A 72,089-nucleotide genomic window follows, 5' to 3' on the forward strand; every position below is an offset into this window, starting at 1 on the left:
TTTGGCTATTCAGGGTCTTTTGTTTTTTCATACAAATTGTGAAATTTTTTGTTCTAGTTCTGTGAAAATTGCCAGTGGTAGTTTGATAGGGATTGCACTGAATCTGTAGATTGCTTTGGGTAGTAGAGTCATTTGCACAATGTTGATTCTTCCAATCCAAGAACATGGTATACCTCTCCATCTATTTGTATCATCTTTAATTTATTTCAGCAGTGTCTTATAATTTTCTGCATACAGGTGTTTTGTCTCCTTAGGTAGGTTTATTCCTAGATATTTTATTATTTTTGTTGCAATGGTAAATGGGAGTGTTTTCTTGATTTCACTTTCAGATTTTTCATCATTAGTGTATAGGAATGCAAGAGATTTCTGTACATGAATTTTGTATCCTGCTATTTTACCAAATTCATTGATTAGCTCTAGTAGTTTTCTGGTAGCATGTTTAGGTTTCTCTATGTATAGTATCATGTCATCTGCAAACAGTGACAGCTTTACTTCTTCTTTTCTGATTTGGAGTCCTTTTATTTCTTTTTCTTCTCTGATTGCTGTGGCTAAAGCTTCCAAAACTATGTTGAATAAGAGTGGTGAGAGTGGAAAACTTTGTCTTGTTTCTGATTTTAGTGGAAATGGTTTAAGATTTTCACCATTGAAAATGATTTTGGCTGTGGGTTTGTCATATATGGCCTTTATTATGTTGAGGAAATTTCCCTCTATGCCTACTTTCTGCAGGGTTTTTTATCATAAATTGGTATTGAATTTTGTCGAAAGCTTTCTCTGAATCTATAGAGATGATCATGTTTTTTATCTTTCAGTTTGTTAATATGGTGTATCACATTGATTGATTTGCATATATTGAAGAATCCTTGCATTCCTGGGATAAACCCCAGTTGATCATGGTGTATGATCCTTTTAATGTGCTGTTGGATTCTGTGTGCTAGTATTTGGTTGAGGATTTTTGCATCTATGTTCATCAGTGACGTTGGCCTGTAGTTTTCTTTCTTTGTGACAAATTTGTCTGTTTTTCTTGCGGTACGTGGGGCCTCTCACTGCTGTGGCCTCTCCCTTTGTGGAGCACAGGCGCTGGATGCACAGCCTCAGCAGCCATGGCTCATGGGCCCAGCGGCTCCGCGGCATGTGGGATCTTCCCAGACCAGGGCACGAACCTGTGTCCCCTGCATTGGCAGGTGGACTCTCAACCACTGCGCCACCAGGGAAGCCCTTTGTCTGGTTTTGGTATCAGGGTGATCATGGCTTTGTAGAATGAGTTTGGCAGTGTTCCTTCCTCTGCTGTATTTTGGAAGAGTTTAAGGGTGGGTGTTAACTCTTATGTAAATGTTTCATGGAATTCGCCTGTGAAGCCATCTGGTCCTGGGCTTTTGTTTGTTGGAAGATTTTTAATCACAGGTTCAATTTCAGTGCTTGTGATTGTTCTGTTCATATTTTCTATTTCTTCCTGGTTCAGTCTTGGAAGGTTGTGCATTCTAAAGATTTGTCCATTTCTTTCAGGTTGCCCAGTTTATTGGCATATAGTTGCTTGTGGTAATCTCTAATTCTATTGATTCTATTCTAATTCTATTGATTTGAGTCTTCTCCTTTTTTCTCTTGATGAGTCTGGCTAATGGTTTATCAATTTTGTTTATCTTCTCAAAGAACCAGCTTTTAGTTTTATTGATCTTTGCTATTGTTTCCTTCATTTCTTTTTCATTTATTTCTGATCTGATCTTTGTGATTTCTTTCCTTCTGCTAACTTTGGGGTTTTTTTGTTTTTCTTTCTCTGCTTTAGGTGTAAGGTTAGGTTCTTTGTTTGAGATGTTTCTTGTTTCTTAAGGTAGGATTGTACTGCTATAAACTTCCCTCTTAGAACTGCTTTTGCTGCATCCCATAGGTTTTGGGTCATCGTGTTTTTATTATCATCTATTTCTAGATATTTTTTGATTTCCTCTTTGATTTCTTCAGTGATCTCTTGGTTATTAACTACTTTGTTGTTTAGCCTCCATGTGTTTGAATTTTTTACTGATATTTTCCTGGAATTGATATCTAGTCTCATAGTTTGTGTTTGGAAAATATACTTGATATGATTTCAATTTTCTTAAATTTACCAAGGCTTGATTTGTGACCCAAGTTATGATCTATCCTGGAGGATGTTCCATGAGCACTTGAGAAGAATGTGTATTCTGTTGTTTTTGGATGGAATGTCCTATAAATATCAATTAAGTCCATCTTTTTTAATGTATTATTTAACGTCTGTGTTTCCTTATTTATTTTCATTTTGCATGATATGTCCATTGGTGAACTTGGGGTGTTAAAGTCCCCTACTATGATTGTGTTCTTGTTGATTTTTCCTTTTATGGCTGTTAGTATTGACCTTATGTACTGAGGTGCTCCAATGTTGGGTGCATAAATATTTACAATTGTTATATCTTCTTCTTGGATTGATCCCTTCACCATTATGTAGTGTCCTTCTTTGTGTCTTGTAATAGTCTTTGTCTTAAAGCCTATTTTGTGTGATATGAGAATTGCTACTCCAGCTTTGTTTTTATTTCCATTTACATGGAATATCTTTTTCCATCCCCTCACTTTCAGTCTGTATGTGTCCCTAGGTCTAAAGTGGGTCTCTTGTAGACAGCGTATATATGGGTCTTGTTTTTGTAGCCATTAAGCCAATCTATTTCTTTTTTTTTGGAGCATTTAATCCATTTCCATTTAAGGTAATTATCGATATGTATGTTTCTATTAACATTTTCTTAATTGTTTTGTGTTTGTCATTGTAGCTCTTTTCCTTCTCTTGTGTATCCTGCCTAGAGAAGTTCCTTTAGCACTTGTTGTTAAGATGTTTTGGTGATGCTGAATTCTCTTAGCTTTTGCTTGTCTGTAAAAGTTTTAATTTCTCTGTCAAATGTGAATGAGATCCTTGCTGGGTAGAGTAATCTTGGTTGTAGGTTTTTCTCTTTTATCACTTTAAATATGTCCTGCCACTCCCTTCTGGCTTCCAGAGTTTCTTCAGAAAGACCTGCTGTTAATCTTATGGGGATTCCCTTGTGTGTTATTTGTTGTTTTTCCCTTGCTGTTTTTAATATCTTTTTTTGTATTTAATTTTTGATAGTTTGATTAATATGTGTCTTGGCATGTTTCTCCTTGAATTTATCCTATATGGGACTCTCTGTGCTCCCTGGACTTGATTAACTATTTCCTTTCCTATATTAGGGAAGTTTTCAACTATAATCTCTTGAAAGATTTTCTCAGTCCCTTTCTTTTTCTCTTCTTCTTCTGGGACCCCTATAATTCGAATGTTGGTGCATTTAATATTGTTCCAGAGGTCTCTGAGACTGTCCTCAAATCTTTTCATTCATTTTTCTTTATTCTGCTCTACAGTAGTTATTTTCACTGTTTTATCTTCCAGGTCACTTATCCGTTCTTCTGCTTCAATTATTCTGCTATTGGTCCCTTCTAGAGAATTTTTAATTTTATTTATTTTGTTGTTCATCACTGTTTGTTTGTTCTTTCATTCTCTAGGTCCTTGTTAAACGTTTCTTGTATTATCTACATTCTATTTCCAAGATTTTAGTTCATCTTTTCTATCATTATTCTGAATGCTTTTTCAGGTAGGCTGCTTATTTCCTCTTCATTTGTTAGGTCTGGTGTGTTTTTATCTTGCTCCTTCATCTGCTGTGTGTTTCTTTGTCTTCTCATTTTGCTTAACTTACTGTTTGTGGTCTCCTTTTTCACACTTCAGGTTCATAGTTCCCGTTGTTTTTAGTGTCTCTCCCCTGTGGCTAAGTTTGTTTCAGTGGGTTGTGTAGGCTTCCTGGTGGAGGGGACTAGTGCCTGTGTTCTGGTGGATGAGGCTGGATCTTTTCTTTCTGGTGGGCAGGTCCACGTCTGGTGGTTTGTTTTGGGATGTCTTTGGCCTTATTATTATTTTAGGTGGCCTCTCTGCTGATGGATTGGGTTGTGTTCTTGTCTTGCTAGTTGTTTGGCATAGTGTGTTCAGCACTGTAGCTTGCTGGTCTTTGAGTGGAGCTGGGTCTTGGCATTGAGATGGATATCTCTGGGAGATTTTTGCCGTTTTATATTACATGGAGCTGGGAGGTCTCTTGTGGACCAGTTTCCGGAACTTGGCCCTCCCACCTCAGAGGCAGAGCCCTGATGCCTGACTGGAGCACCAAGAGCCTGTACTCCACACGGCTCAGAATAAAAGGGAGAAAAAGAAAGAAAGAAAGAAGAAGGTAAAATAAAATAAAATAATGTAAAATAAAATGAAAACGTTATTATAATAAAAACTAATTATTAAGAAAATTTTTTGAAATGTAAAAAAGGAAAAAAAAATGGACAGACAGAACCCGATGACTAATGCTAAAAGCAAAGCTATACAGACAAAATCACACACTGAAGCATATGCATGCACACTCACAAAGAGAAAAAAAGGGGAAAAATATATATATATATATATATATATATATATATATATATATATATATCTTTGCTCCCAGAGTCCACCTCATCAATTTTGGATGATTCGTTGCCTATTCAGGTATTCCACAGTTGCAGGGTACATCAGGTTGATTGTGGATATTTAATCTGCTGCTCCCGAGGCTGCTGAGAGAAATTTCCCTTTCTCTTCTTTGTTTGCACATCTCCTGGGGTTCAGCTTTGGATTTGGGCCTGCCTCTGTGTGTAGGTTGCATGAGGGCATCTGTTCTTTGCTCAGACAGAATGGGGTTAATGGAGCAGCTGCTTCAGGTGCTGTGACTCACTCAGGCCAGGTGGATGGAGGGGTATGGATGTGGGGCGAGTTTGTGATGGCAGAGGCTGGCCTGACATTGAAACAGCCTGAGGTGCACTGTGTATTCTCCCGGGGAGATTGCCTTGGGTAGATGTTGCAGTATAAGCTGCAATTCTAATATTACTTAAACTTCCACAAAACTGTCTGATTATTTTTACTATCACAATCTTTCAAAAAAATCTTCACCCACTTGAAAAATTTTGATTTGTATTTAAGTAATAGAGCATTTTTAATAACTCAGATAAAAATAAGTGGACATCCCGTATTTTTATCTTTATCATTACAGCTTCCAGTCCCTTCAAAACCTAATTAAAAATGATTACTGGTCTGTTTAGAAGACTGTTAGGTGCAGTCTACCCTTTGTAATTACTGGTATAAATCAAAAATTTCTTATTAAATTACTGATGATATTCTTAATCAAATATTTAATTGGATTCATTTGCCCACAATAAGTTTTTCATTGCTTTATTCAGATGCTATTTTTTCTATGTTTTATATATATATGCATATATATGTGTGTGTACATATATATGTGTGTGTATATATATATATATATATATATACATACATTTTTTTTTGGAGCCAAGGATTAAGATTTAATCATGTAGGAAATATGGATATCTTTGTCCAAATTTCCTCAGATGAAAATTAGTTGTAGAAATATCCATAAAAGAGTTGATGCAAGATTTTTTGCTCTGATATTGTAACAATGCTAACAGTCTTGATTACAAAGTGTTCTATTCAAACATAGGTTGCAGAGACCTTTTTACTGTCTTTGTTTAGGCATTGTGGTTGAGCAAGTAACATGCAGTTGGTAATTTAGACTGGTAAAGGAATGTGAAAATATATCCAGGTTATCTCTTGTTCATAGTAGTAAAAAGTTGAGTTGTCATATGACAACTAAGGGTGTATTACTTACTCCTTGTGATTGAATCTATCTGGGCTCTGACCTTGCTTCTCTTGTCCCTTCACCAGGCCAACAACACATCCTTTTTTTTGCGGTACATGGGCCTCTCACTGTTGTGGCCTCTCTCATTGCGGAGCACAGGCTCTGGACGTGCAGGCTCAGTGGCCATAGCTCATGGGCCCAGCTGCTCCATGGCATGTGGGATCTTCCTGGACTGAGGCACGAACCCATGTCCCCTACATCGGCAGGCAGACTCTCAACCACTGCACCACCAGGGATGCCCCCAACACATCCTTTTAACATACTTACTTGCCAAACTTTTTTAGCAATGTTTTGTAAATGTAAACTTCAATTTCAGTTCATGTGTTTCGACATAATCCTCAAAAAGTATGCCTCTGCATTTACATTCAGTAAACTAGACACTTGATAAGGACATTCCAAGGTCATAATTCCACCTAAAACATATATTTAACAATTTAGAGAGGAGAACAATTGCAGACAATTTACATGTTCAGTGAAACAAGAAGAGCAGTACATTATGAAACAAGAAGAGCAGTAACCTCTTGAACTATTGATTCTGGAACTCAGTTAATGAATTTGCTAGTGAAGTTATTTGTTCTTGATATTAGAGTTCATGTGATTCTCTGGACTTCAAAAATAAAATGTAATTAAAAAATAAAATGATAAAAAATAAGAGTAGGTCTAATACCTTCAGATTTTGTCATAAATAGTTCAAGACAACAATTGAACAAAGGTAAGATAGGGCAATGGAAAAAGTAATTTTGATAGATTAATTTGGAGAATTTGATAATAAATGTTTGTATACTGAAGAGTTTTGTATGATTCTTTTGTCAGAGGATAGGTTAAAAGAGTTATAAATGAGGCTTTTCCTATAGCAGTTGATATTTGTGCACAACTTTGATGTTTATGCATAATCAAGCCAAATTATGTTTTAAAATGGTCATTCTGGGATGTTTATTAATGTGACTACATTAATCTAGCCTGACATGGTCTGGGGTCCTTTGGTCCTAAGTGAAATGAAGGCATTTTCAACTGAAGTCTACTTCTACATAAGTTTTAAATCATTGTTTCAAGAGCAATAAACCAAGACTGATGAGAATGAACACCTACAATAAAAAGACAGTGAGGATTTCCTGGCAGACAATTTCACTGAAGAGTCCAGTGGAGGGATGTTTTCTGATACATTTGCTAGTGAATAACTGATCCAGAAGTAAAACTCAGCTTTCCAAGCTTTGGTTTTTGATAATCTTTGTAGCTCTGAATCTTATTCATTGCCATTTTGACAGTATTGCTACATGATCATTTGCTTGAAAGTTGGTCAAGGAAAAGTTGGTATAAGAGGCAATGAGCTTCTCAGTAAAAGTAGTATTCAAGCAGAGACCTAAATTAGTGTTTTAACTAAAGGTCACGGAGACTTCTAATCTGAGATTCTTTTATATATATAATTTCTGATGAAACAGTAAACCTGGTACTTCCATACATGATATCAACTTTTCCCGTATTGGTAATATTTTTTGAATATTTTTGAAATTCCAACATTATCAGTATTAATATTTCAAAGAATATCAATGGTTCTTAATATCAAATTGAAATAGAAGTTGAAACTTATACTGTGTTAACTTAGTGAAAAAACTACATGATTGTAAAATTACAAGGGGAAAAAAATCAAAAAAATTTTATGGCAGAAACTTAAACTCATTTTTACACCACTTTTTCTTTAAAAACTCACCACTTTAAATGAGACACGCATACCCATTAGAAATGCCAGAAGGTTGATGACAAATTGGGTAAAGTAATAGGCAGCATAAATGATTATAAATCTAGAACGACAGATTAACGAGGAAAGACTAAAATTAAATGCATATATAAAATAGATATGTAAAAAAAAAGGTGGAAATCATAGAAGATTGATTTTTAATAAATAAATATAATTAATTTTGAATAAAAGTAAAATAAAAGTTTTGAGTATTATAAGCTCAGAAAAAGCACCAAGAATTTATAATTGTAAATATTTCATAAAATTGATAAAATGAAGTAAGGAGTATTTATCTTGAATACTGAAACAGGAGGGAAGGAGGCAGGGCACAACCTTTAAAAGAATGACATAGCCCGTGGGGCTTCCCTGGTGGCACAGTGGTTGAGAGTCTGCCTGCCGATGCAGGGGACACGGATTCATGCCCTGGTTCAGGAAGATCCCACATGCCACGGAGCGGCTGGGCCCGTGAACCATGGCTGCTGAGTCTGCGTCCGGAGCCTGTGCTACACAACGTGAGAGGCCACAACAGTGAGAGGCCCGCATACTGCAAAAAAAAAAAAAAAAAAAAAGAATGACATAGCCCGAGGACACAGCATAAAATGATTAGAGCCAAATAGGTCCAAGATGGCGGACAAACCGACTTTTACTAGACCTTGAGCCTCAGTATATCCTCGTCATAATACATCAGTAAGCTAAATGACCCACAGGTGCCATGACAGTTCCAAGGCCAACCATAAATGTCAAAAAGTGGGTGGTGGCCCAATTCCTGGAAATTCCTACCCCATCCCCGAAATAGCTGGAATACACCTCCCATTCATTAGCCTATAAAATTACCTACCCCTATAAAAACCAGCAACCCCATACCCTGGTGCTCCTCTTGCCTTCTGAGATGGCCCACATTCTGCCTGTGGAGTGTGTTTCTCTCTAAATAAATCCATGTCTTACTTGTCACTTTGTCTCTCACTGTATTCTTTCTGTGACAAGACATCAAGAACCTGAGCTTCATTAAGTCTTGAGACCAGATGTGTGATCTCAGTTAAAAGACCATGGGTTCAAGTCTCAATCTGGGTTTTGGCTGGGTTCGAGTCCTGGCCAATGGGTTCAAGTCCCAATCTGAGTTGCACACTCCTTAAACACTCTCCTCAATTTAACTCTGTTTATATAAGAATAAGAATGAATGATTCTTAATCATATAAAAAGAATCCAAATTTATAAACAATATTACATAGAACAGCATGCATTAACTTTCCAAAATATAAATAAGATTTTGAAATATGTCTTTAACTAAGTTGGAATGTACTTCAATACTTGTTTTATTAAATTTTAATTGCCCAGAAATGAGACTTGTGAGATTTAAATTCTTGAAATACTTTACTTCCCTGTTAATAAATAAGATATATGATAGCTGGTAGGGGAAATAAATATTAAAATCCCATTTTAAAAGCCTAACGTTGCCAGAAAACAATGAATATGCAAACAATGTCTAGAGAGAGAAAAGTAAATATGTAAAATAAACATCTAAAGAAAAAGTGATATATATAGAAAATAGACAAAGTGAATAGCAAGTACAAATATTTGTAATCCTCAGAGAAGAAAAAACATAATAGAAGAGAACATATATTTAGAGATATAATTCAATGTATTTTTTTTTTTTAAGAAATCAAAGGAGGTTTGAACTTATCTTTGGAAAGAAACCACAGAACATCTGTGAAACTGTCCTTGAATGGTCAACACACACACATAACTAATCTAGAAAAAAGTTTTGAGAGCATTGCTCATCCAGTTTGTAATTTATCTTCCTCTTCCATATGAGAGCACTGTCAGGGTGTGTCTGTTTACCTAAAGATTGCTTTGAAAGATTGATTGACAGTTTATACCTGTGTTGTGTAGTAGTTGAAGGGATTTATTTTACAACAAGATTGCCTGGATTCAAATGCTAACTCTACCATCTACTACTTGTGTGACCTTGGGCAAGCATATCACCTGTCATGCCTTAGTTTCCTCATATTGAAATTGTGGAAAATAATAAAGTCTAGGTCATCAATTGGCATACCTAGTATGTATTTGTTAAATAAATAAAAAATACATACAAGTAAAGTATGTACTTGTGAATGTCAAAAATGGGATGATATATCTGGTACAGCTTTGAATAGTAGGCTAGGCTAGGCAAAGTTAAACTGGAAATACTACTCCTATTAAGAATAATAAGTGAAATTATTTGCTTAAAAAAAGATTCCATCTTTTTTAACTAAATGCTTTTCTGGAAACAAATGGAAGAGAGAATACTAGTTTTGATTTAGAATGTCAAATTTCTTCACATTGTGAACAAGATCTTAAAAATAGCAGCTTGGACGTTCTGAGTCTGTATTCTTATCTGTAAAATGTCAAAAATAAAACTGAATTACAGCCTTCACTTTAGCATATATTTTAAGAATAGGCAAACACATAATTTTAGCACATTATACAGAATTTAAAATTTTGTATTAATTTTCAATATATGTGCTTCAAGGTATCTTAATCAGAATCATAGCAGTCTTTCAAGGAAGCTAACCATTACTTTAAATGATTCAGAATTATAGGACTTCCAGAAGAAGAAGAGAGAGAGAGAGAAAAGGGCAGAAATCTTTTGTGAAAAAATGACAGAAAAACTTCCTTAACTTGGGAAAGAAAATAAACATCTAGACCAGGGAAACCCAGAGGGGAAAAAAAAAAAAAAGTGAACCCAAAGAGACCCACACCAAGACATATTATCATTAAAATAGCATAAGTTAAAGACAAGCATATAATATTAGAAGCAGCAAGACTGAAACAACTTGTTATATGGAAGAGAACACCTATAAGACTCTCAGCAGATTATTCACACAAGCTTTGTAAGCCATAAGGGAGTTGCATGATATATTCAAAGTGATGAAAGAAATAAACAAAACAAAAAACTTCCAACTAAGAATATTCTACCAACAAAGTTATTTAGAATTGAAAGAAAGATAATTTTCCAGACAAGAAAAACTAAAGGAGTTCATCACCACTAAACTGGACTTACAAGAAATGTTAAAGGCACTTATTTAAGTTGAAAAGAAAGGGTACTATTTTGTAAAATAACACATATGAAAGAATAAATCTCACTGGAAAAGTAAATATATAATAAACTTAGTGGATTAATTACTTATAAATCTAGTATGAAGGTTAAAAGATAAAAGTAGTAAAAATAACTATGCTTACAATAATTATTTAAGGGATACACAGGATAAAAAGATGTAAAGTGTGACATCAAATACATCAAACGTGGGAGGAAATTGAAAATATTGGCTTTAGACTGGAATCAAACTGAAGTTGTTATCAACTTAAAATAGATGGCTATATATATAATATATAAGTATATATATATATGTATATTATATGTATAGCATCAATGTAACCACTAAATAAAAACCTATATTAAGTACATAAAAGATAAAGAGAAAGGAATATAAGCATACCACTAAAGAAAGTCATCAAGCCACAAAGGAAGAGAGCAGGAGAAATAGAAAGGAAAACAGAGAAATTGCAAAAGCAGCTAGAAAACAATGAACAAAATGTCAATAAGCACACACTTGTCAATAATTACTTTAAATGTAAATTCACTAAATTCTCCAAACAAAAAGGTATAGAGTGTATGAATGGATAAAAAACAAGACCCATCTATATGCTACCTGCAAGAGACACACTTTAGGTGTAAGAATACTCAAAGACTGAAAGTTAAGGGATAGAAAAAGTTATTCCATGCAAATGGAAACCAAAAGAACCTGGAGTATATATACTTATATCAGACAAAATAGATTTTAAAATAAAGACTGTAATAAGAGACAAAGAAGGGTGTTAAACAATGATAAGGGGGTCAATCCAATAAGAGAATGTAATATTTGTAACTGTTTATGCACCCAACATAGGAACACCTAAATATGTAAAGCAAATATTAACAGACATACAGGGAGAAATAGCAATGCAATAATAGTAGGGGACTTTAATATCCTAATTACATCAATAGAGAGATTATTCAGACAGAAAATCAATAAGAAGACATTGGCCTTAAATGACATTACACCAGATGGATTTGACATATTTACAGAACATTTTATCCAAAAGCAACAGGATACATAATCTTCTCAAGTTTATAGAGAACATTTTCCAAGTTAGATCAAATGTTAGGCAACAAAACAAGTCAATAAATTTAAGAGGACTGAAATCATATCAAGCATCTATCTGGTCACAATGGTATGAAACTAGAAATTATTTACGTGGAAAAAACTGGAAAATTCACAAATATGTAGAGATTAAACAATATGAACAACCAATAGGTCAGAGAAGAAATAAAAAGAGAAATCAAAAAAAGCCTTGAGACAAACAGAAATGGAAATGCAACCTACCAAAATTTATGGGATGCAGCAAAAGCAGTTCTACAAGGGAAATTCACAGTGATAAATAAGTGATAAATAAGAAAAGTTTCATATAAGTAACCAAAATTTATACCTCAAAGAACAATAAAAAAGAAGCAACAAAGCCTAAAGTTAGTAGAAGAAAAACATAACAATGATTAGAGCAAAATAAATGAAAATAATGAAATTGACACTAAAAAGACAATAGAAAAGATCATTGAAATTATAATTGTTTTTTTGAAAAGATGGAAAGAGTTGACAAACCTTTAGCTAGACTCACCAAGAAGAAAAAGACCTCAAATAAATAAATTCAGAAATGAAAAAGAAATATTAAAACTGATATGATCACAAATACAAAGGATCATAAGAGACAGCTATGAACAATTATATGACAACAAATTGCACAACCTAGAAAAAATGGATACATTTCCAGAAATATACAACCTACCAAGACTGAATTATGATGAAATAGAAAATCTGAACAGACTGATTATTAGCAAGGAGATTGAATCACTAATCAAAAATCTCCCAACATACAGACATCCAGAACCAGATGGCTTTACCAGTGAATTCTATCAAATATTTAAAGATGAATTAATGCCAGTCCTTCTCAAACTCTTCCAAAAAATAGAAGAGGAGGCAACTCTTCCTAACACATTGTACCAGGCTAGTATTACCCTGATATCAAAACTGGACAGCAATGCCACAAAAAAACTACAGGCCAATATCTCTGATGAACATAGAAGTGAAAAACCTGAGCAAAATATTAGCAAACCAAATTCAACAATACACTAAAGAATCATGATCAAGTGGGATTTATTCCATGGATTCAAAGATGGTTCAATATTTGGATCAATGAAATTGAACCACTACCTTACACCATCCACAAAAATTAACTCAAAATAAATTAAAGTCTGAAACCGTGACTCCTAGAATAAAACATAGGCATTAAGCTCTTAACACAGGTCTTGCCACTGAGTTTTTAATTTGATATCAAAAGCAAAAGGAGCAAAAGCAAAAATAGACAAGTGGGACTACATCACACTAACAAAAAGCTCTGCACAGCAAAGAAAACCATCAACAAAATGAAAAGGAAACCTACTGAATGGGAGAAAATAATTGCAAATCATATATCTGATAAGGATCTAATATCCCAAATATATAAAGAAGTCATACTAGCAACAAAAAACCCCAAATAATTCACTTAAAAAATGAGCAGAAGATCTAATTAGACATTTTTCCAAAGACAAGATACAGATGGCCAACAGATTCATGGAAAGATGCTCAATACCATTAATCACCAGAGAAATACAGATCAAAATGACACTGAGATGTCACCTCATTGTTAGAACGACTGCTCTCATAAAGACAACAAATAACAATGTTGCCAAAGAGGTAGAGAAAAGGAAACCCTTTTGTACTGTTGGTGTGATGTAGACTGGTGCAACCACTATGAAAAGCAGTTTAGTCTTCTTCAAAATATTAAAAATAGAATTATCATTTGACCCAGAAATTACACTCTTGGGTATTTATTCAAAGAAAAGAAAAACACTAATTTAAATAGATATGTGCACCCCCATGTTCATTGGAGCATTCTTTACAATAGTAAATATCTGGAAACAACCTAAGTGTCCATGAATGGATGAATGGATAGAGAATTTGTGATATATCCAGTTGAGCTTTGAACAAGATAAGCTTAGGGATGCCAACCCCTTGTGAAGTAGAAAATCTGCTCTGAATTTTACAGTCATCCCTCCTTATCTGAGGTTCTGTATCTGTGGATTCAATCCATTGTGTATCATGTAAAACAGTAGTATGCATTTATTGAAAAAGAAACACATTTAAGTGGACTCTTGCAGTTCTAACCCATGTTGCTCAAGGGTCAACTGTATATACAATGAAATATTATTCAATCATAAAAAAGGAGGAAATCTTTCCCTTGCAACAACATGGATGGACCTTGAGGACATTATGCTAAGTAAAATAAGCCAGACAGATAAAGACAAGAAACGTATGATCTCTCTTACGTGTGGAATGTAAAAAACAAAACAAAACAAAGCAAAAAACTCCAAGCTCATAGATATAGGGAACAGACTGGTAGTTGCAAGAGGCAGGGGGTGGAGCCTGGGAGAAATGGGTGAACTGTATTTTTTTTTTAGTTTAAATTTTAAAAAATAAAATAAAATGATGCAGAAATAAATATAATAAATTAAGAATAATTCTTATTTTATTCTCTATATTAACAGGTTAAGATAATATGAGAGTATTATTTTGAATATGTGCATTAAGAAAATGATCAATTAAATCCATTAGCATCTTTTAAAAAAACAGGAAGTAGAAAATCACTGTAAACATTTTAGAAAATTTTGAATAGATAATTCAGCTAATTTCCACTGTAACTCACTTTCATCTTAACCTTGTCTATCACACACTAACCTATAAACCTTAAACTGAGCTGCATATATTAAGTTCACTAAACTTATCTTAAAGCATAAGAAATGTGCAATAAATCTTGGATTTGAATTTCGTAAGCCATCACAGTTCATTTGTCAAAAATTAGTTAATGAACAACTACTTTCTATTTTTATCTGTTTTTCAACAAAAATAGATTATTTCTGTAGTCTATATGTTCAATAAAATAATTAAAACCCTATCTTTAAAGATCTATGTATTTTCAAAGATTATAAAAAATATATCAAGTCATAATCATTCAATACCTCCATGTGAAAAATCCTCTTAACTGGCACTATAGAAGCTACATATACATAGATCATATAAAGACTTTGGCCTTACAAATTTACCATTATTACCATCATTTGGATGACATGGGTTCTGTTGATAATAATATTATTCTTTGTTTTTGTTCTTGTTGCTCTTGTTATTCAGTAGAACTCAGACGTATCTTTTCCCACCAATTTCTTCACCATGTTTTACAAACATAGCTGTCTCATTTATCCTTTCATGCAACTGTACTTCCTGGTTTGTGTGAATACTTTGCTAGCTTGATGACATCTGAAGGATTAGTTATGTTAACATCCTTTGTATTGACAAATTGCTAATAATAACATAATATATGGGGCTCACATTATCATTCTTGTTATTATCATTCAAGATAATAACAACAAAAATTTCCCTCCAAATTGTTCAGCCAATGCAGTTGTATAAGGCTTTATATTTGTACAACAGATTTGATTTAATGCTACTCATAAAACTAAATTTCTGCTTCTGGAAATGACTAAATAACTGGTACCAGCTAGTCTTTCAATTGTAAATACCTAGTAAACTGGAAAAAATATGGAACAACTATTTCTATAATTTGGACAATTGGCTGCAAAAAATATATTCCTCCTGAAAGATGGGAAACAAATTACATGATTTCTCAAATTGTCCCAGCTTTTACCTAAATTAATTTGCTAGAGCCTAGCACAGGGAGGGGAATTAATATATAACATGACCTTCTTGATCTATTGAGATTTATTTACATAAATGTCAATTTTGGATTTATGTAAATATAAATCCGAGATTGAGAGGTTCCAGTGGCTGGGATTTGTGGAGATAAGTGCTCTATTCAGGAAAAGAAAAAGTTTTATATATCTGTGTAAGTGTCCTTTTGTATTCTTGGGTGAATATGAAGATGTGAATGTGTAGGGTGAGAATTCACAAACCTTGGCAAAAGACAGCTACCAGGAAAAAACTACTGGGGAGCTTATACAAGTTTAAGAGACATTTCATTTCTGATCAGCGAGAGTGGAAAGTCTTAAGGATTCACCTAATGCATTCAGTAGCTACTCAATTAAACCACACTTTAAAAGAAAGTTTTAAGTAGTCTGAGTGCCTAGATTAAAATCTACTTTAGATCCACAAAAACATAATTTTAAAAGATTAGTATGATCAGTTAGGAAATTTGGTTTAAAAACAAACAAACCCAACACTCTTTAAACAAAAATCTAGACATTTGAAGAAAAATATTTACAATGTATAGCATCCAATCAAATATCATTAAACATGACCAGCAAAAGTTGTGGCCTATAACCAAGAGAAAAATCAGTTAATTTAAAATCCTAGAACTGAGAAAGATGAAGTAATAATCAGACAAGGTTTTAAAGAAAAATCAACTATAAGGTTTTTTAGGTCATTAAGTAAATATGAATACAATGAAGAGAGAAATGGGAGCTGCATAAAAACAAATGTAGCTTCTAAAGAGAAAAATAAAATATCTGCAATAAAAAAAAAATTACCTAGTTGGACTGAAGAAGAGATTAGACACTTTACAGAAAAATTCAGTGAATTTGAAAGCATAGCAATAGAAACTGTCCAAACTCAAGAATAGAGGAAAAATGGCTGAAAAAAAAATGAACATATATTAAAAGACATATGGGAAAATCTCAAATTGTTTGATATGTGAACAATATGAGTTTCAGAATTACAAGAGAATTGGGAAGAAAAATTTTTGAAGAAATAATGATCAAAAATTTTTTCCAAATTTCACGAAAACTACACAAAGCACATAATAATCAAATCACTAAAAAAACAACAAGGAAAGGAATCACAGCCAAGAGGGGAGAATGATACATTATATACAAGGAAACAAACAAAAAACATTGTGGATTCCTTGCCTCCAAAAAATGCATTCCAGAAGACAATGGAATGACATATTTAAAGTGCTGAGGAAAAAAAAATGTCAATGATAATTCTGTATATGCTCAAAATATCCTTAAAAAATAATAGAAAATAGAATACAACCAATGTGATATGTTTTTTCAATACTACACTACAAAGCCTATTTAAAATTATTTTTCAGGCTGAGGGAAAATTATTTCAGATGGAAATTTTAATCTATGAAAATGAATGAAGGACACTAGAACTGGTATATATGTGGATTCATTTAAATTTTTCCTCATTCAAAATTGTTTTTTAAACTACATTTCAAGCACTTTGTTTTACCCTTGAAATGGCATAAAATTCATCACTCATTCAATACTTACTACATTCTCTTTCTTGGAAGATTTTCCTGCCTGAGAAAACTTTCACAAAATTTATGTTTTCAAAATGCTTTTCACAGACTTCCCTGGTGGCACAGTGGTTAAGAATCCACCTGCCAACGCAGGGGGCACGGGTTCGAGCCCTGGTCTGGGAAGATCCTACAGGCCTCGGAGCAACTAAGCCCGTGTGCCGCAACTACTGAGCCTGCATGCCTAGAGCCTGTGTTCGGCAACAAGAGAAGCTACCTCAATGAGAAGCCAGTGCACTGCAATGAAGAGTAGCGCCCACTTGCTGCAACTAGAGAAAGCCCGTGGGCAGCAACGAAAACCAAACGCAGTCAAAAATAAATAAACTAATTAATTAATTTTAAGAAATGCTTTTCACTCAATTGTGAGGTCAATGGGAAACCAATAGAGACTTTTTGCCTGGATAAGGACTTATTTAAATAGCTTTGCTTTGTCAAGATTTATTTGGTTGTATTTCATATAATGAGTGTGAACAGTGATCTCCATCAATTTCCATATTGTCCCTGCTCTCACCAAAAGAAAATTAAAAAGAAAACAAAAGTCCACTTCTTCGATCCACCAGTGGCCTTTATGACCTTATATTTTATCTACCTGGATTGTAGATATTTGTGTTTTCTCTTCTCATCATGCAGTAATATTTAAGTTCCTTGGGGATTAGGCATTTAGGCATTCAATTGTACCCTCTTTGGGAAACTAGTAAAGCCGGTCAAAATATATGGAAACAACCTACGTGTCCATTGATGGTTGAATGGATAAAGGATATGTATATTTTGTATATATGTATATATATATATATATATACACACACATAAATATATATGCATATATATGCAATGGAATATTATTCATTCATAAGATAGAAGGAAATCTTGCCATTTGTGGATAGATGGATAGACCTTGAGGGCATAATTCAGACATAGAAAGACCAATAACATATGATCTCACTTATATATGAAATCTAAAAACCAAATCAACCAACAAGCAAAATGAACACATAGATAAAGAAAACAGATTGGTGGTTGCCAGAGGTGGGGATATAGGGGTGGGCAAAATGCGTGAAGGTGGTCAAAAGATAAAAACCTCCAGTTATATAATAAATGTTATGAGGCTGTAATGTACACCATGGTGGCTATAGTTAATGATACTGTATTGTATATTTCAGAGTTGTTAAGAGGCTAAATCTTGAAAGTTCTCATTACAAGAAAACAAAATTGTAACTATATATGGCGATGGATGTTGACTAGACTTATTTTGGTGATCATTTCACAATATTTACACGTATTGTCTCAGTACATTGTACAACTGAAACTAATATAATATTATATGTCAATTATATTTTAATAAAAATAGGTAAAAATAGGATTAAGAGATAATTATGAGTCTTATTTTTGCTTCACTTTACAATACATACAAGGTAAAATAATGATGCTCCCATTCTTATTGCAGTCTTGGTAGATCAAATGAACCAAATAGCATTTGAACAGGAAAAGTATTTAGTTCAGAATTGCCTTAATTGGACATTTATATTGATCAAGTTGAATGTCTAATGTCTCTATTTCATAGGTTGAGAGGATAAATTTAATGACTTAATCCCAAGAGAGGATTTTGTTTAATATAGTTAACAAGAAAGAAAATCATGTTCATTTTATTAGAAAGAGCTTTTATCATTCAATTTAATCTGCTTAATGATATCCAAGCATAGTTAGTGTGCTGATACCTTATGTATAGTCACAACACAAAGGAATATCAACACAGTTTTTTAAAAGCAAGGAAAAGAAAGGGAAAACCTTCACATAATTACTCAGGTATCTGCAGTAAGCATGAATGATTTGTATATTCATGGGATGAGTAAGAGTCTTTCCTTCCTCTTGTAGTAAAATTTTCTAAGTACTTATTTCATTTGACTAATGACTGCTATTTCCTGCTATTTCCACAACACATCTATGCTTTATAAAATGCTTTATATTGTTAGACATGTTTATTGGATCCTTCATGTGTACAGGAAATCTACTTTATTTTTTGCATTTTTCTCTCCAAGTGGATTTGTTGACTAAATCATGGTCTTGTCAAGAAATGCAAGACTTAATGAAATTGAAGAACACACATGTTTTAAAAGTAAGAAGTGAATACAATAAACAAAGCCTCTTGTACAAGCCATTTTGGATCAAGTATTACCTATATCCAGTTATTAATTCATCATATTTACTCTTATTCACATCTTTAAATAGTGTATATACACCTTATATGACTGACTTTTTGATCTTTCAGTAGTCATATCCTCTTCTGAAGCCTCCTTATAACTATAGTATATTCATAGTAATTTATTCTGATATCACATTACATTATAGTTAATAGTGTAAAAGTGTATTTATTATTAATTATTACTTTTATTTATTCTGCCACTATATAGGCATTTACTGTATGAACTATACATTAAGTAGTCTGCTGGAAAGCTCTTGAATAAAGGAAAAAAACAAACAAGTTTACCTCCCTAATACTCGTAAAATTGTAATAATGTTTTTGAAAAAATGCATGGAGACATGGATGAATAAATTAACAAATTTCTACTACCTGGTATCTTTCTGCATGGATATGGAGTTTTTTTAATAGTCACTAAAGAGAAGAAAAGTGTATTTTGTTTAACAACATACTGTATGCCTAATAATGAAAGATTAATGACAGGAAAGATCAAACTTAAAACATGAAATCATTAACCCATAACTAATTCTTTATTTCCCACAAAATTTAGTGGTAGAGTTTTGGGAATTTTCTTGCAGTCATGGAATTCAGAATTTTATTCATAATTTTGTTATTTGATTTGTAACAAGCAGTTGATTTGTCTTTATCCTCATTTTTCCCCTAATTCTACACACTTTATATGCAACTTATTTCAGTGACAATAAAACTATCTGATTGCATAATGTCTTTATCACATTTTTCAACTGAGACATCAAACAAAGGGTGCTGGAATCAGAAACCAAAAGCAAGCAAAATATGAGGTACAATGAAAAGATCATTTACATTAAGAAATGTAATTGGCAAAATTGTTTACATGTAAATATTTTTTTCCAAAATATATTTCTGGCATTCATTAAGGATAAAACATTTCTCAAAATATCAATTGTATACACTTGTCAAGAGATGAATAAAACAAAAAGATTAAACACAGTTAAAAATACCAAACTATTTCCTGAAATATTACTTTGAATTAAATATATATATATATATATATATATATATCAAATAAAGTCTGTAGTCTTCATTAACTATGCCCATGGCTCTATGTTGGTGTTAGACCTCTGTATTCAATCTCTCTAGAATAATACTTCATCCCTGCCAGTAGCTTCACATATTATATACTTTGTAAATGACATATATTTTCTTTACTAACATATCTGTGCTGGGCAATATTGGCATCTGCCAATCAATATTCCACTGAACCATTTGTACAGATTCTTCATATCCAATAGTTCTTCACATATTCAGTTATCTCCTAAAATTTACCCTTCCATGATATTTTCTATCTCACTGAATAGTTTCACTCTTCATACAAACACTCAAATCAGAAAGCTGTGATGTACTGAATTCCCTTTCCTCAAGACCTTAATTAATACACGAGGAAACTGACCAAATATCATTGCATCAAAAGAGATGCAATGATATTGCAGACAGGCATTAGATACAGAGTCAGAAACAAAATCCATTACTTTTATATGTAGCACAAATCTCCTTCCACTAAGCAACTATGCAAATATAAATTCTATTTCTCCTAGCTCTCAAAAGTTTTGATAAAGCGTTTGGGAACATGCTAGTGGCACATAGCCTGTGGTTCTTAGAAACACAATACATTACCTCAATTCTAAATCCCCTCACCTTCTTCCTTGGTAAAGCACCGTACTTGCTTTTAGGTACTAAGCAGTCTTGTGCTTTACTGGAAGCTGTGTCCCTACTTAGCCTAATGCAATGAATCAAGATGAGTAAAGCCAGCGAGATTATTCCATTCTCTATCTCAGTAGTTTTGAAATGGGAATGTACTACAATTTTGACCATGTGTTGAATTCTGATAAAAGATTTGGGGGAAAAGATTATTGCATTTATAAAGAGGAGAATGGTTTGCATTATTGTAGAATACTGTAAGGAAAAAGTAGAAATTATATTTGAACTAGAGGTAAAAATTTTATATATGTATATAATTTATTTATGTAAATAAATATTCATGTAAATATATAAATACATTATTTATGTAAATAAATACAGTATATATATATTTAATTAGGTAACTAGAGGAAAGATTTATGGGGAAGGAGCTCCCATAAATAAGTTAAAGCTTACTAACTTATTATAAGTTAACCTGCCTCTTAGATCAAAACACACAATGATGCAATAGTGGGGGAAATGTAGCTGAGGCAATAATAAATATCATGAATCCAGTCTAGATATTTAAAAAAGATCAACTTCAAAAATATTAATGGTAAGAGAGAAGATAGTGATATCTTAGTAATAGCTCCTTTTCAAGTTGATGACATTAAAACAATATTTTTAAGTGACATTAACAAGGCCAAAACAAAAATAGTAAGTGGTAGAGTTGAAACTTGGAACTGAATATTACCATATGATTTTTCTTTAGATTTAGCAAAGAGCACAGTGATGCAGACTGATCAAATGAGAGATGAAAGAAAGAAAGCAAACTGGACAGCTCTCTCAGCCACTTGACATAGTTAGGCCTGATTAAGCCTTGATTATACTAGTGGGAATAGGGATAGAATGTGAAGGATGACTTTTTGAGACAAGCAAGCTAATGATGAAAAGGCAAGAATTAAGAGCATAAATACATGGAGATAGTTTGGTTGGATGAGTCCATGATGTGAAAGAAGGTGATATTTCCAAGAAAAATGGATTAATGAGGGCAAGAATGATGGTATTGAATTCAGTTTTAACACATTTTGTCATAAATGCAATAGAAACTTATTATACAAAAAATAAGAGATGTGTATGAAGATGAAAAAATTTAAACTTCCATTTTAGTTTCACTTACCCACTGACAATCAGATGTGCCAAGAATAGTGCCTGACAAATACTATATCTTCATAATATTAGTTGCATAAAGGAATTTCTTTATTGATAGTATTATAACAGTGATTAAGTGGCAGAGCTGGGATTTAAGTTTCTGTATTCCCAGAGGATACTTTCTTAATAAATATGATCTATGTCAGTGAATCAGAAATCCATGGAATAAAGACTTGTGCTTTTCTAGGGCCTCGTGTATGATGAATTTTTCGTGTGGGCAGATTATATATCACGTTTCTAAATTGCCTTGTAAAAATGATTTGTAAAAATGTAAAAAATGGTTTGATCATTCCAAAAGAATGTGTAACTTTAATTATAATCAAATGTATAGGAAAGATTTGATGAACAATTTTGATTCCTTAATCAGTTATGGATTACTCCTATGGTTAACTATTAATTATCATATGGGGTGACCTGAGAGTCTCTGGAGTCTGAGAATGAAAAAGTGAGGAGGTGGATGACTAGTGAGAGAAACAGTGGAAAGCTGTCTACTTCTCCTAGAAACTCTTCCTTTCATCATGGGAATATGGCCTTTCTTATACTGAGGTGGTCTGACCCTGCCACTTGCTCTTCTCAGGTGCCTCTTTTTCATTAAATGCTTTCAGAAACTACTTTTATTAGAGCTCAGTATAAAGTAGCTTCAGAAAATGTGAACAGAAATTCACAAGAGAAAGAATGCAAATGCTGTGAACTGAGATGCAATAAGACTTTGAATTCAACATTTCTTAAAGCTCTTTATAAACATTAGCATCTGTAATTAATCCTCCCAATTTCCCCATAAGTCATATTTCATTATCCTTGATTTACAAGCGTTAGACTAAAATATCAAGGAAATGCAGAGCCTGCATTATCAGACAAATCTTTTTTTAGCACTAATATCAGCATGTATCCCCTTCTCAGGAGCCTTCATATTTTCTCCCACACTATTTCTAAATCCTATGTCTGCCTTCACAATTTAGCTTCGAACCACCTAATCTACAGATCCTAATAGTATCCAACACATGGCTTTCAGTCTAAGAAGTAAGGTCTCTTATTGTTCCCTGGACATATTATTATATATATTTTATTCTAGTATCAACTTCCTCCAGCCTATCTTTTACACTGTCTTATACAGTGAATTTCCTGTATAAGAAAATCTGTTCCTAACGACATCTGTCCCCTCGATATCTTTCATTTATTGGTTAAATAGTCTTGGCAAGTAGGAGGTATCATTTTCAAATCAACTCAGTATAATATTGATTATTGATTATATGGTCAGTTATCTTCTAGGTGTTTCCACAAATACCTTGTTTCATTCTTACAATAATTTCATGAAGTAGATGTCATTGTTATTGTTAACAAAAGAGTATAAATTTATTTTGTTTCAGATATTGGAATCAGACAGTTTTTTGACATGATTGTTAAGTATTGCATTTTTAATTCATGGAATAGATAGTCTTGTAGCTTTCAAATGAGTAATGTGTCTTTTTTTACCCTGGGAGAGTCCTTAACCTGTCTATACAACTAACTAAACACTGGTATACTGTTGGCCTAATTACTGAAACTTCATAGTTTCAGTAGAATTAACTTCACAGATAATTGGAGCAATTGCATTGAAAAGAGCTACCAGTAAGGCTCAAAATAGCAAACTTACTTTATCATAGATGTACTAGTTTCCTAAGGGGCCATTACAAAGTACCTCAGACTGGGTGGTTTATACAACAGAAATATATTTTCTCACAATTCTGGAGGGTAGAAGTCTGAGATCAAAGTGTCTTTAAAGTTGACCTTCTCTGAGACTTCTCTTCTTGGCTTAGAGATGGCCTTCTCCTCTCTGTGTCTTCACATGGTCTTCCCTCTGTACATGTCTGTGTCCCGGTCTCTTCCAATAAGGACACCATTCAGATGGGATTAGGGCTTTCTCTAATTATCTCATTTTCACTTAATTACATCTTTAAAGACTATCTCTCCAAATATAGGCACATTCTGATATACTAGGAGTTAGGACTTCAGTGTATGAGCCTTGGGGGTCCCAATTCAGCCCATACCAACAAACAATGTAGTATTTAAATATAGATTTAACTTTATACCAAGGAATAATGTATACACTGAATTTGGTTAAATGTTCACACTGAGCAAGTTTTTAATATAACCATTCTGCAAAATGGAGATATGCCAGAGGGGATAAATTCAGAGAGAAAATTGACATAGGAAGAGTTAAATTTATGCCAGGATATATTTTTTCAGTTTTGTACAGAAAAACAGTTCCATTTGGCAGAAGACCAAATAAAAAGAAAATTTAGGATGTTATTTTGCTTTTGTTCATTTATCCATCTGTCTACACGAACCTTATAACATTGTTTTCCAAATGGAGGCCTACTAATGCCAGAAACATGGTACTTGGACTGAAATTATCAATGCTTAGCCAGTTTCAGTTTAAGAGAAGATAATAGTACTGGAAAATTCCATTTCTTAAATATGCTGAAAACTAAAATTTTTAGTAATATTGCTCTGTATATACATTTTAACCTTTGAATCCATATTCTATTGTGCTTCATATATGTACAGACACAGGCTATTATTTTTGGGAGGGGTGGTTCATTCACACATTCCCAGTGTTGAAGCTATTACATAGCATTATGAAACATTACTTTTCAAACCAGTTCAATACAGAAAAAAAATTAACTGTTTGTTAGCTGTCTTATTTTTTCTTATATTTTTTTAAAAAAATGAATTCATTTGAAAGGAAGTAACAAATATATCTTTCTTAACAAAAATTAAGCATTTTGATTGACAGTTTTGAGTAATATATCAATTCAAAATGTCATTATTATTGTATTATTACATGGACAATTGATAATTTTATTTGATTTTCTTTATATCTTTTTCAGTATCTCAAAGCATAATGTTTACCAGTAGTATGGTTGGATGAATTGTTGAAGCAACAATGCCTGCTAATAAATTATATCTATCTATTTATCTATTCATATATAAACATGTTTTTTCTAAAAATAAATATATTATGTCAATCCATATATACACTTTTTTTCTAAAATTAAATATATGTATTTCTCATTTTTATTCTTTAATTAGTAAAGAGAATATATATGTACTCATAAAAGCATATATATCACATTGTTATATATATATGTATATGTTTATATAGTAGGTATAAACATATATATCATATATTTTTAAACTATTTAAATAACCATATTTTTCTTCCTCATCTACATCAACATAGGTGTTTTTTGTTTTTAATCTACAATATTTAACAACTTTATGAACTACAAATTATGCCACTACCCACATGGTAGAAAAAAAATTGTTACTTATTTCTATTCATATGCATATAATTTTATATAATTGAAGTCTTTCTTTATCCATCCCTTTTCTTTCCTCATTATTATTGTTCCTATGTCCTAATAAATGATTGCATTTATGACTACTAGTATAATGACTGGAACCTAGCTGAGCATCATTTTTCTATCTTTTGACCTCATGTTTATAACATGATATATATGTATATAGATACAGGTAGCAATATCTATATCTATCTATCTATCTATCCCTAGAAAACCAATTGAAAAAAATGCTTAGATATAATGAGATTTGTTATATTAATGAGAAGTCTGTAGTTTTAGGTAACACAAAAAATCAACTCAAACTCTAAAACAGTAGCATCTGAAAGTTAAGAGAAAAGTATGCTTAAAGATTGATTTTAATTCAGAAACACTAGAATGTCATTACAGACCCAGTTTGTTCCCCTTGCTAAATTTTATCATTCTTATCAGCTTCGTCTAGAGTCTGGATTTCTTTATGGTGACAAAATGGTTACAGTATACAAACACACACACACATATATAGCATATATGTGTATATATTACATATATGTATATATTAATACATATATATGCCAATAATATTATTTCCCCTATTTCAAATAGTTTTGTCTCAAATACTTTGAATAAACAATTGTATCCTAAAATAGTTATTGTAGAGATTAGCTCCTCTCAGTGATTTTCCTAACTTTTTAGGACAAATCTTCAGAGATTTATCATTAAGTTTATAATTGTTATTAGTCTAGAGCAAATTTTTCTCCATGACAGTATAGGTTCTTTGCAGTAGTTTTTAAGGGAATATAATTTTATTTTTTTTTAAATAAGACATGGAATTTTGTTGACTTCATTGGGGAGCGGTTTTATATGTATGCAATATAAATAGGTTCCAATACACTCATCCATCCTCACAATAATGGAATAAAAACAAAACCAAATATGATTATGGTGGAGAACTTTCTAAAAACTAACTTGCTATTATTTTACTTAAGGATTTTACATTTGTATTTATAAGTGGGATTGGACAGTAGTTTATATTTCTAGCAATCAATGTCATGTTTAAGTTTGTCATTTTAGGTTTGTGTTTAAAATGCATTTATCTGTAATATATTACATCAACCAAAGAATATAAGTAATATATACATATGTTATGAGTACAGTAATAGATGCAGATAAAATAATAGTCCAGTGAAAGCCCACAAGTCTCATTGTGAAAATATTTCCATGATTAATTTGGTGTAACTTGAATTTAAGAGGAGGTACTATCCCTAACCATCAACTGAAAGATAAAATAGAAAGCAGCAATGAGTCAGAAACATTCTCATATCTTAGATACTGTTTAGATGCATAAGATAGAATATGAGTATTGTATGTTTTTGTTACTCTGCCCAAATACTTTGCAAAAGTTAAAGAATATATCATTTTTTTCATTACCATTTGAAGTTTTACTACTTTCTTATCTTCTGTTGGATTTTGATGGGAGGCTCAGTGATGCCATATCATGCTCTTTTGGATGTTTCCATGTTATTGGTCTCCATACTTTTTATAATTCAATCCTAAGGGAAAATAATGATATATTTAAGGGTTTGGTTATCTTCACTTTACAAATTAGGCTCATATTTTTTAATGAACTGCTTGCTTCAAAAGCACACACACAGTATGAAGCTTAGCTGGAATTAGAATCATGATAATTGACTCCTGATTATGGGCTGTGTCACAATATTAAATAACTTAAGCACGTATAAAGAGTATAAAGAAGATCTTTTGACAGTGCAAATCAGATGCCCAGGGGTGGAAGGAAACAATAGGTCAGCCTCTACCCAACCTCTTTTGCATACTGAATTGCCTTCCTTGTCCAACCATGCTGTTTGTGTAATATGGCTATACATACATGATGTTGCCACACAAAAACAGGTTGAGTGCTTGAAAGTGATAGATAGATATATTTCTCTGTTTTTGTGTCTTTTTCAAATTTTAGTATACCACTAATATTATAAAATCACAAGCTGAATTTGTGGTTTGATTTAACATTTTTGTTTTTTTTTCTTTTTACGTAAATATATAAAATATTTCCAGCAGTCAAAGGAACAAGCTGCCCTTCATTCAAATTCTTTCTATTCCAGGTTAAGAGTGATACTTCTTTCAGGGCACTTAAACTGATATGTTTCTTTTAGCATAATAACTATTTCCTTGGGAGGAAACGTTTCTGGATAATTCTTTTTGAAGGTAATAAAATGAAATTTTCCTGTCAGGAAAATATTCCAGAGATATTGCTGTCAGGATAACAATATGAAATGAGGCTTTAAGCTTATTGCTATTTTCTTGTCATAATATTTTATTGCTGACTTGCATTTTCCTTTGAGGATAATGCAGTCAAGATTTGCTTGACAAATTGATTTTTATTTTATTACAACTATCATATTTCTAAAAGAATAAATGAATAATATATTGATCTACATTTCTAAAAGATTTAAAAACAATGAGTTTAGATCATATCAGAGAAGTCAATAGAAGTGGGCCAATGGAACCACCCACCCTCCTTCCATCACTTTACCAATACTATGCTCCCATAGTCTAGAAGACATTTTATGAGGTTTATTGATATCCATATTCTGGACCTTAATATCCTTGGCATTTATATTTGCATATAAAGTAAATGAACAAACACTTAGAAGCTAACCTTGAAAGTAAAAAGTTTCATTTGGCTTACATAAATTTCTGCCTTAGTCTGTTTGAGCTGCTATAACAAAGTACCACAGACTAAGTAGCTTATAAACAACAACAATTTATTTCTTACATTTCTGGAGGTTGAGAAATCCAAGATCATGGTGCCAGCCAGGTCATTTTCTTGTGAAGGCAGTCTTCCTGATTCATAGATGGCACCTTGTCACTGTGTCCTCACATGATGGAAGGGGCTAGGGAGCTCTCTGGAGCCTCTTTTTATAAGGCACTCACTCCATTCATGAGGGCTCTGCCCTCATGGCTTAAGCACTTCCCAAAGACTCTACCTCCAAATACCATCATCTTTGGGGTTTAGAATTTCAATATATGAATCTGGGGGGGGGGGACACAAACAATAAGACCATAGCACTGTCCTAAAGCATTTTTCTGTCTTAAAATTTCTATGATCTATGTATTTTTGCTGTTTGTTCATGGAAGAACCAAAATTTAAGAAGAAACATTTTTCATTGGCCTCTGTGTTAGTATCATATTGACAGTTCCAGTGTTCTGCTGATTATCTAGAACACTTCAATTCATTCTGGAAATGAGTTCCAAGTAGAATTTTAAGGTGTTAGTTATTTTAAAATCTTGAACATCCTTCAGACTTCTGTTAACATTGTAAATTGATTTAAAATATATTCAGATTAATAACATGTTCTCAAGGACTTTATCTCATTCAAACTATTTTATATGTAAAGATATGTTAAAACAGTGACTTTTATTATAAGGAGAAAATATCAAGGATAAGTCAGAAGAATAAAATAAGGAATTTTAAAGCTATTATTTCTGCTAATATTCTTAACACAAATCTCTGGCTGTTGAAGATTCTAATTTATGACTTCTATATCATCTGAATTCTCCCTCTTTTTCTTTCTTCTGTATCTCTTTCTGTATCTCTCTCTGTATTTCTTTTTCTCTATATTTATCTGTTTATCTCTCTGTCTCATTCACTCTTTCTAGTCTCTGTTTCATGGCTACTAGACACACTTCTGCCTAACCTCTTAAACAATTGAGTAGTTCTCATTAAAAATTGAAGCTATGCAAGGTATGTCCTGGTCCTTAAAAGATTTTTGGCATTTGCAGTTGCTTTTTCATTATCTCAATTATCTGATGTCATATATATTTCTCATCTCACCTCTCCCATGGGCATGTAGTTAACATCATTCTGTGCTAATAAGGAAGTTAAATTTTTAAAAAATCGTTATATTACCTGAACAACTACATTATAAAGATTCTTTACTTCTTTCTTTTTTAACTATGACTTGATTTCTTCAACAAAAATTGCATGCCCAAGACTTGTCTAAGTACTCCCCATTTATTTCTTTTTAAATTTAAAATTTTTATTATATAAGTTACAGGCGTGCAATGTAGTGATTCACAATTTTTACAGGTTATATTCCATTTATAGTTATTATAAATATATTGGCTATATTCCCCATGTACAATATGTCCTTGTAGCTTACTTTATACCTAATAGCTTGTACCTTTTCCTCCCCCTACCTCACATTGCCCCTCCCCCTTAACTCTCCCCACTGGTAACTGCTAGTTTGTTCTCTATGATTTGTCACTTCTTGCTTAATAAATTGTAGTCCTTATATTTGATTCATTTATCACTCCCTCACACACTGGTTCTTTTATTTATATAAGCAAAGGGAAAGTGGTGTAATGGTAAGAGGATTGGTATCTGAGTTAGATAGACTTGGCTTAAAATATGAGACAATTTATTCTAGTTATCTCCTCAAATAAATTATTTAAATTCCCCGGCATCAATTTTCTTAACTGTAAAACAGTGGTAATATGTTGTGGCACAGGATAATTGAAAAGATAATATAAGATGATGTGCTCAAGTAGCAGTTTTGTCATTTACGAGCTGACTGAACATCAAAAGGTTAATAAGCCTCTCTGGCATCAGGTTCTCCTCTGTAAAATGGGGCTTACATAGCTCCTTCCTCAAGTAACTGTTATAAGGATTAATTGATTTAATTCTTGCAATGCACACAGAACAGTGTCTGGCATATATAAGTGTTATATACTATATAAGTAGGGCTATTCCACACCTATGTATAATTCTATATAAGTACTGAGCATGTAGGTTTCATATATTAAGCATTTAATAACTGTGTCCTTTGTTTTGCCTCTTGTTACTTGCCTCATTTCTAACTTGCTCTCTTTTCTTAACTATCAATACTTCTTGGCCAACTGTTGACAACAATTCTGGTTCAGCCTAGAGGATGAGGTCCTGAATAGCCATTTCTGTGCCTGAATACTACATGGTAGATTTTTTCCTTGTCATTGTTGTCTCACCTCATCTTTCCTTCCTTTTTTGCCTCCATAATTAATTGCTGTCAGGATACTGTTGTTGTAACATGTCACCTGACAGTTTTTACATATCTGATGATTTCCTTTTGAAATGATTTTTAATGTCTGAGTGGAAACTGTGTTGCCCATAGATAAATGTATTCATTGGTACATATCAACTTTGATATTCCACTGGGCATTTTTTTTTTTTTGCCAATTCCACTCACTCTTTGGGTATGGGATGCTCCTTGAATAAGTTCTGATTCTGTTCCCTGGGAGAGTTTCCCAGTTCATTGTTTGCTTAGATGTGAGTTCCACACTCTAGTACCTTTTTTTTTTTAACTGAAGTATGGTTGAGGTTTAATATTATAAAAATTATAGGTGTACAATGTAGTGATTCACAATTTGTAAAGGTTATACTCAATTTATAGTTATTATAAAATATTGGCTATAATCCCCATATTATCTAAGTAGGCATTTCTCCAAAGAAGACATTCAGATGGCCAAAAAGCACATGAAAACATGCTCAACATCATTAATTATTAGAGAAATGCAAATCAAAAATACAATGAGGTATCACTTCACACCAGTTATAATGACCTTCATCAAAAAGTGAATGCTGGAGAGGGTGCCATGAAAAGGGAACACTCTTACACTGTTGGTGGAAATGTAAATTGGTAGAGCCACGATGGAGAACGGTATGGAGGTTCCTTAAAAAACTAAAAATAGTGCTATCATATTATCCAGCCATCCCACTTCTGGGCAGACATATATCCAGAGAAAACCATAATTCGAAAGCATACATGCACCCCAAAGTTCATTGTAGCACTATTTACAATAGCCAAGACATGGAAGCAACCTAAATGTCCATCAACAGAATGGGTAAAGAAGATGTGGTACATATATATAATGGAATATTACTCATCCATAAAAACGAATGAAATATGGAAGAAATGGACAAATTCTTAGAAATGCACAACCTGCCAAGACTGAACCAGGAAGAAATAGAAAATATGAACAGACCAATTACAAGCACTGAAATTGAAACTGTGATTAAAAATCTTCCAACAAACAAAAGCCCAGGACCAGATGGCTTCACAGGCAAATTCTATCAAACATTTAGAGAAGAGGTAACACCTGTCCTTCTCAAACTCTTCCAAAATATAGCAGAGGGAGGAACAATCCCAAAATCATTCTACGAGGCCACCATCATCCTGATACCAAAACCAGACAAAGATATCACAAAGAAAGAAAACTACAGGCCAATATCACTGATGAACATAGATGCAAAAATCCTCAACAAAATACTGGGAAACAGAATCCAACAGCACATTAGAAGGATCATACACCATGATCAAGTGGGGTTTATTCCAGGAATGCAAGAATTCTTCAATATATGCAAATCAATCAATGTGATACACCATATTAACAAATTGAAGGAGAAAAACCATATGATCATCTCAATAGAGCCAGAAAACACTTTTGACAAAATTGAACACTCATTTATGACAAAAGCCCTGCAGAAAGTAGGCATAGAGGGAACTTTCCTCAACATAATAAAGGCCATATATGACAAACCCACAGCCAACATCGTCCTCAATGGTGAAAAACTGAAACCATTTCCACTAAGATCAGGAACAAGACAAGGTTGCCCAATCTCACCACTGTAATTCAACATAGTTTTGGAAGTCTTAGCCACAGCAATCAGAGAATAAAAAGAAATAAAAGGAATCCAAATCGGAAAAGAAGAAGTAAAGCTGTCACTGTTTGCAGATGACATGATATATAGAGAGAAACCTAAAGATGCTACCAGAAAACTACTAGAGCTAATCAATGAATTTGGTAAAGTAGCAGGATTCAAAATTCATGCACAGAAATCTCTTGCCTTCCTATACACTAATGATGAAAAATCTGAAAGTGAAATTAGGAAAACACTCCCATTTACCATTGCAACAAAAAGAATAAAATATCTAGGAATAAACCTACATAAGGAAAAAAAAGACCTGTATGCAGAAAATTATAAGACACTGATGAAATAAATTAAAGATGATACAAAAAAATGGGGAGATATACCATGTTCTTGGATTGGAAGAATCAACGTTGTGCAAATGACTCTACTACCCAAAGCAATCTACAGATTCAAAGCAATCCCTATCAAACTACCACTGGCATTTTTCATAGAACTAGAACAAAAAATTTCACAATTAGTATGGAAACACAAACGACCTCGAATAGCCAAAGCAATCTTGAGAACGAAAAATGGAGCTGGAGGAATCAGGCTCCCTGACTTCAGACCCAAGTACAAAGCTACAGTAATCAAGACAGTGTGGTACTGGCACTAAAACAGAACTATAGATCAATGAAACAGGATAGAAAGCCCAGAGATAAACCCACACACATATGGTCACCTTATCTTTGATAAAGGAGGCAAGAATATACAGTGGAGAAAAGACAGCCTCTTCAATAAGTGGTGCTGGGAAAACTGGACAGCTACATGTAAAAGACTGAAATTAGAACACTCCCTAACACCATACAGAAAAGTAAGCTAAAAGTGGATTAAAGATCTAAATGTAAGGCCAGACTCTATCAAACTCTTAGAGGAAAACATAGGCGGAACACTCTATGACATAAATCACAGCAAGATCCTTTTGGACCCACCTCCTAGAGAAATGGAAATGAAAAAAAAATAAACAAGTGGGACCTAATGGAACTTAAAAGCTTTTGCACAGCAAAGGATACCATAAACAAGACCAAAAGACAACCCTCAGAATGGGAGAAAATATTGGCAAATGAAGCAACTGACAAAGGATTATTTTCCAAAATTTACAAGCAGTGCCTGCAGCTCAATAAAAACAAACAAACAACCCAATCCAAAAATGGGCAGAAGACCTAAATAGACATTTCTCCTAAGAAGATATACAGACTGCCAACAAACACATGAAAGAATGGTCAACATCATTAATCATTAGAGCAATGCAAATCAAAACTACAGTGAGATATCTTCTCACACTGGTCAGAATGGCCATCATCAAAAACTCTAGAAACAGTAAATGCAGGAGAGGGTGTGGAGGAAAGGGAACCCTCTTGCATTGTTGGTGGGAATGTAAATTGATACAGCCACTATGGAGAACAGTATGGAGTTTCCTTAAAAAACTAGAAATCCAATTACCATACGACCCAGGAATCCCACTACTGGGCATATACCCTGAGCAAACCATAATTCAAAAAGAGTCATGTATCAAAATGTTCATTGCAGCTCTATTTACAATAGTCAGGACATGGAAGCAACTTAAGTGTCCATCAACAGATGAATGGATGAAGAAGATGTGGCACATATATACAATGGAATATTACTCAGCCATAAAAAGAAACGAAATTGAGTTATTTGTAGTGAGCTGGATGGACCTAGAGTCTGTCATACAGAGTGAAGTAAGTCAGAAAGAGAAAAACAAATACCGTATGCTAACACATATACATGGAATCTAAGAAAAAAAAAAAAAAAGAGGGTCATGAGGAACCTAGGTGTAAGATGGGAATAAAGACTCAGACCTACTAGAGAATGGACTTGAGGATATGGGGAGGGGGAAGGGTAAGTCGTGACAAAGTGAGAGAGTGGCATGGGCATATATACACTACCAAACGTACAATAGATAGCTAGTGGGAAGCAGCCGCATAGCACAGGGAGATCAGCTCCGTGGTTTGTAACCACCTAGAGGAGTGGGATATGGAGGGTGGGAGGGAGGGAGACACAAAAGGGAAGAGATATGGGAACATATGTATATGTATAACTGATTCACTTTGTTATAAAGCAGAAACTAACACACCATTTTAAAGCAATTATACTCCAATAAAGATGTTAAAAAAAAAAAAGAATGAAATAATGCCTCTTGCAGCAACATGGATGGACCTAGAGATTATCAGACTAAGTGAAGTAGGTCAGACAGAGAAAGGCAAATATCATATGATATCACTTATATGTGAAATCTAAAAAAATGATACAAATGAACTTATTTACAAAACAGAAACTGACTCACAGATTTAGGAAACAAACTTATGTTTACAAAGGGGAAAGGTGGGGAGTCGTAAATTAGGAGTGTGTGGTTAACATATGCACACTACTATATATAAAATAGATAATCAACAAAGACCTACTGTATAGCACTGGGAACTCTACTCAACGTTCTGTAATAACCTAAATGGGAAAAGAATCTGAAAAAGAATATATATATATATATATATATATATATATAAATATAAATATATAATGTATAACTAAGTTACTTTGCTGCACACCTGAAACCAGCACAATATTGTAAATCAAGTATACTCCAATATTAAATATATTTTTTAAAAATCTCCATGTTGTACAGTATATCCCAGTCTCTCTCTCTTTTTTTTTGGAACGCAAGCCTTTCACTCCTGTGCCCTCTCCCATTGTGGAGCACAGGCCCTGGACACGCAGGCTCAGTGTCCATGGCTCACGGGCCTAGCCACTCCGTGGCATGTGGGATCTTCCCGGACCGGGGCATGAACTCATGTCCCCTGCATCGGCAGGCAGACTCTCAACCACTGCACCACCAGGGAAGCCCCCTGTCTCTAATTTTATATATAATAGTTTGTACCTCTTACTCCTCTACCCCTATATTTCCCCTTCTCCCTTTCCCTCTCCCCACTGGTAACCACTAGTCTGTTCTCTATATCTGTGAGTCTGCTTCTTTTTTGTTATATTCACTAGTTTGTTGTATTTTTTAGATTCCACATATAAGTGATATCATACAGTATTTGTCTATCTTTTCCTATCATTTACCCTGGCAAGTTCAGAAAAGGGAATACAGATATATGCTCTTTTAGCAGCTGATCAGATCTCATTGACTATTTTCTGCCTTTGGAAAGGTAGTGACTTAGAAGTCTTTTTATAAAATCTGAATTTCCTACAGTGCAGACTGACAGCACTCTTGCTAATAAAGCTCTCTCAAACATACTGTGGATTTTCTATGTATTTGATTCCAATTTGTAACTGCTGTCTCTGCAATAAAGCTATACCCACATTTTTGAAAAGATGTTCTTTTCTCTCTTGATTTAATTACTGATTCTTTGAACATAGCAAGTTACTGATATATTTTCCCCTTATGCTTTCTAGAACCCATTTTCTAGCTTAAATGTTTTACTAGACCACACAAACATATATTTTTTTCAGAGGTCATAACAAGAGGTGTTAGAGCCATATCACAGATTTGATCTTTATTCTAAGTCTGTGTTGTATCTGGATTTTGTCTTTGGACTTAAGCTGTGCCCTAAATTGAGAATCTTTTTCTGGTTAGCAAAGTTAGAGGTGAGAAATAAATTTGTTTCCTAAGGTAGAAAGAAATCCTCTAAATTCTGAATACATATTCCCCAGTTGTTTTTTAAGATCATCTCTTTTTTTGTAGTAATTAAATATATGCAAGTAAGAAAAAACAGCTCACATTTTCAGTATTCTGCCTGGAGATATCCTTGTCCAAGTCTAAAGGTTTTAGTTGCCATTCTTGATTTCTGTTTTATTATCTCTTTCTGAGGAAAAAGACAGAAATTCTCCAGCCAGAGATGTTGTGTGACCAAATATAAATATGAAGAAACAAACTGCTGAGAATTTACTTATGTTACCAAAAATCTTATTCCTTTTCTTTTTCAAATAGTTTCCTAATGAAAAAATGTGAAGTAACAACAATTAAGCATTCATAAATGAGAAAACACATAAATTATTGAAAATAAACCATGGTATATCTTTTCAATATTTTAAATCCAGTTTTATTTAACTACACAATACTGAAGTTTACAAAGTTTCTCAGGTGTATCTTGTAATAGTGCAATTGAATTTATATGAATAGGTAAAACATGAAATATTTGAATTTAGTTTTGAGTTTACAGTAAGGGAAGAAGATAATATAATTAATATTATATGATCTAAAGATATAGTAGGATCTAACACATTTTGTAATTATTTACAAGTGTGAATTTGCATGAGATAGTGAATTCTCTATGAGGGACTTTATTGCTACTTATTTTTAAGTAGCCTCAGAATTTTAAGTGTCTGTCACAAAACGGACATTATTTTACATGTTTTAAAATGAGATAAATGTAAAAGTCCTCAGGTATACAATCAACAAATGATGTTTCTATTTAGCCCAGGCCACAGGGGTTTACAGTATTCTCTCCTTTAGTCAAGTTTCTAAAAGAAGGTAGAAATAGGTGATAGGTTTTTTTCCTAATTTTCTATAAACAGATACTGGTAAAATGACTCTATCAAAAACTTACAAATAATACTGAAAGCAGCAAGGCTCTTTGAAAGTAGATCATTCTTAATGACAAAGTTTCCTAGTTCTTTTTTTATTTTCTTTTTAAAGTGAATTTTGAACAACTGCTTTTTAACACTTCTGAACAAAATTCAGCTTAGATATAATTTTTATATAATGCCTTTGAATTCTGACCAAAAAACATAATTTGCATCAGGGCTTAGTATGGGTCGTATTAGGATATTAGTGTGCTTCATTTCATCAGCTTCTGTGTTAGTCAGTGATCAGCTAGGTTGACTTGATTGACAGGTAAAACTGTGCAGAGTTCTCTTTATTCTTTTCTTTGTGAACACTAGAAATTGTAAAGGCATAAAGGCTATGCTCAAGAGGTTTCAGATTAAAACAAAGTAGTTTGGGCACTCAAGCTTTAATCAAAGGTTCAGTCTTCACATATTTATGTGCAAAATTTCAAAGTGAGATTTATCAAATAAAGAAATCAATGTCCTTACTAACACCTATATAACCTACACTTTTGTGTGTTACACATAGCATTTAATTCTTATAATTTAAGTTGATTCAATTATAAGAAAGCCTAACTCCATACGAGCTTATCAACATAGGTAATACTGGGAAACTTCCTCTTGTGAAATTTTTAAATCTGACTAATTGTCACTACTTTGGAAGTTTAATGCAATGTCTATTTTCTCAGGGTGAATATTGTTGCTATAGTTTGTATATAACTGAACATGACTATATCAGTATGCAGTCTTTTAATTGAATTAGTAAACAGAATATTCAGAAATACTAGTCAATTTGTTTTTAAGTACAATATTAAAATGTTACACATGCTGTATTTTTTATAGTTTAGTCATACAGAGCTTGGGAGACTAACTTTGTTTAGAAAGAACAAACTGAAACAGAGTAATCAGTTTTCAGAGATTTTTATTAAAAACATAATGTATACCTGATGCTAAATTTACATTTCCTCATTCAAGAAGTGACCATGACACCCAACATTATGGATTTAAGCAAGAGTATATGATTCAGCTCTCCAAATAAAATCCTCTACAGATATGACTTGACTTATTGAAAAACTAATTCTAAAGCAAATTTCCATGGTATTTTCTTAGGAAAATATATCTCAAAGTGCTTGTATACAAATGAAATTTTATTATAAGAAGCACAGTCTTTAGACTGCAGAGTAAACTGAAGTGTGAAAGTTCTGTGTCAGTTCTTTAAAAAGTCTTACAGATCCTGGGAGTCTTCAAAAACACTTTGTGTCATGAAATCTTTAATTATTTAAAAATTATACTGTGATATCTACCTCTCATAGTTAAAACTTTAAGAACGTGAGGAAATAATTACCTACTTTTTAAGTTTTAAAAACTTAGTTGAAACAATGCATTAACCCTATCTAATTTTTCCCATATTAGAGTATTAGAAATATTAATACACTGTGAGATGATAAGGGGTACTTATTTCATCTCAGGTTAATTATCAGTCATTAGTTTCTGTGTGCTGGGGAACGTGGCAGGTGTTACCTTGCAATTGAGGCCAATGTTCCAAAGCGAAACCACATAGCTTATTAGTACCTGCTGTGTCCTAAAACGAATTGCCATAGGCCTTACAAAGAGAGGGCAGAACAGGTCTACATTATCATCTTTCCCTGTGTCCCACCTCCATTGCCTCCCTGCCTATTTAAGTGGAGTATAGAAACTCAAGGAGAAACTTCAGAGAATAGAGTTAGATTGGGGTATGCATTTTTTTCTTTTTCTTTTTTGGTACTCCTTACCCATGCTAAGGAATGGTTTACAATAATCCCTTGCAGAAAGTAGCAATGCCTAAACTAAGGGAAACCAGTATCACCTGACCTGGTGGGACATTTGCTTAGGAAAATACTTGTTGATCAACCCTTGAACTTCATTTGCACCAAGCATGGAAAGAGAGCTTGAGTGAGTTGGCAGGCTGGGGAGAGGGTGAGAAGATCAGCAGAATTTTATATCACACATTCTAATTGTTAAATAATTCAAATCACAATAAAACCCTAATGTTTCATTCCCTTAACTATCATCTTGACATCTTTAAAGATCCTCAATGATTTTCTCCTCTTCTTCTTCTGAGCAATTACTAAACTTCCTTCTTTTCAAAAACACATTTTCAGGTATTTTTATTTTCCTTTTGAAGAATTTTTTTTGACTTGAAACTGCAAGGCCCTCTCTGCCATATGCATATCGAATCTATTGTTTTAGAAAGAGAAATGAAGTTAGGTGTGGAGTGGTTGTTTACAAGTTAGCCTGCAAAATCAACGTGTAAAAAACTTAGTTTTGAAGGATTTTTGGTTCTAGTTAGTGGTCAGTCTCCTCAGTCTGCATGAAGATCTTTATTGAAAGATTGAGCCTTTTTCAAAACATTGAATCTGTGTTAATGTGTAGGACTAAGAGTTAGATATTACTACTGAGAGTCTGCAATTTAATTTTAAGGCTAATTTAACAGACACCTAAATCTCATACTCAAAACCTAAAATCAATCTATGGTCTTCCAATTGATCTGAGGCCAAGTAGTACATAACAGAATCCAAAACTTATCACACGTTCTGTATATTTAATGACTGACCAATAACTCTGAAATCTCCCTCAGGTAAAGTTAAATTAATAAAATCAATGAAGACTCTTACATGTAATCTTTCTCAGATAAAATTTTAAAAACAGTGTTCTTAACATATACTTTTACATATGTACCAGTAAACTAATTGTTACATTTTTATACAGTTGTATACAAGTGCAAATTTCTGGAAAATAGTTCTGTGAATACTGATAACAAAAACTATATTCAATATTTTGTTTTTTTATACTACCAGATATTAGTCTAATCTCAATCAGTACTAATGGTGTCTTGAAAGCAGAATAATTTTTAGACCCTTTTGTGTTTAGAGGTAGAGTTTGTGTGATAAGTTACTTGTATAGGCCGTGAAAAGAATGAAGTTTCATGGTTATAGAGTTTGTTGATCAGAAACATTGACCATGTATGATAACTGAGTAGTAACAGATATTGTGCCAAGAATTTTTCTTTTACTATCAGCCATACTAATCTCCCAATTCTAAGCAAGATTTGAGGTAATATTACATATTTATATAACACACTGAGCATTTCATCACCAAACACATACTAGATATCTTTTCATTTTTTCTCCTTTTTATACCAAGAAATCAAAATGTTTACAAAAGAAATTGTAATATAAATTTTTCTAAAAACATGCTGTTGAATGAACTCATCCTAACTTCCTCAGATATTGTATTCACATATTCTACAAAAAGAATTAGAAATAAAACCCTTTGGGATCATTTGGAATGTATCACATATTTTTATAAAAAAGCTTCCCAAGGTGTAGTCTGTATTCTGCAGTACTATAGGTATCAGAGAACACACACACACACACACACACACACACACACACACACACACACACACCCCTCCCTGTTTTTGTGGATAAATAAATTAGTGAAAAGATAAATATACTATTTTTGGAGCTTTATAACCAATTTTATTAAACAAAAACTCTAACAAATGCCTCACTAAAGAAATCAGTTTAACTTTGATTAACTTGAAATTAAATAAAAAATTGGGAGCCGTTTACTTTTGCATTAGCCATATTTAAAAGAGTGGAATTGTGGAACATCTTTGCTTAGATTTCGGGTACCATTGAATGATCCACAATAACAGGTTTGCTCATGGGTATTTCTTCTGGAAATATTTATTCTTGTAAGGTTTTTGAAGAGATATAAAATTCAGCTGTATGTCTTTTAGTTGAATTATTTGAAAATATTATTTTATTTACTGAAAGTTTTAAATTTAAAATGCTTAAATTTTATTTACTGAAAATAACATGCATTTGTAATTTAGTTTTATGGTACTTTCTGAAGTGCCTGCTATAGTATGACAACACCACCTGGGCTACACTTATGAAGTCTGTCATATTTCAGGATTTTAAATTTTCTATAGGTTTGTAACTAAAAAGCAAAAATTTCATGATGGCAAAACTTTGACTTACAATGATCCTGCCTGGGGACAAATCATTTTCATACATTTTTGTGTGAAATAGATATATACTTTGAAATTTAAAAAATGAGTTACCACTTTAAAGCAAGTATAGGTCATTCTTTCCCCTGTTCATCCCTACAAGACTTCATATGAGAAACAGAACCCAAATAGTAAATATGAGTTAGAGTAGGAAAAAATGCATTGAATTCCTTAAAATATTATTGGAGATTATTTTCTTATTGCTTTTAAGCTAGTTTTGTTTCTTTCTAAAAAAGAGTTACAAATGAACAGGATTTTTCATATAAATGAGCATTAAATACCTCTGAAAATAGTTTAAATATTTTCCACTTATTTTAAAAGCATTCATTTCAATTCAAATAACTAATATTGGAAAAAAATGGTAATAAATCTGTAGTTAGATGGAGACTGTTTTCAAATGTGCATACATTTATTATTTTTCTAAATGAAATTTAGCATGGCTCTGTAGGCCATGAAAAAAAAAGTACAAGGTGCATATTCTCATGGAGTTTAAAATGTTTGCTCTCATGAATTGAAACAAGCATGCATTTTTATCCAAACAAGTTAATTTTAAGAAATGGTCTATTACTTTTTAGTGTATATTACTTCATACTCCTTTTCTATTATTTTTACAGCTATTCAATTTATCATTTTTTCACCATATTCCTCTTTGAATTCCTAATAGAATTATGAAATAATCTATTAAATCTTCTCATCTATCAACTATGAATACTGTTACAGATAAATATATTTTCTCTAAGTTAAAAGCACACAAGTGGAATTTCCTAAGATGAAGTCTATTTCTACAAGTCCTATTTATGAACACTGAGTAAAACTTCATTTGATTTCATATCTTGCATTTTTCTATTACATGACTTCAGATTCTCTCATATTTGATTATCAATTATATAGAGGAGTGGTAGGGAAGAAACTATAAAGAAACTAAAATTTTCTATCCATAAAAAAGAACTTGCCCATATTTTATATACAGTTATTCCTCCTTTTTCAAGGTAGTTATGTTTTATAAAGTTGCAGTGAATACTGACTTGGTGAATCCAGAGCCATTTTTCCTAGGGGAAATACAGAGTTAGGTTCCTGAGAGCCATTCATTGCAACATTTTCATCAATCAAACATAAGCTTGTTTTTTATGTGCTTTGGTTAATGACACATAACGTAATATATATTTGTAAGAAAATTATATGTGATATTTCTTTATAAGGAAACATTAGCTAAAAAGAGTTTAATCATTTCCTGACCCTGGATAACATGGCCACAGATATATTTGGCTTTGAAACTCACACTGTGCTGTCTGCAATGCTTATTTTATCAGTTATCATCTCATAAATCCACAAATTTAACCAGTTATCCATCTTTTCCATAGCTTCATCATAAACTATACATGTTATTTTAATACTTTTTGAAGCATTCTCCTATAAAGATCAGTAAATTTCCTCTTCCTCTCTCTGAAAATGCCATATTGTTGATTCATTAATATTGAACTCAAATAGCACAATTCATGTCTGAATATGTCTTATCACTTGTATCTTCTCCAGAAGGCACATCACAGCCGTCTTGGGCTTAGAAACAATAGACAGCACTTTAGTGTTATTCTTGGGGGCCATTTTAAACAGCAAATTCACTGAAAAAGAGCACTAAACTGCAAAAAATTTGGCATTAGATAGATGGTGAAAAAAAACTCATTTACAGGATGAGACCTGAAACAAGAAGGCAGAGCATAGCCTTGTTTGACCTTAGCTCTGGACATGCTCCTTAGGTGACTCTAATTTTTGATTCCTTTGTGCCTATCTGAAAATGTCCATGAGCACTGATTTTGTGGTTAAAAATAAATTTTAGCAAGAAGGAAAATCCACAATTATGTAATCTGTGGATAATGAGAATCAACTATCTTTAAGCATTTTTTGAAATAGATAGAACCAACAGAAATCAGGGACCAACGTTAATTCCTAGAAAACATTGAAGGTGCCTCTGGTTAACAGACTCTGTGAGTCAGCTTTCCTTAGAATGGCCTGGAGTTTGCCTACATAATAGAAGAAGGAAACATACAAGCAAAAATGTACAAGGATCACATGAAATACTACTTATTTTTGGTGTATGTAAAGAGTAGGAAATCAAGACAAATACAAAAAAGAGGGCAAGACAGCTGTGATTTTTAAGTCAGGATGTTCTTAACAGAGATGAATGCATGTAGAAATAACAAAAGATGATTTCAGCTCACAGTGTTAAGCAGTAAGCAGACTTATGTGGTTAAGGACTTATTGTCCATTATGGGCACCACAGGCTAAGATTTTTATTTTATCATGTCTGTGTCTAACTCTAAAGCCTTCAATTTATAGCAGCAAGTGTTTTAATAGCTGGGAATGGATGTGGGGCAGGCTAAGTGTCATAAAGTCCAACCTCTAATGAGACTATTGTTTTTGTTGTAAATTTAAAAGGAGAGTGTGCCAGTACTTAAATAAGATGAATTGTCACAATGTGTCTTTAGTAGTTATAAAGCCATTGAGTGTAAATTATCTTTAAAAATCCTAATTCCCTTTTTTGTTTTAGTTACAACCAGAAGATAATTGGTCACTTTATATAGAGAGATTTAAAAATTATAATAAAGAGGGTTTTAAAGACTGCAACTTTAAAATGATTTTTAAAGCCAAGAAAAAAATGTCTTATAAAAGCAACCTATTTTACAGGGAATGAATGTGTTTCACTTTTTTCCCTACAATGATAATTTAATTCAATAATTAGGAAGATTATTATGAATTTTATATCACATAAGCTCCATGGAAAAATTATTCCTAAAAATAATGGAGTAGAATCCTTTAGTGTACACATGAAAAATTGTTAGTATAAAGCTTATATTCCCATTATTTCTGGCAACTTCAGCTGTTTCCTCTATTTGGAATGCTGTAACTCCAACTTGTTACCCGGCTAATTCTTTAGGCGCATTCAGGTGTAATTTTAGAGATAATATCCTGGAATTTTAATCTAACAACAAAAACAACAACAAAAACTAAACTGAAATCCATGTTACCATCTATAATTTTTCCTTAAAATAGTAAGTTATTTTTCTAATCACTACCTCTGAAAGTTTACATGCTGTGGATTCTATGAACCTCTGAACACATTCTACTCATTAAGTTTTATTTCACTTTTACTGTGAAGACAGCCTAACACCATAGCCATATTTACTTGACCTCTATTGGGTAATTCCCATGCCAGAATTTACCTTTCATTCTGGAACATGCCATTTTTTTTTTTTTTTTACCGTGCTTCACTTTGTTGTACTTTCCAGATATTTCACTTTTTACAAACTGAAGGTTTGTGGCAATCCTGTGTCAAGCAGTTATATTGGCGCCATTTCTCCAAGAGCATGTGCTCACTTTTTGTCTTTGTGTCAGGTTTTGGTAATCTTGCAATACTTCAAACTATTTCATTATTATTATATTTGGGTTTTTTTTTTTAACATCTTTATTGGAGCATAATTGCTTTACAATAGTGTGTTAGTTTCTGCTTTAGCCATTTTGTTTTGAATGTATTTGATTACATGTTGTCTTTCCTCTCTGAAACATGTGCTGTGGAGCGTGAATTATATCTTATTCTCTTTTTTTCTTTTCCTATTTGAAATGTCTAGAATGATACTCAATAAATAGTATTAAAAACTATGATGATAGGAAATCCATAAAACTTGAGATTTTGCCTTTAATTTTTAACAAAGTATAAATTAAGGTCTAGGGGGTAATAAGATGATTTTTAAATAGAGTATTCTTTTCTTTGCTGCTTTTTCTCTTCATTTGTCTAGTAACAGTGTTTATTTTGTCCTTTGCTTCCTGGTACTTCTACCTCTAAATACAGGCCATAATGCAAATAGCTGGGTTGTTTCTCCTTGATTGTTCAATGACTATAAGGACTCAGTCAAGTGGAGAGTAGAATAATTATGCAATCAATCTGGGTTAGAAAAGGGAGTGTAGAGAGTCACCACACAATGGTTCTTTCTTTAAGTCATGCAAAATAGCTTAGAAACAAATCTGGAATTTGTTAATTATACTTAAATCTTGTTTTTAATTTAAGCTGTATGATTTAGCAGCCAGAGTTCATTTTCAACCCTAGAGCTAAAAAAGTTTCACTGTCATATATTTTAAAGAGAATTTTACAGGCTTAAAGTTAAAATTATGATTGATGCAGTGTTGGCAAGTTTTCATGTCTAATTCTTTCAGGAGTTAACTCCATTATAATAATCCTCATTAGAATAATTATGAAAACTGAAATATATTCTTCACAGTTCACAAGGTGGTGCATTTGTAATCCCTGTCAAAATATTATTTTTAAATATTGTTGTGAATAATTAATTTAACTTTAACAAGTAGTGTTCATAAAATATGCATTTATAAATAGCAGACCTATTTTTATTACTTCCAATACAGCAATTCATAATCTAATTGAGTGTAGGTAAAATGATAATACGTAATCTCATTTTCTTGTCAATATCCCAAATCCCTTTATCTATTCTGTTTTACACTCAGAACATGACGTAAAATAAGAAGAAAGAGAAAAGGCGGCAGAGGAAGAGAAGTAGTTTTAAAGAATTATGGTTACAGAACTGAGTGTTTACACAATGAGGAACATTTCAGTACAGTAGTTCACACAGCCTTTCAAGTGAGTATCCTTCAGGCATATAGGAGATTGACTATAACTAGGCCTTTAAATACTACTTATCCTCCATAGCATCTCAATTATTCTGTTTCCTGATAGATGTTTTCCCACACTTCTCATTTGTGGTAGACACATATCTTTCCAGGACCCAGTGCCCCTACTGAAACCTCATCTACACAAGTGAGCTGCTGTGTAAGTCCTACATTCTGTTTGCTACTGCACCTTGCCTATGGAACTGGATTAGGCCTGCCCTTCAAATTGCCTACAGCCAATCTGGGGAACTCACAAATAAATAAATTCTTTATTTAAAAACTAGTGAGTAATATACAAGAAACAAGAAAAATCTCAAATAAATATCTAAACTTACACCTAAAGGATCTAGAGAAAGAATAACAAGCAAAACCCAAAGTTAGTAGAAGGAAAGAAATCATAAAGATCAGAGCAGAAATAAATGAAATACAAATGAAAGAAACAATAACAAAGATCAAAAAAACTAAAAGCTTGTTCTTTGAGAAGATAAACAAAATTGATAAACCATTAGACAGACTCATAAAGAAAAACAGGGAGAGGACTCATCAATAAGATTAGAAATGAAAAAGGAGAAGTTACAACAGACACCACAGAAATACAAAACAACCTAAGAGACTACTACAAGCAACTCTGTGCTAATAAAATGGACAACACGGAAGAAATGGACAAATACTAGAAACGTATAACTTTCCAAGACTGAACCAGGAAGAAATGGAAAATATGAACAGACAAATCACAAGTAGTGAAATTGAAACAATGATTAAAAATCTTCCAACAAACAAAGGTCCAGGACCAAATGGCTTCACAGGTGAATTCTATCAAACATTTACAGAAGAGCTAACACCCATCCCTCTCAAACTCTTCCAAAAAAATTGAAGAGGAAGGAACCCTCCCAAATTCATTCTATCAGGCCACCATCACCCTGATACCAAAACCAGACAAAGATACTACAAAAAAAGAAAATTACAGACCAATATCACTGATGAATAAAGATGCAAAAATCCTCAACAAAATACCAGCAAACAGAATCCAACAGCACATTAAAAGGATCATACACCTTGATCAAGTGGGATTTATCCCAGGTATGCAAGGATTCTTCAATATACACAAATCAATCAATGTGATACACCATATTAACAAATTGAAGAAGGAAAACCATAGGATCATCTCAGTAGATGCAGAAAAAGCTTTTGACAAAATTCAGCACCATTTATGATAAAAACTCTCCAGAAAGTGGGAATAGGGAACCTACCTCAACACAAATGGCCATATACGACAAACCCACAACAGACATCATTTTCAGTGGTGAAAAACTGAAAACATTTCCTCTAAGATCAGGAACAAGACAAGGATGTCCACTGTCACCACTGTTATTCAACATAGTTTTGGAAGTTGTAGCCACAGCAATCAGATAAGAATAAAAGGAATACAAATTGGAAAAGAAGAAGTAAAACTGTCACTGTTGGCAGATGACATGCTACTATATATAGAGAATACTAAAGATGCCACCAGAGGGCGGGAGGGGTGGGAAAAAAAAAAAAAGATGCCACCAGAAAACTACTAGAGCCAATCAATGAATTTGGTAAAGTTGCAGGATAGAAAATGAATACACAGAAAACTCTTGCATCCCTATACACTAATGATGAAAAATCTGAGAGAGAAATTAAGGAAACACTCCCATTTACCATTACAACCAAAAAAATAAAATGCCTAGGAATAACCCTACCTAGGGAGACAAAAGACCTGTATGCAGAAAACTATAAGACATTGATGAAAGGAATTAAAGCTGATACAAACAGATGGAGAGATATACCATGTTCTTGGATTGGAAGAATCAATATTGTGAAAATGACTATATTACCCAAAGCAATCTACAGATTCAACGCAATCCTTATCAAATTATCAATGGCATTTTTTACAGAACTAGAACAAAAACTCTTAAAATTTGTATGGAGACACAAAAGACTGCAAATAGCTAAAGTGGTCTTGAGGGAAAAAAAATGGAGGTGCAGGAATCAGAATCCCTGACTTCAGACTATACTACAAAGCTACCGTAATCAAGACAATATGGCACTGGCACAAAACAGAAATATAGATCAATAAAACAGGATAGAAAGCCCAGAGATAAACTCATACACATATGGTCACCTTATCTTTGATAAAGCAGACAAGAATATACAGTGGAGAAAAGACAGCCTCTTCAATAAGTGGTGCTGGGAAAACTGGACAGCTACATGTAAAAGAATGAAATTAGGACACTCCCTAACAACATACACAAAAATAAACTCAAAATGGATTAGAAACCTAAATGTAAGACCAGACACTTTCAAACTCTTAGAGGAAAACATAGGCAGAACACTCTTTGACATAAATCACAGCAAGGTTTCTTTTGATCCACCTCTAGAGTAATGGAAATTAAGACAAAAATAAACAAATGGGACCTAATGAAACTTAAAAGCTTTTGCAAAGCAAAGGAAACTACAAACAAGATGAAAAAACAACCCTCAGAATGGGAGAAAATATTTGCAAATGAATCAACTGACAAAGGATTAATCTCCAAAATATATAAACAGTTCATGCAGCTCAATATTAAAAAAAACAAACAACCCAATCAAAAAATGGACAGAAGACCTAAATAGATATTTCTCCAAAGAAGACATACAGATGGCCAAGAAGCACATGAATAGCTGCTCAACATCACTAATTATTAGAGAAATGCAAATCAAAACTCTAATGAGGTATCACCTCACACCAGTTAGAATGGGCATCATCAGAAAATCTATGAACAACAAATGCTGGAGAGGGTGTGGAGAAAAGAGAACCCTCTTGCACTGTTGGTGGGAATGTAAGTTGATACAACCACTATGGAGAACAGTATGGAGGTTCCTTAGAAAACTAAAAATAGAATTACCATATGACTAAGAAATCCCACTACTGGGCATATACCCAGAGAAAACCATAATTCAGAAAGACACATGCACCCCAGTATTCATTGCAGCACTATTTACAATAGCCAGGTCATGGAAGCAACCTAAATGCCTATCGACAAATGAATGGATAAAGAAGATATGGTACATATATACAATGGAATATTACTCAGTCATAAAAAGGAACAAAATTGGGTCATTTGTAGAGACATGAATGGATATAGAGGCTGTCATACAGAGTGAAGTACGTCAGAAGGAGAAAAACAAATGTCATATATTAATGCATATATATGGAACCTAGGAAAATGGTACAGATGAACTGGTTTGCAGGGCAGAAATAGAGACACAGATGTAGAGAAGAAACGTATGGACAACAAGTGGGAAAAGTGGCAGAGGGGTGTGGTGTGATGAATTGGGAGATTGGGATTGACATATATACACTAATATGTATAAAATGGATAACTAATAAGAACCTGCTGTATAAAAAAATAAATAAAATAAAATTCAAAAAAAACATCTAGTGAGTAATATAAAAAAATTGTACAAAAGAAGGGTGAAGGGATATATTACAACTGGGTGCCTCATTAATGTTGGCAAAGAATTATTCAAGAAAAGACACTTGAAAAAAGAATACAAATTTGCCAAAAGAATGAGGGCAGAATGATGACCACTTTTTTAAAAGAGTGAAGTGAAAGGTACCAGCACTATCAAGAAACTACGTAGCCAGTTATTGCTTTGGGACATGCACTCTTCCCCATCTCCATAGTTATTGATCTGAGAAAGAGCATTTGACTAAAACTAAGTATAGTAAGGGTAATCCTCACACTCTCTTCTAGAAAGACTGGGTCAGAATAGATATTATATTAAGTTAGATATATAGATATATATATAGGTATATATAGATAGTATATTATATATTACATCAATATACATATTCAAGTATATATCCATATAATGAGCTAACATAGGGCAAAATAAAAAAAATATACTGTAGCAGTAAGAAAAAGCAAAGCAATTCTAAGCACCTAGAGAAGTTTATAACAAAAATTATGTATTACAGAAAATAAGAAAATAGCATAGAACTTAGTGTCTCAAATACATGTGAAGGGAAATGGTGTCTGTAAAGTAGAAGGAGACTGTTAAAAAAAAAGAAAAGGATGAGAAGAAAAAATAGAGCAGGTAAAATGGATTAGGTTGAGTTACACACAGATTTAAAAATAAAAGGAAATAGAAATAATCCTGCAGAAATTTAAGCAGGACTTGGCATATAAACATAAAAAGATTATCCAGCATTAAGAAAAGGACAAGCCAATAGAAATAATGGAGAGGCACGCTAGATTATTCACAAAAATAATTAAGATGAAATAATTAACCATGCAAAATGCATGGTTAACTAAATTTGAAATAAAAATTAAAAGGAACAACATAAAAATACTAATCTGTGGAATATTAATAAAATAATGTTATTGAAATAAAAATTAAACATTAGTCTTAATTGTTAAGAAGTTAAAATAGGCAAACTTCAGACAAATTTTACCACTAAAATAAGTAAGTAAATAAATAAACCAATAAATAAATAACTGAAATGGGAAAAGAAACTGAAAAAACAAATCAATAAAATTATATAAAAGGAATGCAGTGTCAAAAGAGATTTTTAGAAAGAGAATGTAATGATTAATTTAATAAGAAACCATTCTGAACACCTTGTTTTTACTGAGAAAATATAAATGATTGAATAAAATTAAACAATAACCATAGAAAAATGCAAAGGTATCAGCATTTCCTTTATAAGTCCTTAGGGTTAGATAATTTTAGTAATCATTTTATTTAAATCTTTAAAGAAAAAATATTTCCTAAACTATAAACTATTCCACATTATTGAAAAAAGAGGTAATACTATGGAATTTATTTTATAAAGCAAGTAAAACTTTGATACCAAGACTAGATACTGGAAGAAGATGCCATCTAGGACTTTTATAACTAGAGAGGAGAAGTCAATGCCTGGCTTCAAAGCTTCAAAGGACGGCCTAACTCTCTTACTAAGTGATAATGCAGCTGGTGACTTTAAGTTGAAGCCAATGTTCATTTCCCATTCTGCAACTCTTAGGGCCCTTCAGAATTATGCTAAATATGCCACCTGGGCTCTATAAATGGAACAGTAAAGCCCTGATGACAGCACATCAGTTTACAACATGGTTTACTAAATATTTTAGGCCAACTGTTGAGAGCTACTGCTCAGAAAAAAGGATTTCTGTCAAATATTACTTCTGATTGACAATGTACCTGGTCACCCAAGAGCTCTGATAGAGATGTATAGTGATATTAATCCTGTTTTCATGCCTGCTAACACAACGTCCATTTTTCAGCCCATGGATCAAGAAGTCATTTCACATTTCAAGTCATATTATTTAAGAAATACATTTTGTAAGGCTATAACTGCCTTAGATAGTGATTCCTCTGATGGATCTGTGCAAAATCAATTGAAACCTTCTGGAAAGGATTCACCATTCTATATGCCATTAAGAACATTTGTGGCTTAGAGGAAGAGGTCAAAATATCACCATTAACGGTAGTTTCAAAGAAGCTGATTCTAACCCTCATAAATGACTTTGAGTGATTCAAAACATCAGTAGAGGAACTAACTGCAGATGTGCTGGAAATAGCAAGAGAACTAGAATTAGAAGTGGAAGCTGAAGATATGACTGATTTCTGTAGTCTCATTATAGAACTTGAATGAAGAGTTGCTTCTTATAGATGAGCAAAGAAAGTAGTTTCTTGAGATGAAAACTACTCCTGGTGAAGATGCTCTGAAGATTGTTGAAATGACAACAAGGGATGTAGAATATTATACAAAGTTAGTTGATAAAGCAGTGGCAGGGTTTGAGAGGACTGACTCCAGTTTTGAAAAAACGTTCTACTCTGTGGAGTCAATCAATGAAGCAAACTTCACTGTTGTCTTATTTTAAGAAACTGCCACAGGCACTTCAGCCTTCAGCAGCCACCACCCTGATCAGTGAGTAGCCATTAACATCTAGGCAAGACCTTCCACCAGCAAAAAGGTTACAACTCGCTGAGGGCTCAGATCATGGTGTTAGGTAGTTAGACATTAGCAGCAAGAAGATGACAGCAGTGAAAAGACAAGAGGGAGTAGTTGAGTCACACCCCGACCATCTGGGGACCTTCCCCTAACTTTAGCAGCAAGAAGGCAACTGTGGCGAAAGACATGAGGGGAGCAGCTGCGTTACACCCCAACCATCTGGGTACCCTCCCCTTACCCCACCCAGAACGGGTTAAACTATGGCCGTATGGTGGGCAAACTTATCCTGATAAAGAGGAGGCACAGCAACACAAGGGAATGTCCCTGGGCTGTGCATGCCCAGACCAGACAGGCGTATAACCTATAGTAAACCCAAACTCATTATACCATCATTATAATAAAATCTACATGTGATCCCCCACCCCTACCCATGGGCATTTCTTAGTGAATCAAGGGTGAGAGCATGTGCAGTAGTGAACTTGTCACATAGCTCGGAACTGTCAATCGAATAATGACCCGTCATTCCCTCCACCACCCCGCAAAATGCTCCTTAAAAATGCCCTTAAACCTGTACAGGAATGCTGGTTTCACTTTGCAGAAACAGCCTGCTCTCTCTCTCTGAGGGTGTACCTATGCTTAAATAAACTTTGCTTTGTATTTACGCCTGAAGTGGTAGTCTGCAATTATTTGCTTGCTACTGTGAGGACCAAGACCAGGATTTGGTCCAGGTCCAGATATTCCATTGACCTCCTCGGTTGAAGCTATTGTGACACAACACATGCCACCCGGTAACATTGGTTAGCATTTTTTAGTAATAAATTATTTTTTAATTAAGGTACGTGCTTGTTTTAGACATAATGCTACTGCACACTTAATAGACTACAGAACAGTGTATATGCACTAGGAAACCAAAAAGTTTGTGTGACTCGCTTTATTTAGATGTTCACTTTATAGGGGTGGTCTGGAACTGAGCTTGCAATATGTCCAAGATATGCCTGTAGGACTGTACCTTCATTATATTCCATATCATAAATTGTTTGCAGTGTTTGAAGAATAATGCTCGGATTCCAAGATAGATGCTTTTTTTAAACCAACGCATGAGTCAAGAGGATTAAATTAGATAACACAAAATCACATTATACATTATAGAAAGTGTTACATTATTAGTAATAGTTTATTCTCATGTTGATGAGATCAGACAAATGCAGATATATTTTGAATTGATCCGTGTTTGAAAATTTTACTGTTTTTTTTTTTGGAAAATAATTGAGTTCAGCAAATTCATAGCTAATTAGATAATATACTTAATGTTTTGTTTACTGTAGATTGTTGTCAATTGGAAAGAAATTTCTATTGCTTTTTCTAAATTCTTGAGGTAATTTAATACAGTGGTGAAGAACTTGGGGTGTGTGACATTGAGCAAGTTAATTTCCAAAACTCATTATTGTTATTAATAAAATAAGGGTAAAAATAGCACCTACTTCATACAATTGTGGGGATTAAAAAGATAACAAGATGACTAAATAAGAAAAATCTAATAAATGTTTATTTTCTGCTATGTTGCCAATATCAATGACGATTTTAACATACTTATCAATCAGCCAAGATAAAGTCATGCATTTATGTGGTCAAATGATTTTCAACAAAGGAGCCAAAGCAATACAAAGGTGGAAAAAAAAATGTCTCTTTAACAAATGGTGCTGGAAAAACTGGATATTCATTTTGAAAGGAATTGAACCTCAATTCATGGTTCACATCAGACACAAAAATAAAACAGACTGACAACACCAAATGTTAGTAAGAATGTGGAACAACTGATCCCTCAAATTGTTTCTGAGAAAGTAAAATGTTGCAACAACTTCTTTAGAATGTTCTAGCAGTTTCTAAAAGAAAAACTAAACATACACTTATCTTTGACTTAAGAATTCTAGATGTATTCTCAGGAAAAATGAAAACATGTTCATGCAAAAACTAGTACATGGAAATCTTAGTAACATTACTCATAATAGCCAATAACTGGAAATACTAGGTTTCCATCAGTAGAAAAATCACTAAAAATTTATTTTATTCATATAACAAAATATTAGCCATAAAAAGGAACAAAGCACTGACAAACACAATATAGAGGAATCCTGAAATGAAAATGAATAAAGCCAGTCACAAAGTAGTTACACAACTGTAAGGTTCCATTTATATGAATTTCTAGAACTAGATAAACTAATTGAACTGGGAAAATACATAAGAGTGGTTACATTAGCTAGGATACCAAAGGAGTTTGATTGAAAATAAGCATGAGAATATTTTCTGGAGCATTATTAACGTGGCAAGTGTCCAGAATACATAGATAGAGGTACATGTCAAAATTCAAAAAATGTACACACACGTTTAATTTTAAGTAAATTTTATATCAAAATTGTAAATAAAGAGTTAACTCTGTTTAGTGATGTATGTGCTGAAGTTTTGAAGGAGAACTGAATTTATGTTTGCAATTTACTTTGAAATGTATTAACAATTTAAATGGACAGATGCACGGATAGAAACATACCTAAATAGGTAGATACGTGATAAAACAAGTATTATATTAATGTTAGAATCTAGGTGGTGGGTATTGATGTTCACTGCAAACTTTTTTCAAATTTGCTCTATACTTGAATATTTTCATAATAATACACTGGAAAATTAAATGTACGTTTGCACTGGCACAGTGATTCTATTCCTAGTTATTTACCTAAGAGAAATGAAACCATATGTTCACAAAGCATGCTGCACGAGAATATTTATAGCAGTTTATTTATAATAGCCAAGAACTAAAAAAAGCCCAGGTATCTATCAACAGGTGAATGCATAAACAAATTGTGTCATATTTATACAATGAAACATCACTGAGCAATGGAAATGACCAAATTACTCATATATACAGCAACATCGATGAATATCAAGAACATTACGTTGGGTAAAAAAATTAGCACAGGGCTTCCCTGGTGGTGCAGTGGTTGAGAGTCCGCCTGCCGATGCAGGGGACACGGGTTCGTGCCCCAGTCTGGGAGGATCCCACATGCCGCAGAGCGGCTGGGCCCGTGAGCCATGGCCGCTGAGCCTGCGCGTCTGGAGCCTGTGCTCCGCAACGGGAGAGGCCATAGCAGTGAGAGGCCCGCGTACCGCAAAAAAAAAAAAAAAAAAAAATTAGCACAAATTAGTATATACTGAATGATTTTATTTATATGAAATTTATAACAGTCAAATCTAGCTTTTAGTGACAAATAAGTTCAATGGTCACCTGAGACGTAGGGGAGCTTTACCTGGTGATGGAATCATTCTATATATTGAATATGGAAGCTTGAGTTTCATGGGTGTATGGATTTATCAAAATTGATTGTACTGTACACTTAAGATCTGTGCTTTTAACCATAAAAAAATTACACCTAAACAAATTTTTTTTAAAAAGGAATGTGTGTGTGTGTGTGTGTGTGTGTGTGTGTGTTCATAAGTGGAATTTATAAAGTTCACAAGAATATGACATACATATGAAGATTAATTTAGGACCATGGTTCTCAAGCAATAATGTGCATATAAACCACCTAGAGATCTTGATAAGTGGGTTCTAATTAGTATTACTGAGATCAAATTTTTTGCATTTTTTTCAAGCTCCCTAGTCATGCTAATAATATGTCTGATCCACAGAGTATACATTGAAGATGGGGGTATTTAACCCAAGTAAAAGACCTAATAAAACTGTTGTCTTAAAGTATTTCAAGATATCTCATGTGTAAGAGGAGTCTATTTCTTCTCCCTAACATATATAGAATAGGATCAACAATAAACTATGTACAGGGAGGCAAATATTTAAACAATGTAAATATATAATTTCAAACAATTAGATATTCTTAACAATGCATCTCATTGTCTAAAAGTAGGAGGCTATTCATGACTAGAATTGATCAAACAGTTCTTGTGTATATATATTTAAATTTATGTTGAGATTGTATTAAATTGTCTCTAAATCCCTCTCGTATCTATGATTCTGCAATGGTGGTAAAAAAGATGTAACTATTACAAAACAAATGCTATATAGCAAACCTATGATTTTCATAAGTTTTGAACCTTAGGTAAGAGTATGAAGAAGATGAGTTTGGCTCTTTTAGTCAAGTAGCAGAGCCTTAGAAAATTCCATGTTATATTTAAATTTAATGTTTAGTTTAACCAAAAAATGCTTAACTGAAACATGTTTCCTCTGTTCATTAAATAGAATTAAATAAAATTTTCTTTAATAAAAAACTAATCTTGTCATTAGGATTTTGACTCTAATTGGTCATTATTTCTGTTCTTTGAATGTATAGAGAATGTTAAATTGTACTAATATCATGAAACCTTTACATGCTGTGCTCATGACGCTAGCAGGAGAATTTACTCTGCCCTTTTCTGGCAAAAGATAAATTGTGCTAAAACCAGAATAGCCTCATTTTGTTTCCCTTGTCATGCTGAAACTAGGAAGACATCATTCAAAATAGTTAAATATTCAGAAGATGTGCAAAATCACAAAATTGGACCATTAGGATACATCGTTAAACTACCCAAGCTACTTGCCTGCAATTAATTGGTTTTATCCACGGATTTCCAAAATTTAACATTATTCAAGTGCCCACATTAACTACACATTTTCAAACCTTACCGAACACAAAAGAAACAATATTATATTTTGCAGAGATTACTTTTTAAATTTTCAAATATATGATCATAAAATACTTTCAAGTATATAATCCTCAGCTGTCATGATTTTGAGTGTAAAGAAATCTGTGATATCTATTAAAAACATTTAACTTAAATATATACCTTCCTATAATAAATATGATAGAATACAAGATTACATGAAAAAGCTAAAGAATGTTCAAATTAATAACTAAGCTTAAAAGTAAATTGTTCTTTTCAATTTAGTTCCTTAGTATTGACAATACACTATAATAATTAATATTGGTCACAACTTCAATGTAAGAGAATAGGATGATTCTCTTTTTCTGTTCACAAAATCTTTGAGATTTTTTTCTTATATTACAATAATATTTTGTCATCATTTATCTATGGTGTTACAATTTACACTTTTTATCTATTTGCCTGCTTTCCTAAGGACATTTAGGAATGTCCTACTCTACACCACAGACAATGCGTCACTTGGTTTTAGATATTCGGGGCAAAGAAGAAGCTAGACTCTGGGTACTACACTAAATAATATTTTGATTTAACTTGATTCTAATCCTGACTGTTTCTGTCTTAACAAAGAAACTTATAAAGTTCACAGCTCAACATCAGTTTATAAAACAAATAAAATCAATGTGAGCAATAGACATAAAGCAATAGTAATTTTATGCCATAACAAAATAAAAAAATTGTTGCGGTCCCTTTGAATTTCTTCATAGTAAAATTTTGTAAAAGTATATTCAAAATTATTAAATGTCTTATCATGCTTCCTTCTATATCAATTATAGAAACCAAACCAAACAATAAAATCAGTACTACAGAATCATTAGCCATTGTGGTTTATATTTTATATCATGTTTCAGAAAGATGTTATTGAAGAAAATCAGACTAATATTATCAGTGCTTTCTTATGTTAAAGAAAATGTTCAAAATGTACTACATTCAGTTTTGTTCACTTAGAACATTTTGGAATCGCTATGGTATTGATTCAAATATATTGCTAGATAAAAAGGAAGATGCAATAAAATTTGTCCATTATGTAAAAATAATAGTTCATACATATGTATTGACATTCTATAAAACCTTGAAAAAAGTCAAAAGTGAAAAGAAAAATTATCTTAATTTGATGATGAACTTGGTTATTTGGTAATGCTAATGTTGAAAACCTTTCCATTTAAGAGGAAAGTGAGTATAACTAAAAATAATTTGATATGACTTTTCAGGTCTAAGATTTTTTAATAGATTAATAGTGGATAAAATATATTTTAAATTACCTAGGGGAAAACCACTGTAGTTAAGAGGATATTACAATTAATTTCTTTATTAAAATTATGTATAACATCAAATAAAATTCCTAAATGTGTCAAAACACTTTTCTTTGACAATAGCTTTTAACTTACTCTTGTATTTGTGCACCAATAATTTTCAAGTGTTTTTTTATTGGCATTTGAAGAATGTATATTCTTTCATAAGACATTATTTATCATGAATGGAAGAGTAAAAAAGTGAAGAAAATTCATTAGTTGTCATGCAATATATGTTCTGAATTAGGCATCATCATTACTGACCAAATTTGGCACACACACAAAAAAAACATGATAAAAATCTAATTCAAGCTAGTTAAGGAAATATAAAAGAAGTTCATTTGAAAGGTTCTGGGACAATTCAAAGAGTTGAAGGGCAAATCAAACAACTGAATAGGTAGAATTCTGAAACCAAGATAGTCTTCAGGGACTAGAATTGAATAGTCATCATTAGCCTCTCTTTCTACTTGTTATGATTCCTTCTTCAGTGTTGTTTGTTCCCCCCAAATGCCTGTCTCATAACACTAAAATCATGGTAACCATTTGTCTATGTTTAGCAAATTTAGTTTAAAAATATTAAATGAAGCCTTGCTTGTCATGGATGGAGCTACATGCTGAAAACTTATCAATGAAGTGAAATGAAAGATTGAGACAAATGTCCACTTTCAATATCCTGATGATCAGAGAAGAAGGGCATGCAAGTTAGGTATAGTTCCCATTTGGACTACATATAATCACAGGTTACAGGTAAGCAGGAAAATGGGCAAGAAGAAATAAGGATGGTATTCTCAGAAAACAAGAGTAGATTCTGGAAGTCAAAATAGTAATGTTAACAATCAATATTGAGGAAAATGAAATGAGTCCTAAAACTGATTTCTGTACTCAGGAAGAAAACTGCAAATACAGTTGAAGCTATAGCTAACAAATAGCAAGAGAAAAAATAAGAAACTGCAGATAAGTAGCACATTTTGATAGAAATTATAAATACCTCAAGAATTAAAGGGTAGTGAATACAGCTTGTCCACAGTAATGGATCACACAGCACTGAGAGAGTAGTATTGAAATGAATTTTAAAAATGAATAAAACAGGGCTTCCCTGGTGGCGCAGTGGTTGAGGGTCCGCCTGCAGATGCAGGGGACATGGGTTCGTGCCCTGGTCCGGGGGGGGGATACCACATGCCGGGGAGCAGCTGGGCACGTGAGCCATGGCCGCTGAGCCTGTGCGTCCGGAGCCGGTGCTCTGCAACGGGAGAGGCCACAGCAGTGGGAGGCCCGCGTACGGGGAAAAAAAAAAAAAAAAAAAGAATAAAACAGTTTATGTTCGAAAGTGAGCTCTGCTGAATGGAACTCATACCAAACCTGCATCTTGAGCATAATAGTTATGTATTGGGCTATTTAATTCTAATCTCTTCACCCCCTAACCTCCACAGTCACCACCACCCTGAGAAATTATGTGACATCTGCTTCATTTTTTTTTTAATCAAGGGATTTTGTGCTTGTATGTGTGAAACCTAAGTGATAAGAGGTGAAAATTAAATGGGAAAAGCAAATGGACATGAGGACAATATAGTGAATTTTTAACAAAAAATAGTTAACTATCATATATAAAGAAAGCAAAACCGAATGCATGCATTGATTCCATCTTAATTGATGCTGGTAGCTTTTAATTGTATACATTTTAGTCAAATTTTAATTGATATTCATTGATCATATTTTTAAAATTTTTCATCTTTTAACCAGATTTTAAGAAAGAAGTTTTACACACATAGTAAAAAAAATATATAAATTAATACATCTTAAAAAAGTCAAAGCTAATATTTAAATCTCAGGAATATATGGGTACTCTTTGTACTTTCTGCTCCATTTTGCTGTGAACCTACAACTGCTAACAAAATTTAAATCTCACTTCCTCTGTCCCCAAAACTCTTCCTAATTCACAGATAATTATAAGGATAATCTCATTGCCAACATTACGAAAGTCTTTATGTAGATAGATATATATAGCTTCTACATACATTACACAACATACATACACATTATAATTTTAAATAAGATTATAATACATGTTTTACACTTTGCATTTTTTCACTTAAATCCAGTCTTCTGCAATTGGCACCTAGATCAGCTTCTTTGTTTTTAATAATTGTATAGTATTCTATTTATCAAATGTACCATGTTATTTTATAATTATACCATTTTATTTATTTATAAATATATTTTATTTATATTTTATAAATCTCATATATGTAAACTACTTCAAATTTTCTATTACATACTTTTCCAGGCCTGATAAACATCTAGCATTAGAAGTACTGATTATGTTTATTTTAAATTTAGTTAGATTATCATGTTGTACACCAAACTAGTTGCAATAATTCATATTTTCACCATGGGTGAATGTTCCCCTATCTAAGTTGGAAAGACTCTTTAGTATAGCAAAAACAAAAAAAAACAAAAAAAGCCTGCAAAAACTTAGATAACTTTGGAGGAAGTTTGATTGATTGAAATTACTGAAAAACCAAAAGGACATTTTGAAAACTGTACTAGATGTTCTTCACAGATTATCCTGAATTACAGTTCTATGATTCATCTTTATGTAAATTTAGTACATATTTCAGTTGAAAAAGGAATAACCAAGGCCATAAACCAATAATTTTCCAAAGGTAACCAAATGGAAAAGTATTGAAAGAACTATAAGAAGGAAATGTTTGGGCCTGGATTCCAGTCACAGCTTTATTATTGGTTGAATTTGTGACTTTAAATGAATCACTTAAAATCTCTGAACCTCAATTTCCCAATATGTACAATAAAGATCAGGCTATATATTGTTGAATGTCCCTTCCACATCTGATTTGATATTGCAATTTTATGGAGCTAGTAACCCAGCTACTTTGTTCATAAAAATTACTTCATCAGATGGGGAAAAATCACTAGTCTTGTCATCACACAATGATACACTAAAATTCTCTCACTGAGATTTCTGATTCTCCCAATATAGAAATAAAGTAGAGAAGGTAAAGAGATTTGATTAGCTGAAGTACATTTTCGCTAGCATAGCAAACATTCTGAAAGAAAAAAGCTTTGGGTAAGAGCAATTGATTGTGAGATGACACAAAGTTCTATGAATATTTGGATTAAAAGTCAGGAGAGCCATTCAATATACAAAGTTTATGAATAAAAAAAGTATTTTAAAGTCAGTAATATTGACTTTTACTAATGGTGTTTGGTAATATTCTTTAGCACCTGGGCTTAGAAGACATTATTTATTATTTAAATATCCATTACTTATATTTCTAAAAATGATTAAGTATTAATCTCTAAATCAGGTAAACAATGTCTGAGCCATCAACCCAGTGTTCGAGCCACAATGTAGTCAATCCTACTGAATTTTTAAAACCTCTTGAAATTTAAATGAACAAACTTGGATCTAGTTTTAATATGACAGTAGCAGAAGAGTTCCCTTAGAGAGTAAGAAAAAAATATTGTAATTAATATTAGAATATTTAGAAATACTGTGGTTATTTGGATAACATGTTCTTTCTTTATAGATACACTCAACATGAACTTCTTTAAAAAACACAACAGGAAAAGGATTTGTAAAATATTGTCTATGTGGAAAGCACAATGAAAATCTTTCTTTATCCCAGTAGAAAATATGCTACAGTTTCTATATTAATGCAATTATAATCTTTGAGGTTTTACTTAATTTACTTGACCCCAGGATTCACATTTGGAAATGTAATTTCTGCGTATGTATTTTTTTCCTTTCTGTGTAACAATTATAAGTTATAAAATATATCTTAAAACTTTATCTAGATAGAAAATCCTACTATATAAACTTTTGTTTGTTTGATACTAATTGGATACAAATAGTACATTTTATTCCAGGTAATCTCTAACCTCGTCACTTTTTTTTTCTATTGCCACAGTTATATTACTGAAATAACACACAGCATTTTCTCAAATTTAAAATTTCTCTTCAGGAAATGATACAAATAAGATGGGCAAATTTTACCTTAGTAATATAAAAGTGAGCATAATAGAAATTTTTCATAAGTTTAAAATGTCTGATATGCTATCAAATTAAACAATGAGCTTCATTGTGTTAATAGCATTGACTAGCTAATAATTATTTGAGTTTTACTATTTTGAATAGATTAATAGCTGTGCATCTTAAGTTAACTAAAGTTATGAACTTTATTTAACTTATACTGCCTGAAACTATGTTAAACACTAGAAATTATACTAAAACACTAGATTAACTTGGTTTTGCAACTAAACTACTCCTGAATTCCTGACCCAGAGACCCTGTGAGATAACAAATGTTATTTTAAGGGGCTATGCTTTAGGAAAATTTGTTACACAGCAATTGTAACTCATGTATAACCCGAATGTCTACCAATGGGAGAAGGGGTATATAAAATTTGTTCTAGTTATACGATAAAATATTACCTGGCAATAAAAAAGAATGAAGCACTGTTACAGAAAATACTATGGGTGCATCTCACAGATCCAATAATGAACAAAAGAAACCACACCCAGGGCTTCCCTGGTGGCGCAGTGGTTGAGGGTCCGCCTGCCGATGCAGGAGACACGGGTTCGTGCCCCGGTCCGGGAAGATCCCACATGCCACGGAGTGACTGGGCCCGTGAGCCATGGCCGCTGAGCCTGCGCGTCCAGAGCCTGTGCTCCGCAACGGGAGAGGCCACAGCAGTGAGAGTCCTGCGAACCACAAAAAAAAAAAAAAAAAAAAAGCCAGACCCAAAAGATATCATAGGCTTCTTTTTATATCATGTTTAAAAATATCAGGCAAAACCAGTATATGTAGATGGAAGTCAAAGTAATGGTTACCTTGAGGAGTACTGACTGGGAAGGGCAGGGAGGATCCTTTAGGATTTAGGATCCTAAATCCACAATCAGGCATCTGGAAATGTGTTATATATTAATCTTTGAGGCATTTATAGCAGATACATAGCAAAAATTAAGCAAGCTTTATACATAAGATTTGTATACTTTATTGTAGGTATATTCTATCTCAATAAAAATAAATTTTTATTATGTAAGTTATGTTTTGAAAATATATTCTCAAGTTGTGCCTATTTTGCCTATGTTGATTTGAAGTACAACCAGTGTCATCTGTAGTGGAATACATGGATGTAAAAATTTCAAGGCTTTGAAATGATAACTGAGATAGTATTAGGCTTTGTGATAGTTAATTTTATGTGGAAACTTGACAGGGCTAAGGAATAACAACTGGCAAGACATATTTCTGGGTGTGTGTGTATTTGAGGGTGTTTCTGGGAAAGATTAGCATTTGAATTGGTAGACTGAGTAAAGATCTCCCTTACCAATGTGAGGAATCATCTAATCCACTGAAGGCTTGACTGGAACAAAATGGTGGTGGAAGGGTTACTTTGTTTATTCTCTTGATCTGGGTCATCCATCTTGTCTTGCCTTGGTACATAAGCACTCCTTGCTCTCAGGCCTTCAGACTTGAACTAGGACTTAAATCACTGGCTCCCCTGTTTCTCAAGTTTTCTGGTTTAGACTAGAACTGCACTGCAGGCTTTCCTTGTCTCCAGCTTGCAGAAGGCAGATTGTGGGATTTCTCTGCGTTCATATTTGTGTGAGCCAATCCCTCATAATATATACCTTTCTACATATCTATACAAATTCTATTAGTCTGTTTCTCTATAGGATCCTGGTTGATACAAGCTTTTTGAGTCATAAATATATAGGTGTACTTAGAACCATCACAATAAATTTGATTGCTCATGCAGAGCACATAAAGTGATGATGGAACAGAGCACAGGTCACAGACTCCTGAGGGAAACCTACATAAAAAGACCAGGAAAAGGAAAACAAGTTTCAATGGAAACCAAAAGTGCCAAATAAGAATCAGGGAGTGCCAGTTCATAGAAAGCAAAGTCTTATGGTTGTTTTTCAGTTAGAAGAGAAAGGTCAACCGCATCATATACTGCAGGATGGTCAGGTAAATAAGGACTGAATATAATTCATTTAAGTCATTGGAAAAAAGATCATTTCTGATCATGAAGAAAGTAGTCTCTTGAAGAGAGGATGAACAATGGTTATCTCTATAAGACCTTGTGCAGCAGTGATTTTTAATTCATGATATAAAATAGAATTAAATATAAGTAAGTTTCTGGTTGCCACAAATTGTTTTCTCTAATTATACATTGCAGTCCATCCCAACACACAAAAACCTGTCACACTTAGATCAGTAAAATAAGGTTGAATTCAGGCAAACAACCTATTATTGTCAAAATGATGCCTCTTTAGATTGAATGTAGTACTTTTCAACTAGTTACATTCATGTAATATCGTTATAGTTACAAAGTTTCTATCTCAGGAGTTTAGGGGCTTCACAAACTAAATAATCCTGCAGATTTGTATTGTCAACTCCTCCTTACGCATAAGAACTAATCTTCCATATTTCCAGGTGGAGTATGGAAAATCCAGTTAAATTGTATTTGTTATTACTCATGCATTTCCCATCTCTATTACAAAATGATATGCTGCTCTCATTCAAAATAAAGGGGAGAGACTATTTTGGGAAAGCATTTCTTATTTCATCACTTTAGATTATTGCTTCTATAGGTGTGAAGTTAGATTTATCATTTCTTAAGAAACCTTCATCCTTTTACAGGTTCAAATAACTCAGGAAGCTATTTCCGCCCCAAATACTGGCTCAGACAATCTTAGCCACCTACACAACAAATAGGAGACAAATAGGAAATGAAGTGACAGAGGAAATATGCATTTTGTGTCACAGCCAGGTGGAGAAGGATCTCTAATAAAAAGTGTATCTCAGAGAAGCTCTCGATTAGTATCCAATGACAAAACTGGATATATAAACTTGAGAGTCACCTGCATATAAGTAGAAACGGAGGACTTTAATGTAGAAGAGGTAAACCATGGAAGGAATACAGAGTGTGATGAAAAAGGATATAAACCTGTGTTTGGGAGACTGAAAATATTTAGTAGCTGAGTAGAGGAGGACAAGCATGCAAATGAGCAACCAGAGAGGAAGGTTGTCCTTCAGGAAGGGGTGGTGTCAATGAAGTCAAAGAGAGAGTGTTTCAAGGAACTGACTGACTTGAGTAGCATCAACAATTCAATGCATGGCTGAATGGTAAAGAAAGAGAAGGACCGAAAAATAACCACTGGGTATAACAACATGGAGGTTCTAGGTGACCTCCTCAAACATTGCTTCTGTGAACAGACTGAAGTTAGAGTAATGTGGAGGCCATGAAAATGCATTTCACAGATCTGTTTTGGAGGAGCATATTTGACTGGCAGCTCCAGGTGCTGTGGGATTTCTCCACCAGGCACTTTTTGTCCAAGCACTGCTCACTGGACTTGTCTCGCTTTTCTTGGAACTATGCTGCAGTCTAATACTCTTCTTATCTAATTCTCCTTCCTTATGTCTCTCCTTCCACAGGTGAGAGACCTGAATCACAGTCTGAAGTCTCATGCAGTTGGCACTGGGATGGTCTGAGAACACACGTGGTTATGTGGAATTGGCTCATCATCCCCAGCAGCTGAATTGGGCACAATCCTGCATGGTAAGTGGGGCAAAGGTAGACCCTGGCAGAAGATGGTACTCAGTTGGTAAAGATTTCATGGGGGGTGATGTAGGAAAACATCCTTGTGGAAGGGAAAGCCCTTGCTGGTGTGATGATTCATGCATTGAAAGATAAGTGGGGGAGAATATCTGCAAAGACAGCAGAGTTGTCTTTCTACTGCTGAGTTATATTCCTTACCTGCTGGTCTTGAGAAAATATCTTGGTACTATTTATGTGCATTTTTTGTGCATGTGGGGAATAAGGAGAGTTATGATGAAATGCCCTTTGAGAGGCTGAATATTCAGAATAACTGAAAGGTGGGGTGTACTAACGCTTCCTCCTCGCTCTTCTCTATACCATGGAAAAAGTGTATGTTTTTCTTCTAGAGCTAGAAATTTGTCTTCAGAAGAAAATAGGACCCAAGAGCATGGTTAAAAGCATCATTAGGCCACTAGTTGATTATCAAATTATTTATCTAATTTTAGAATGTTGTATTTGGTAGAAAATATTCTGCCATTTCATAGATAATAGCATTTATTTTTTATTGGGTTGTGTCTGAAAAGATCTCTATCATGAGGATGGTATGAAGTGACTAGAAGTAGTGTTTTGTGTCTATTAGGCTTGAAATTAAACATAAGTCAAAAGTATCTTTAACCAAGGTGGTACTACCTTATCAGAAATGAATAAAATCAACACTGTTTCCAAGGCAGAGGAAATACAGATCTGGGATAAATATTATCTAGAAGATGTGATTTAATTTTAAAACAGTAACTCTGAATTCAGATGGAATTATATGAGTTTAGCTTTTACAAAAAATGAATTAAATTAATCAGAACAGAACATTCAGAGAACTTAGGAACATTTGTATGGCTCAGAGAATTAGAGTTAGCAAAATATTTTTTTAAAGCTAATAGTACAAATATAGTATAGGATATGTCCAAATTTACAAGAATACATTTACATTTATATGAAAATACAAATTTTGCTTATGGTTTATTTGGATATACAAATATGTATTGACAATGTCTCTTATACATTTTTAACCTTTGATACTCTCCTATGAAGTGGTAAATATACAATTGCAAAAGACAAATATATTATTCTAATGAGGATGGTTCAAGAAGTTAAATAAAACTGGGCAAGTTTACATACAGTCATGAAAGAAAATTGTCATGAGAAAAAATCAGTTAAGACATTGTTGACTAAAAAATATGTAATATATATTAATATGTGTAAAGTATTCAAACTGTGCAAAACTTTAATCATAAAACATAAATGTGAGTAGGTTCTAATAATACAATCAATAAGCTATCTCAGTTCACTATATGACCAACATAGGCAAAGTGCTTAAATAATGATTACTACACTATCCAAATTTTTCATTTGTGTGCACTCTACAGATACAACATAAAACTATAATAAAAGATTGAGGCTGGGTCATATTCATAAAAAAATGCACATTCAATGAGATTTAGTCTTTCCATATTTTTCTGAAAAGGTAGAACATAGCAATTTATTTTCTTTCAAATATTGGTCACATTATGTCTCTAGTTTAACAAGTACAAGAAACTTGTGCTTTACTATTTTAGAGAAGTGTTATATTCCAAACTAGAGTGCTATTTGTGTTCTCTGTTCTTGTGTTCTCTATTCCAAAAAATTGATTGTTTTTCCATATATGAAGCTCAGTCTAAGATTTATGATTTCCCCAAATTTATCTCTTGTATACATATATTTTCACTCATAGTTTTTACTGAACATCCTTATGGATTCTGTTCCATAGACCTGACACTGTCTAACATGTTAGCAACTATCCACATGTAATTATTTAAAATTAAATTAATTCAAATTAATTAAAAATTCAGTTTTTTAGTCACACTAGCCACATGTTAAGTGTTCAGTAGCCATGTGTGTCTTTCATATTGGATAATTCAGACATACAGCATTTCTGAAATCACAAAAATGTATATTGGACAGGACTGATAATAGACACTAACATTCAATCATTGTTTATCCATTTATTCAGCCATTAACTACTATCTTAATGAATATCCATAATGTACCAGGAACTGTCTTTAGTTCCAAGGATATAGAAATGAATACAATGAATATAGTGCCTGCTTTCATCAGACTTACATTCTTGAAATTAAGATAGAAATAAAATATTAACCAACAAAAACTATATGATGTTAAAATCAAAAACAAATGAAGACTAGCCTTGAAAATTCCCTGAGCAGACAAAATCAGTTTAGTCATAAAAGCAAAGCTTAATTTAGCTTATTATGCAAAGCTGATTTTACCCGAGTCATATCTTATTTATGCCTCTGGATCTCATAAGCAAAACTTAAACCCTTTCCCAATGATGGTATGAGATATCCACTGACCAGTTCCCTACCATTAAAGAAAAATCTAATAACCAATCACTGAGAAGAATAAACAGTCATTGCTTTCTCACTATAGTTATTTTATAAAAAAAAATACACCCCTGAACCTCATCCCATGTTTTGGTTTGAGTGCTCCCAGTTCACAAACTGTCTTTTTGGTGTCTGCACAGTAAACTTTTACTAATTGCTACTTGTGTGATTCATTGGTTTTACTTCTGTTATTTCTGAGCTTTTGACAATGATGCCCATGACATGATCATCTATAAAGTGGTAGAGTGTAAACTAGAGGAATTAATTTAGTCTAGTGGGAGAGTAGTGATAAGGAAATACTTCCCTGAAGAAATAATGTTTCCTGAAAAATAAGTGTGAGTTATCCAGGTAGAAAAAGTTACGGATTACCACTGTATTAGGATGGAAGAGGAGTTGACTTTGGACATAGAATATTGCATGTGTAAAAGCTATAATTCAGGAAAACTTTTATTTTCTTGAAGTATAGTCATACCACGGCTCACGGGCCCAGCCGCTCCACGGCATGTGGGATCTTCCCGCACTGGGGCACAATCCCGCGTCCCCTGCATTGGCAGCGGACTCTCAACCACTGTGCCACCAGGGAAGCCCAGTCATAAATCCTTATTGCTAGACTATTTAAGGGGGGACGGCAACAGGTCAGAAGGAAAAAATGGACCATACCACACAGGCTGAGGTGGGTCATGGCCAGGTTTGACACACAGATATTTTGAGAGAAGCCCATTAAAGCTACAAGAAATTGAACCTGATTATTTAACTGTGCAGAGTAAGAAATTTATTATATTGTAATAACATAGACCTTTGTGTGCTACGTGTACCACCCACCAAACTCCCACCCCAGTGCGTTAGATACATGGTAAAGAATGAGCCTGTCTTTATTCTCTTCTACTCCATGGACTCCATATGCCAACTACACTGCTAGGGCCTCTGCACTTGGGGTATGCCTCTGTGAGAAATAAGAGGGGCCAGGAGGAGACAGATACATGTATTCTATCATGTGTCCCTGATCTTGTGTGTATCTTTACTCTCTATCATAGCTGATTGGTTCAGTTAGACTCAGGCAGGAAAACAGAAATCACACAAATTATTTTAACAGAAAGAATGTAATATAGAGAATTGATTGAACAAATATTGCACAGGGGTGTCCAGCATAGCTGCTGCTAAAATCAAATATGATATTTGAGGTGGGACTACAAAGGTATCTGGTACATGCAGCTTGTGAGGCCCGGACTTTTGTGGGTGGTACTGCTTTATTTTGTCTCCATGAGCACAGGTAATACTTATTTAAAACAAACTGGGTGATCATGTTTAAAGGAAGTCTCATCTGTTTGACCATCATCATTGCTAAGTGATGCCAAACTAGAAGATTTAGAACTTATTTTCTTGGCATTGAAGCTTTATAAATTGGAGCTTGTGAGTTTAGCAAGTTTGATATATTTCTACTTTGATTGCTTTTCAGTCAAAAAGCAAGTTTGGACCTTACTGACACCAACAGGAAGAAGTACAACTGAGGAGTTTATTATGGGTAGAGGAGGGGGAGGTTAAAAGTGCCATTGTCTGAGATGCAGAAAATAGGTATATGTTTTCTAGGAGTATAATAAGCTTAGAGTGCAACAAATTGAGTTGAAAACTAACAAGTATTCGACATAATGTATATGTGGAGATACCTAGAAGGTAATTTAGGTTTACTGATAAGAATAGAGCTCAAGGGAAAAGACTGTCTTGAATATATAAACAAAGCTGTTAGAGTGACTGAGACACCATAAGAAAAAATGAAGAGTTTTCCCCAATATAGGACACTGCTTCTGTGGAACAGAAAATTTAGAAGCTGTGATCAGGAACTAGCTCACATAAGAATAAAGAAGCAACTAGAAAGATAAGAAAATACCTGGAGAGAGTTGTCATGGAAATCAAAAAAGAAGTTTCAAGAATGCAAAATACAAAGAAAATTGCCTGCAATATCAAATGCTGCAGTGGTAAGAAGTGTTCTGAGAAGAATCCACTAGATTTAATGAGCAGACTATTGATATATTGAGCAGTAGAGGGTGAAACAACATTTCATTGGTTTGAGTGTGAATGTCAAACGAAGAAGTAAAGCCAATGAAATGAGATCACTCTTTCTTACAACAGCTATTCAAATGTTGCAATAGTTTGAATGTTAATAGAAGAGAGAAAGAGCTTGGCAATGGGAGGACAAGGTATAGAGGGAGCGCATTAGCAATTTGTACAACTTCATAGGCTAGGAATATTAATCCTTAACCTACAGTATTTTTTGAAAAGTGTACTCGTTCTATCCTGGGAATAATAGCAAATTTGGCCATTAACTTAGAGGAATTCTTGATGAAATTTTGGAGAATTGTTTTCTCTCACCATACTCTATATTAATTCATTGGTTTGTTTTAGAAGCTGAAGAATTAGAACTCCAAAATATAAACATTTTTAAAAGATTTCTCAAAAATGTCCCTTTCATGTTCTAGTCAAAACACTATTAAGTCAAGTTGAGGTATGATATACACTTGTGCTGTGAAGTTTCTTTTACACTTGCTTCCAAGGTCTGAAGAGTGAAGAGCCCTGCCCGCCTTACTGCCCCACTTCCCCCAAACACACTCACACACACACACAAACACACACACAATCTATCCTAGCGCAGATCATAAGAGATTATTCATGGTTATTTTCTGTGGACACAATCTGATCCTTATATGCTCTGGGGTATTTCTCCCTCTTTTACTAAAACAATTTTGAGTAATGACCTTGATTTCCCATTTCAGGTTCCACATGTAAGGAACTTGGAAATTTTGACTCAGTTCAAACAGCAAGTAAAAAGCAGAACAGGGAATTCCTTTGCGGTCCAGAGGTTAGGACTCCACACTGTCACTGCCGAGGGCCCAGGGTTCAATCCCTGCTCAGGGAACTAAAATCCCACAAGCAGCGCAGTGTCACCAAAAAAATAAATAGAAAAATAAGAATAAATTAAAAACCTCAAAAAAAAAAAACAGAAAAAATGCAGAACACACTGAAAAATTAACTCTAGTAGGATCTGTAAGAGAGGGGAGGACACAGGCCAAATTCCTTCCTTCAAATTGGAGAGACCAACAGATGAATACAGGTCATCAGCTTACTAAAGCAGGGACTCACAAGCAGAAACTTCCTAGGTAACAGGGCCTGGGGTAGGAAAACCAGAACTGTAATTGGCCCATTTCCCTAAAAAGAGAGGGAACGAGATACCAGACACAGATGTAGTGAATGGACTCTGAAAAGTACACACTGAAATGTGAGGGACAAAGAAAAGATCTTTGCCTGCAAGAAATTCTGAAAAAGTTATATAAGGATGTAGGAATTAATGGGATGACAAATGTGACAACCTCTGTGGTAAGTAACAAGATATATTACATTAAAATACCCAAATTATGGAAATTGCTTTGACTCTATATCTTTCAGAAACCATAGATCAAAGCTTAACTGAATATAAATGAAAACATTAAATGATGTCATATTGCCAAAATAATATTTTCAAAGTGTAAGACTCTAACAATTGCTTTTGTTTTCCAATTTCAGATAATTTAAAAAAAAGAGTCAATGTAATATATATGCTTCATTCAATCTAAATCAGAATTCTTCAAGACTGTGTGATAAATGTGTTGCTCCACATAAAAGCATGATGATAAAAATAAATTAAGCTATTATATATAAGAATTCTAGGTAATTTTTTTTTAATTGCTGTGAAACATCAATTATATCTGGGGGCACAGAAGGCTTTTAACCTAATTCTAAAATCTCTCTATGGCCTATTTTTTTTGATCTATGGACTCTAAGAAAATAAAATTATAAAAATGATTTTTCTCCTGATTACTTACAGTCTTTCCCATGAACTTTCACTTGTGGTAGAGCAAAATTGATTTTATATAGTATACATTTTTTTAAACTAAAAAATAATTTAAAAAAGATCTTGTATTTGCATGTTTTGTGAAATAACATTTATTACATTATCTCAATTTGCTTCAAAAAATGTTTTAACATTCGAATTATCTTCAATAATTTTCAATAAAAAACTTATTTTCTTGTAAATGTATAATTATTTTAAATAAGAACACAGGGAAATACTCATGTTACTTACCTCATTGTTTGTACCTGAATTCAAAAACAGTTTTTTCCCCCTTCTAAAAGCCACACACTGTGTTTATCCTTGTATTCAGTGGCTTGCTATACATCATATGAAGATCACTCTGCTGGCTCTTTTAAAGAAAGGCAAGCAGATATAAGATATGGTCCCACCATGACATCCTCACTTTTTATATATTGACTAATTGCTAAACAAAACAAGAATTGTTGTATTCATAAAAAGTAACCAAAATATCAGCCACTTCGGTGACGTCAATTCCTTTATATGCCAAATTTACCCTGTCCTTTAATATTTAAATATTAAATATCAAATCTCCATATTACATATGATTGGAAACCCAGTTATCTCCTAACAACTTCACAGATGACCAAGAGGCTTAAATTTCTCTTTATTTCCAATATCTTGAGTCCATTGAATCTTTATATTCCCACCCAAGAGGTATACACAATATGTCACTGCCTCCTTCACTCTCCAAAATAACACAGTTTACAGAAGCTTTGAGATGATGAAAGCAGTTTTCTCACAGCATACAGTTTACCATGAGAATCACCTTAATAATAGATTATGCTAATTGTGAGTGTGGATTATTCTACACAGGAAGTCAAGTTGTATGGAATTCTAGCTTCACTAGATCCAACATCTGTGAACATGGGTGATTTTCTTAATCTATCTGTGCTTCAGTTGACTTACATGGGAATTGTGT

Source organism: Grampus griseus, assembly GCF_964374135.1.
Source record: "Grampus griseus genome assembly, chromosome: 4".
Classification (NCBI taxonomy): Eukaryota; Metazoa; Chordata; class Mammalia; order Artiodactyla; family Delphinidae; genus Grampus; species Grampus griseus.